General features: G+C 50.7%; 2 protein-coding genes across 6 annotated transcripts in view; one reads left to right on the forward strand and one right to left on the reverse strand.

Moving 5' to 3' along the window:
• The first annotated feature begins 1,099 nt into the window (after positions 1–1,099).
• On the forward strand, positions 1,100–33,910 carry LOC132209558 (mucin-19-like). Its single transcript, XM_059645691.1, is given in 29 exon segments — positions 1,100–1,377; positions 1,534–1,963; positions 2,039–2,625; positions 3,919–4,341; positions 6,964–7,142; positions 8,903–9,395; positions 9,441–9,664; positions 9,739–10,407; positions 10,934–11,238; positions 11,311–11,835; positions 11,908–12,734; positions 12,791–13,978; positions 14,107–14,817; positions 14,900–16,190; positions 16,263–17,099; positions 17,132–17,685; positions 17,814–19,358; positions 19,439–20,242; positions 20,372–20,553; positions 20,735–22,705; positions 22,949–24,698; positions 24,999–25,678; positions 25,970–26,114; positions 26,820–27,166; positions 27,338–27,715; positions 28,607–30,815; positions 31,065–31,631; positions 32,097–33,115; positions 33,597–33,910. Coding segments are annotated over 29 exon segments (21,432 nt in total).
• A 34,164-nt stretch (positions 33,911–68,074) lies between these two features.
• LOC125452223 (protein lin-28 homolog B-like) overlaps positions 68,075–72,089 on the reverse strand; it is a 258,127-nt gene continuing 254,112 nt past the window's right edge. For all 5 annotated transcript variants that reach the window (XM_048530383.2, XM_059645259.1, XM_048530380.2 and 2 more), the window contains one exon: positions 68,075–72,089. This exon is cut by the window's right edge and continues 2,809 nt beyond it. The gene's annotated coding sequence lies outside the window, so the exon portion shown is untranslated.

The following is a 72,089-nucleotide window of genomic DNA, read 5'->3' on the forward strand; positions in this document are numbered from 1 at the left end:
TCTTCGGTCCCCCTCCCCCTCCCGTCCCTATTTATTTCAGAACCCTCTCCCCATCCCCCTCTCTGATGAAGGGTCCAGGCCAGAAACGTCAGCTTTTGTGCTCCTGAGATGCTGCTTGGCCTGCTGTGTTCATCCAGCTCCACACTTTGTTATCTTGGTATGGCAACTGCTCTGCCTAAGACCAGAAGAAATTACAGAGAGTTGTGAACGCAGCCCAGTCCATCATGCAAACCCGCCTTCCACCCAGTGCCTCCATCAATACTTCCTGCTGCCTCGGGAAAGCAGCCAACGTAATCAAAGACCCTTCCCAACCCGGTTATACTTTCTTCCACCCTCTTCCGTTCGGCTGAAGATACAGAAGTTTGAAAACAGATACCAGCAGAATCAAAAACAGCTTCTCCTGAGCTGTTATCAGACCTATGCATGCACCTGTTATGCATTCATAATAGAGTTCAAATTACTCTGAACATGCTCTGTAGTGGTAACACTATATTCTGCACTCTGTCCTATTACCCTCATGTACTTATTTAAGGTATGATTTACCTGGTTAGCACACAAAACAATACCTTTCACTGTATTTCAGTGCATAATAATAATAAATCAAATCAAACTCCATGTTAGATTTGCATGCAGGCAAAGACTGGGTTTTAATATCCAAAATGTCCAAACAAAGAATACGGCTTGATCATCAGAATCACTGTTCTACATAACTTGAGGAGGCAGCAAGGTGATGGGATGGATGATGGAGATCTATGACAGCGACAGCACTGAGACCAGGAGGACTTTCTTCAGAGGGACAATAACTCTAAATTAGCACCCCCAAAATTTTCCAAAACTGCACCCTTGAAACCTTCTAACTGGGCACCTTCACCACCTTCCAACAGAGCACCCTCACTGCCCTTCACAACAGCACCCTTACCACAATCCAACACAGTACGCTCAACACACTCCATCAAGGCACCCTCACCATCCTCCAAAAATGGCACCCACACCGTCCTCCAACACAGCACCCTCACCGTCCTCCAACGCGGCACCCTCACCGTCCGCCAACACGGCACACTCACCGTACTCCAGCACGGCACACTCACCGTCCTCCAGCATGGCACCCTCACCGTCCTCCAGCATTGCACCCTCACTGTCCTACAGCACGGCCACCTCACCGTCCACCTACACGGCACACTCACCATCCTCCAACACAGCACCCTCACTGTCTTCCAGCACGGCACCCTCACCGTCCTCAAACACCGCTCCCTCACCGTCCTACAGCACGGCCCCCTCACCATCCGCCAACACGGCACACTCACTATCCTCTAAAGCGACACCCTCAACGTCCTCCAGCACGGCACCCTCGCCGTCCTCCAACACGGCCCCCTCACCGTCCTCCAACACGGCAACCTCACTGCCCTTCACAAAAGCACCCTTGCCACAATTCAACACAGTACGCTCAGCACACTCCATCAAAGCACTGTCAACATCCTCCAACATGGCACCCACACCGTCCTCAAACATGGCACACTCACCGTCCTCCAGCAGAGGACCATCACCATCCTCCAACACGGCACCCTCACCATCCTCCAACACGGCACGCTCACCGTCCGCCAACACAGCACCTTCACTGTCCTCCAGCACGGCACCCTCACCGTCATCCAGCACGGCACCCTCACCGTCCTCCAGCAGGGTACCTTCACCGTCCTCCAGCATGGCACACTCACCGTCATCCAACACGGCACCCTCACCATCCTCCAACACAGCACACTCACCATCCTCCAGCACGGCACGCTCACCATCCGCCAACACAGCACACTCACTGTCCTCCAGCACGGCACCCTCACCGTCCTCCAGTATGGCACCCTCACCGTCCGCCAACATGGCACACTCACCGTCCTCCAACGCGGCACCCTCACCGTCCTCCAGCACGGCACCCACGCCATCCTCCAACACGGCCCCCTCACCGTCCTCCAACACGGCAACCTCACTGCCCTTCACAAAAGCACCCTTACCACAATTCAACACAGTACACTCAGCACACTCCATCAAAGCACCGTCAACATCCTCCAACACGGCACCCTCACCGTCCTCCAGCATAGGACCATCACCATCCTCCAACACGGCACCCTCACCATCCTCCAACACGGCACGCTCACCGTCCGCCAACACAGCACCCTCACTGTCCTCCAGCACGGCACCCTCACTGTCGTCCAGCACGGCACCCTCACCGTCCTCCAGCATGGCACCCTCACCATCCTCCAACACGGCACCCTCACCATCCTCCAACACAGCACCCTCACTGTCGTCCAGCAGGGTACCCTGACCGTCCTCCAGCACGGCACACTCACCGTCGTCCAACATGGCCCCCTCACCATCCTCCAACACGGCACCCTCACCGTCCTCCAGCATAGGACCATCACCATCCTCCAACACGGCACCCTCACCATCCTCCAACACGGCACGCTCACCGTCCGCCAACACAGCACCCTCACTGTCCTCCAGCACGGCACCCTCACTGTCGTCCAGCACGGCACCCTCACCGTCGTCCAGCATGGCACCCTCACCATCCTCCAACACGGCACCCTCACCATCCTCCAACACAGCACCCTCACTGTCGTCCAGCAAGGTACCCTGACCGTCCTCCAGCACGGCACACTCACCGTCGTCCAACATGGCCCCCTCACCATCCTCCAACACAGCACACTCACTGTCCTCCAACACGGCATGCTCACCGTCCGCCAACACAGCACCCTCACTGTCCTCCAGCATGGCACACTCACTGTCCTCCAGCATGGCACCCTCGCCGTCCGTCAACACGGCACCCTCACCACCCTCCACCATGGCCCCCTCACTGTCCTCCAACACAGCACAGTCACCGTCCTCCAACACAGCAGAGTTCCCGTCTTCCCAGATGGCACTGTCCTCCAACACGGCACACTCACTGTCCTCCAACATGCCACCCGCACCGTCCTCGAACAGGGCCCCTTACCGTTGTCCAAAACGGCACACTCAGTGTCCTCCAACACGGCACCCTCACCGTCCTCCAGCACGGCACCCTCACCGTCCACCAACACAGCACCCTCACTGTCCGCCAATACGGCACACTCACCGTCCTCCAGAATGGCACCCACACTGTCCTCCAACACGCCACCTTCACCGTCCTCCAACACGGCACGCTCACCGTCCTCCAGCACACCACCCACACTGTCCTCAAACACGGCCCCCTCACCGTCGTCCAAAATGGCACACTCACCGTCCTCCAACACGGCACACTCGCCGTCCTCCAGCATGGCCCCCTCACCGTCGTCCAACACGGCACTTTCACCATCCTCCGACACAGCACACTTACCGTCCTCCAGCACGGCACGCTCACCGTCCTACAACACGGCACCCTATTTGTCCTCCAACACGGCACACGCACCATCATCCAACACGGCACCCCCACCGTCCTCCAACAGCACCCTCACCGTCGTCCAGCGTGGTACCCTCACCTTCCTCCAGCCTGGCCCACTCACCGTCCTATAACACGGCACACTCAGCATCATCCAACACGGCACACTCAACCTCCTCCAACACGGCACACTCGCCGTCCTCCAGCACGGCAACCTCACCGTCCTCCAACATGGCCCCCTCACTGTCCTCCAACACGGCAAACTCAGCATTCTCCAACACGGCACACTCAGCATCCTCCAACACGGCACACTCACCGTCCTCCATCACGGCACTCTCGCCATCCTCCAATACAGCACCCTCACCGTCCTACAACACGGCACCCTCACTGTCCAACATGGCCCCCTCACCATCCTCCAACACGGCATCCTCACTTTCTTCCAACACGGCACACTCAGCATCCTCCAACACGGCACACTCACCGTCCTCCTACACGGTAAACTCCCCGTCCACCAACACGGCACTCTCACCGTCCTCCAGCATGGCACCCTCAACGTCCTCCAGCATGGCACCCTCACCATCGTCCAACACGGCACCCTCACCATCCTCCGACACAGCACACTCACCGTCCTCCAGCACGGCACGCTCACCGTCCGCCAACATAGCACCCTCACCGTCCTCCAACACGGCACCCTCACCATCCTCCAACACGGCACCCTCACTTTCTTCCAACACGGCACACTCATCATCCTCCAGCATGGTACCCTCGCCGTCCTCCAACACGGCACACTCGCCGTCCTCCAGCACGGCAACCTCATCGTCCTCCAACACGGTACCCTCACCATCCTCGAACAAGGCACCCTCACCGTCCTCCAACATGGCACCCTCACCCTCCACCAACACGGCACCCTCACTGTCCTCCAACACGGCACACTCACCGTCCTCCAGCATGGCACCCTCACCGTCCTCCAACACGGCCACCTCACCGTCGTCCAACATGGCACACTCACCGTCCGCCAACATGGCACACTCACCATCCTACAAAACGGCACCCTATTTGTCCTCTAACACGGCCCACGCATCATCATCCAACACGGCACCCTCACCGTCCTCCAACACAGCACCCTCACCATCGTCCAGCGTGGTACCCTCACCTTCCTCCAGCCTGGCCCACTCACTGTCCTACAACACGGCACACTCGCCGTCCTCCAGCATGGCAACCTCACCGTCCTCCAACATGGCCCCCCTCACCGTCCTACAACACGGCACACTCAGCATCCTCCAACAGGGCACACTCACCGTCCACCAACATGGCACACTCACCGTCCACCAACATGGCACACTCACCATCCTACAAAACGGCACCCTATTTGCCCTCCAACACGGCACACACACCATCATCCAACACGGCACCCTCACCGTCCTCCAACACAGCACCCTCACCGTCGTCCAGCATGGTACCCTCACCTTCCTCCAGCCTGGCCCACTCACCGTCCTACAACACGGCACACTCAGCATCATCCAACACGGCACACTCACCATCCTACAACATGGCACCCTCATCGTCCGCCAACACGGCACACTCGTCGTCCTCCAGCATGGCACCCTCATCGTCCGCCAACACGGCACACTCGCCATCCTCCAGCACGGCACCCTCACCGTCCTACAACACGGCAACCTCACTGTCCAACATGGCACCGTCCTCCAACGCAGCCCACTCATCATCCTCCAAAAAGGCACACTCGCCGTCTTCCAACACGGTACACTCGCCGTCCTCCAACACGGCACAATCACCATCCTCCAGCACGGCACCCACACCGTCCTCGAACACGGACCCCTCACCGTCCTCCAACACGGCCCCCTCAACGTTGTACAACACGGCACCCTCTCCATCCACCAACACGGCACACCCACCGTCCTCCAACACGGCAACCTCACTGTCCTCCAACACGGCACCCTCGACGTCCTCCAACACGGCACCCTCGACGTCCTCCAATATGGCACCCTCACCGACCTTCAGCACGGCACCCTCACCGTCCTCCAACACGGCACACTCATCATCCTCCAACAAGGCACACTCACCGTCCTCCAACATGGCACCCTCACCGTCCTTCAACACGGCCCCCTCACCGTCCTTCAACATGGCCCCCTCACCGTCCTACAACACGGCACACTCAGCATCCTCCAACAGGGCATACTCACCGTCCTCCAAATGGCACCCTCACCGTCCTTTAGCACGGCACCCTCACCGTCCTCCAACACGGCATCCTCACCGTCCGCCAACACGGCACACTCGCCGTCGTCCAGCATGTCACCCTCACCGTGCTACAACACGGCACACTCACCGTCCTCCAGAACGGCACCCACATTTTCCTCCAACACGCCACCCTTACCGTCATCCAACACGGCACGCTCACCGTCGTCCAACAGGGCACCCTCTCCATCCACCAACATGGCACCCTCACCGTCCTCCAACACGGCACACTCACCGTCCGCCAACACGGCACACTGGCCATCCTCCAGCACGGCACCCTCACCGTCCTACAACACGGCAACCTCACTGTCCAACATGGCACCGTCCTCCAACACAGCCCCCTCACTGTCGTCCAACATGGCACCCTCTCCATCCACCAACACGGCAACCTCACCGTCCTCCAGAACGGCACCCTCACCGTCCGCCAACACGGCACACTGACCATCCTCCAGCACGGCACCCTCACCGTCCTACAACACGGCAACCTCACTGTCCAACATGGCACCGTCCTCCAACACAGCCCCCTCACCGTCGTCCAACACGGCACGCTCTCCATCCACCAACACGGCAACCTCACCGTCCTCCAACACGGCACCCTCGACGTCCTACAACACTGCACCCTCGCCGTCCTCCAATATGGCACCCTCACCATCCTCCAACATGGCACACTCATCATCCTCCAGCACGTCACCCTCACCGTCCTACAACACGGCACACTCACCGTCCTCCAGAACGGCACCCACACTGTCTTCCAACACGTCACCCTCACCGTCGTCCAACAGGGCACCCTCTCCATCCACCAACACGGCACCCTCACCGTCCTCCAATACAGCATCCTCACCGTCCGCCAACACGGCACACTCGTCGTCCTCCAACATGGCACCCTCACCGTGCTCCAACACGGCACACTCGTCATCCTCCAACATGGCACCCTCACCGTCCTCCAACACGGCACACTCACCATCCTCCAACACGGCATCCTCACCGTCTTCCAACACGGCACCCTCACCGTCCTCCAACACGGCCCCCTCACCGTCCTTCAACATGGCCCCCTCACCGTCGTACAACACGGCACACTCAGCATCCTCCAACAGGGCACACTCACCGTCCTCCAATATGGCACCCTCACCGTCCTTTAGCATGGCATCCTCACCGTCCTCCAACACAGCACACTCATCATCCTCCAACACGGTACACTCGCCGTCCTCCAACATGGCACACTCACCGTCCTCCAGCACGGCACCCACACTGTCCTCGAACACGGCACCCTCACCGTCATCCAACACGCCATCCTCACCGTCCGCCAACACGGCACACTCGCCGTCCTACAGCACGTCACCGTCACCGTCCTATAACACGGCGCACTCACCGTCCTCCAATACGGCACCCACACTGTCTTCCAACACGTCACCCTCACCGTCGTCCAACACGGCACCCTCACCGTCGTCCAACAGGGCACCCTCTCCATCCACCAACATGGCACCCTCACCGTCCTCCAACATGGCATCCTCACCATGCTCCAACACGGCACACTCGTCGTCCTCCAACATGGCACACTCACCGTCCTCCAACACGGCAGACTCACCATTCTACAACATGGCACCCTCATCGTCCGCCAACACGGCACACTCGCCATCCTCCAGCACGGCACCCTCACCGTCCTACAACACGGCAACCTCACTGTCCAACATGGCACCGTCCTCCAACACAGCCCCCTCACCGTCCTCCAACAGGGCACACTCAACGTCCTCCAACACGGCACTCTCACCGTCCTCCAAAACGGCACACTCATCATCGTCCAACACGGTACACTCACCGTCCTCCAACACGGCACACTCACTGTCATCCAGCACGGCACCCACACTGTCCTCGAACACGGCACCCTCACCGTCCTCCAACACGGCATCCTCACCGTCCGCCAACACGGCACACTCGCCATCCTCCAGCACGTCACCCTCACCGTGCTACAACATGGCACACTCACCGTCATCCAGAACGGCTCCCACACTTTCCTCCAGCACGCCACCCTTACCGTCGTCCAACATGGCACGCTCACCGTCGTCCAACAGGGCACCCTCTCCATCCACCAACATGGAACCCTCACCGTCCTCCAACACGGCACCCTCACCGTCCGCCAACATGGCACACTCGCCATCCTCCAGCACGGCACCCTCACCGTCCTACAACACGGCACCCTCACCGTCCTCCAATACGGCATCCTCACCGTCCGCCAACACAGCACACTCGTCGTCCTCCAACATGGCACCCTCACCATGCTCCAACACGGCACACTCGTCGTCCTCCAACATGGCACCCTCACCGTCCTCCAACAAAGCACACTCACCATCCTACAACATGGCACCTCATCGTCCGCCAACACGGCACACTCGCCATCCTCCAGCACGGCACCCTCACCGTCCTACAACATGGCAACCTCACTGTCCAACATGGCACTGTCCTCCAACACAGCCCCCTCACCGTCCTCCAACACGGCACCCTCACCATCCTCCAACACGGCCCCCTCACCGTCCTTCAACATGGCCCCCTCACCGTCCTACAACACGGCACACTCAGCATCCTCCAACAGGGCACACTCACCATCCTCCAACACGGCCCCCTCACCGTCCTCCAACAGGGCACACTCCTCATCGTCCAACACGGTACACACGCTGTCCTCCAACAGGGCACACTCACCGTCCTCCAGCACGGCACCCACACTGTCCTCGAACACGGCACCCTCACCGTCCTCCAACACGGCATCCTCACCGTCCGCCAACACGGCACACTCGCCGTCCTCCAGCACGTCACCCTCACCGTGCTACAACACGGCACACTCACCGTCCTCCAGAACGGCACCCACACTTTCCTCCAACACGCCACCCTTACCGTCGTCCAACATGGCACACTCATCGTCCTCCAGCATGGCACCCTCACCGTCCTCCAACACGGCACACTCACCATCCTACAACATGGCGCCCTCATCGTCCGCCAACACGGCACACTCGCCATCCTCCAGCACGGCACCCTCACCGTCCTACAACACGGCAACCTCACTGTCCTCCAACACTGCACCCTCGCCGTCCTCCAATATGGCACCCTCACCATCCTCCAACATGGCACACTCATCATCCTCCAAAAAGGCACACTCGCCGTCTTCCAACACGGTACACTTGCCGTTCTCCAACACGGCACACTCACCATCCTCCAACACGGCCCCCTCACCGTCCTCCAACAGGGCACACTCCTCATCGTCCAACACGGTACACTTGCCGTCCTCCAACACGGCACACTCACCATCCTCCAGCACGGCACCCACACCGCCCTCGAACACGGCCCCCTCACCGTCCTCCAACACGGCCCCCTCAACGTTGTCCAACACGGCACCCTCTCCATCCACCAACACGGCACACCCACCGTCCTCCAACACGGCAACCTCACTGTCCTCCAACACGGCACCCTCGACGTCCTCCAACACGGCACCCTCGATGTCCTCCAATATGGCACCCTCACCGACCTTCAGCACGGCACCCTCACCGTCCTCCAACACGGCACACTCATCATCCTCCTACAAGGCACATTCACCGTCCTCCAGCACGGCACCCACACCGTCCTCGAACACGGCCCCCTCACCGTCGTCCAAAGCGGCACACTCACTGTCCTCTAGCACGGCACCCTCACCGTCCTCCAGCACGGCACCCTCACCATCCCCCAGCACGTCACCCTCACCGTCCGCCAACACGGCACACTCGCCGTCCTCCAGCACGTCACCCTCACCGTGCTACAACACGGCACACTCACCATCCTCTAGAACGGCGCCCTCACCATCCTCCAACACTGCACCCTCTCCGTCCACCAACTCGGCACCCTCACCGTCCTCCCACACGGCATATTCGTCATCCTGCAGCATGGCACATTCGCCATCCTCCAACACGGCACCCTCCCTGTCCTCTAACATGGCACCCTCATCATCCTCCAGCACAGCACCCTCACCGTCCTCCAACAAGGCCGCCTCACCTTCACCCAACACGGCACACTCACCCTCCACCAACATGGCCCCCTCACTGTCGGCCATCATCGCACCCTTCCGTCCACCAACACGGCAACCTCACCGTCCTCCAGCACGGCACCCTCACCGTCCTCCAACACGGCATCCTCACCGTCTGCCAACACAGCACACTCGCCGTCCTCCAGCACGTCACCCTCACCGTCGTCCAACACAGCACCCTCACCGTCGTCCAACACGGCACCCTCTCCATCCACCAACATGGCACCCTCACCGTCCTCCAACACGGCACCCTCTCCATCCACCAACACGGCAACCTCACCGTCGTCCGACACGGCAACCTCACCGTCGTCCAACACGGCACACTCACCGTCGTCCAACACGGCACACTCACTGTCCTCCTACACGGCACACTCGCCGTCCTCCAACACGGCACCCTCACCGTCCTCCAACACGGCACCCTCTCCATCCACCAACACGGCAACCTCACTGTCGTCCAACACGGCACGCTCACCGTCCTCCAACACGGCTTCCTCACCGTCCTCCAACATGGCCCCCTCACCGTCGTCCAACACGGCACCCTCTCGATCCACCAACACAGCACCCTCACCGTCCTCCAACACAGCCCCCTCACCGTTGTCCAACACGGCAGCCTCTCCCTCCACCAACACGGCACCCTCACCGTCCTCCAACATGGCACCCTCAATGTCCTCCAACACGGCACCCTCACCGTCCTCCAGCACAGCACCCTCACCGCCCTCCAACAAGGCACGCTCACCGTCCACCAACACAGCACCCTCACCATCCTCCAACACGGCACCCTCACCGTCCGCCAACACGGCACACTCACCATCCTACAACACGGCACACTCATCGTCCTCCAACATGGCACACTCACCCATCCTCCAGAATGGCACCCACACTGTCTTCCAACACGCCACCCTCACTGTCCTCCAACACGGCACCCTCTCCATCCACCAACACGGCACCCTCACCGTCCTCCAACACGGCACCCTCGCCATCCTCCAACACGGCACACTCACCGTCCACCAACACGACACACTCACCATCCTACAACACGGCACCGTCACTGACCAACATGGCCCCCTCACCGTCTTCCAACACGGCCCACTCACCGTCGTCCAACACGGCACCCTCTCCATCCACCAACATGGCACCCTCGCCATCCTCCCACACGGCATATTCGCCGTCCTCCAACACGGCACCCTCACTGTCCTCCAACATGGCACCCTCACCTTCATCCAACACGGCCCCCTCACCGTCGGCCATCATGGCAGCCTCTCCGTCCACCAACACGGCACCTTCACCATCCTCCAGCACGGCACCCTCACCGTCCTCCAGCACGGCACCCTCACCGTCCACCAACACGGCACACTCGCCGTCCTCCAGAACGGCACCCACACTGTCCTCCAACACGCCACTCTCACCGTCCTCCAGCACGTCACCCTCACCGTCCTCCAGCATGGCACACTCGCCGTCCTCCAGCACGGCACCCTCACCATCCTACAACACGGCACCCTCACTGTCCTCCAACACGGCACCCTCACTGTCCTCCAGCACAGCACCCTCACCGTCCTCCAACATGGCCCTCACACCTTCATCCAACACGGCACACTCACCGTCCACCAACACGACACACTCACCATCCTACAACACGGCACCGTCACTGACCAACATGGCCCCCTCACCGTCTTCCAACACGGCCCCCTCACCGTCGTCCAACACGGCACCCTCTCCATCCACCAACACGGCACCCTCGCCATCCTCCCACATGGCATATTCGCCGTCCTCCAACACGGCACCCTCACTGTCCTCCAACATGGCACCCTCACCTTCATCCAACACGGCCCCCTCACCGTCGGCCATCATGGCAGCCTCTCCGTCCACCAACACGGCACCTTCACCGTCCTCCAACACGGCACCCTCACCGTCCTCCAGCACGGCACCCTCACCGTCCACCAACACGGCACACTCGCCGTCCTCCAGAACGGCACCCACACTGTCCTCCAACACGCCACTCTCACCGTCCTCCAGCACGTCACCCTCACCGTCCTCCAGCATGGCACACTCGCCGTCCTCCAGCACGGCACCCTCACCATCCTACAACACGGCACCCTCACTGTCCTCCAACACGGCACCCTCACTGTCCTCCAGCACAGCACCCTCACCGTCCTCCAACATGGCCCTCACACCTTCATCCAACACGGCACACTCACCGTCCACCAACACGACACACTCACCATCCTACAACACGGCACCGTCACTGACCAACATGGCCCCCTCACCGTCTTCCAACACGGCCCCCTCACCGTCGTCCAACACGGCACCCTCTCCATCCACCAACACGGCACCCTCGCCATCCTCCCACACGGCATATTCGCCGTCCTCCAACACGGCACCCTCACTGTCCTCCAACATGGCACCCTCACCTTCATCCAACACGGCCCCCTCACCGTTGGCCATCATGGCAGCCTCTCCGTCCACCAACACGGCACCTTCACCGTCCTCCAACACGGCACCCTCACCGTCCTCCAGCACGGCACCCTCACCGTCCACCAACACGGCACACTCGCCGTCCTCCAGAACGGCACCCACACTGTCCTCCAACACGCCACTCTCACCGTTCTCCAGCACGTCACCCTCACCGTCCTCCAGCATGGCACACTCGCCGTCCTCCAGCATGGCACACTCGCCGTCCTCCACCACGGCACCCTCACCATCCTACAACACGGCACCCTCACTGTCCTCCAACACGGCACCCTCACTGTCCTCCAGCACAGCACCCTCACCGTCCTCCAACATGGCCCTCACACCTTCATCCAACATGGCACACTCACCGTCCTCCAACACGGCCCCTTCACTGTCGGCCATCATGGCAGCCTCTCCGTCCTCCAACATGGCACCCTCACCGTCCTCCAGCACGCCACCCACACCGTCCTCAAACACGGCCTCCTCACCGTCGTCCAAAACTGCACACTCACCGTCCTCCAACATGGCCCCCTCACCGTCCTCCAACACAGCCCCCTCACTGTCGTCCAACACAGCACCCTCTCCATCCACCAACACGGCACCCTCGACGTCCTCCAACATGGCACCCTTTCGTCCTCCCACACGGCATACTCGCCGTCCTCCAGCACGGCACACTCGCCATCCTACAGCACGGCCCCCTCACCTTCATCTAGCACAGCACCCTCACTATCATCCAACACGGCACCCTCGCCATCCTCCAGCACGGCTCCCTCCCCATCCTACAACATGGCACCGTCACTGACGAACATGGCCCCCTCACCATCCTCCAACACGGCCCCCTCACCGTCGTCCAACACGGCACCCTCTCCATCCACCAACATGGCACCCTCGCCGTCCTCCCACACAGCGTATTCGCCATCCTCCAGCATGGCACACTCGCCGTCCTCCAACACGGCACCCTCACTGTCCGCCAACACGGCACCCTCACCGTCCTACAACATGGCACCCTCACTGTCCTCCAACATGGCACCCTCACCGTCCTCCAGCATGTCACCCTCACCGTCCTACAACACGGCACACTCACCGTACTCCAGAACGGCACCCTCACTGTCCTCCAGCACGTCACCCTCACCGTCCTCCAGCACGTCACCCTCACCGTCCTCCAACCTGGCACCCTCACTGTCCTCCAGCACAACACCCTCACCGTCCTCCAACATGGCCCCCACACCTTCATCCAACACGGCACCCTCTCCATCCACCAACACGGCACACCCACCGTCCTCCAACACGGCAACCTCACTGTCCTCCAACACGGCACCCTCGACGTCCTCCAACACGGCACCCTCGATGTCCTCCAATATGGCACCCTCACCGACCTTCAGCACGGCACCCTCACCGTCCTCCAACACGGCACACTCATCATCCTCCTACAAGGCACATTCACCGTCCTCCAGCACGGCACCCACACCGTCCTCGAACACGGCCCCCTCACCGTCGTCCAAAGCGGCACACTCACTGTCCTCTAGCACGGCACCCTCACCGTCCTCCAGCACGGCACCCTCACCATCCCCCAGCACGTCACCCTCACCGTCCGCCAACACGGCACACTCGCCGTCCTCCAGCACGTCACCCTCACCGTGCTACAACACGGCACACTCACCATCCTCTAGAACGGCGCCCTCACCATCCTCCAACACTGCACCCTCTCCGTCCACCAACTCGGCACCCTCACCGTCCTCCCACACGGCATATTCGTCATCCTGCAGCATGGCACATTCGCCATCCTCCAACACGGCACCCTCCCTGTCCTCTAACATGGCACCCTCATCATCCTCCAGCACAGCACCCTCACCGTCCTCCAACAAGGCCGCCTCACCTTCACCCAACACGGCACACTCACCCTCCACCAACATGGCCCCCTCACTGTCGGCCATCATCGCACCCTTCCGTCCACCAACATGGCAACCTCACCGTCCTCCAGCACGGCACCCTCACCGTCCTCCAACACGGCATCCTCACCGTCTGCCAACACAGCACACTCGCCGTCCTCCAGCACGTCACCCTCACCGTCGTCCAACACAGCACCCTCACCGTCGTCCAACACGGCACCCTCTCCATCCACCAACATGGCACCCTCACCGTCCTCCAACACGGCACCCTCTCCATCCACCAACACGGCAACCTCACCGTCGTCCGACACGGCAACCTCACCGTCGTCCAACACGGCACACTCACCGTCGTCCAACACGGCACACTCACTGTCCTCCTACACGGCACACTCGCCGTCCTCCAACACGGCACCCTCACCGTCCTCCAACACGGCACCCTCTCCATCCACCAACACGGCAACCTCACTGTCGTCCAACACGGCACGCTCACCGTCCTCCAACACGGCTTCCTCACCGTCCTCCAACATGGCCCCCTCACCGTCGTCCAACACGGCACTCTCTCGATCCACCAACACAGCACCCTCACCGTCCTCCAACACAGCCCCCTCACCGTTGTCCAACACGGCAGCCTCTCCCTCCACCAACACGGCACCCTCACCGTCCTCCAACATGGCACCCTCAATGTCCTCCAACACGGCACCCTCACCGTCCTCCAGCACAGCACCCTCACCGCCCTCCAACAAGGCACGCTCACCGTCCACCAACACAGCACCCTCACCATCCTCCAACACGGCACCCTCACCGTCCGCCAACACGGCACACTCACCATCCTACAACACGGCACACTCATCGTCCTCCAACATGGCACACTCACCCATCCTCCAGAATGGCACCCACACTGTCTTCCAACACGCCACCCTCACTGTCCTCCAACACGGCACCCTCTCCATCCACCAACACGGCACCCTCACCGTCCTCCAACACGGCACCCTCGCCATCCTCCAACACGGCACACTCACCGTCCACCAACACGACACACTCACCATCCTACAACACGGCACCGTCACTGACCAACATGGCCCCCTCACCGTCTTCCAACACGGCCCACTCACCGTCGTCCAACACGGCACCCTCTCCATCCACCAACATGGCACCCTCGCCATCCTCCCACACGGCATATTCGCCGTCCTCCAACACGGCACCCTCACTGTCCTCCAACATGGCACCCTCACCTTCATCCAACACGGCCCCCTCACCGTCGGCCATCATGGCAGCCTCTCCGTCCACCAACACGGCACCTTCACCATCCTCCAGCACGGCACCCTCACCGTCCTCCAGCACGGCACCCTCACCGTCCACCAACACGGCACACTCGCCGTCCTCCAGAACGGCACCCACACTGTCCTCCAACACGCCACTCTCACCGTCCTCCAGCACGTCACCCTCACCGTCCTCCAGCATGGCACACTCGCCGTCCTCCAGCACGGCACCCTCACCATCCTACAACACGGCACCCTCACTGTCCTCCAACACGGCACCCTCACTGTCCTCCAGCACAGCACCCTCACCGTCCTCCAACATGGCCCTCACACCTTCATCCAACACGGCACACTCACCGTCCACCAACACGACACACTCACCATCCTACAACACGGCACCGTCACTGACCAACATGGCCCCCTCACCGTCTTCCAACACGGCCCCCTCACCGTCGTCCAACACGGCACCCTCTCCATCCACCAACACGGCACCCTCGCCATCCTCCCACATGGCATATTCGCCGTCCTCCAACACGGCACCCTCACTGTCCTCCAACATGGCACCCTCACCTTCATCCAACACGGCCCCCTCACCGTCGGCCATCATGGCAGCCTCTCCGTCCACCAACACGGCACCTTCACCGTCCTCCAACACGGCACCCTCACCGTCCTCCAGCACGGCACCCTCACCGTCCACCAACACGGCACACTCGCCGTCCTCCAGAACGGCACCCACACTGTCCTCCAACACGCCACTCTCACCGTCCTCCAGCACGTCACCCTCACCGTCCTCCAGCATGGCACACTCGCCGTCCTCCAGCACGGCACCCTCACCATCCTACAACACGGCACCCTCACTGTCCTCCAACACGGCACCCTCACTGTCCTCCAGCACAGCACCCTCACCGTCCTCCAACATGGCCCTCACACCTTCATCCAACACGGCACACTCACCGTCCACCAACACGACACACTCACCATCCTACAACACGGCACCGTCACTGACCAACATGGCCCCCTCACCGTCTTCCAACACGGCCCCCTCACCGTCGTCCAACACGGCACCCTCTCCATCCACCAACACGGCACCCTCGCCATCCTCCCACACGGCATATTCGCCGTCCTCCAACACGGCACCCTCACTGTCCTCCAACATGGCACCCTCACCTTCATCCAACACGGCCCCCTCACCGTTGGCCATCATGGCAGCCTCTCCGTCCACCAACACGGCACCTTCACCGTCCTCCAACACGGCACCCTCACCGTCCTCCAGCACGGCACCCTCACCGTCCACCAACACGGCACACTCGCCGTCCTCCAGAACGGCACCCACACTGTCCTCCAACACGCCACTCTCACCGTTCTCCAGCACGTCACCCTCACCGTCCTCCAGCATGGCACACTCGCCGTCCTCCAGCATGGCACACTCGCCGTCCTCCACCACGGCACCCTCACCATCCTACAACACGGCACCCTCACTGTCCTCCAACACGGCACCCTCACTGTCCTCCAGCACAGCACCCTCACCGTCCTCCAACATGGCCCTCACACCTTCATCCAACATGGCACACTCACCGTCCTCCAACATGGCCCCTTCACTGTCGGCCATCATGGCAGCCTCTCCGTCCTCCAACATGGCACCCTCACCGTCCTCCAGCACGCCACCCACACCGTCCTCAAACACGGCCTCCTCACCGTCGTCCAAAACTGCACACTCACCGTCCTCCAACATGGCCCCCTCACCGTCCTCCAACACAGCCCCCTCACTGTCGTCCAACACAGCACCCTCTCCATCCACCAACACGGCACCCTCGACGTCCTCCAACATGGCACCCTTTCGTCCTCCCACACGGCATACTCGCCGTCCTCCAGCACGGCACACTCGCCATCCTACAGCACGGCCCCCTCACCTTCATCTAGCACAGCACCCTCACTATCATCCAACACGGCACCCTCGCCATCCTCCAGCACGGCTCCCTCCCCATCCTACAACATGGCACCGTCACTGACGAACATGGCCCCCTCACCATCCTCCAACACGGCCCCCTCACCGTCGTCCAACACGGCACCCTCTCCATCCACCAACATGGCACCCTCGCCGTCCTCCCACACAGCGTATTCGCCATCCTCCAGCATGGCACACTCGCCGTCCTCCAACACGGCACCCTCACTGTCCGCCAACACGGCACCCTCACCGTCCTACAACATGGCACCCTCACTGTCCTCCAACATGGCACCCTCACCGTCCTCCAGCATGTCACCCTCACCGTCCTACAACACGGCACACTCACCGTACTCCAGAACGGCACCCTCACTGTCCTCCAGCACGTCACCCTCACCGTCCTCCAGCACGTCACCCTCACCGTCCTCCAACCTGGCACCCTCACTGTCCTCCAGCACAACACCCTCACCGTCCTCCAACATGGCCCCCACACCTTCATCCAACACGGCACACTCACCGTCCACAACACGGCCCCTTCACCGTCGGCCATCATGGCAGCCTCTCCGTCCTCCGACATGGCACCCTCACCGTCCTCCAGAACGCCACCCACACCGTCCTCAAACACGGCCTCCTCACCGTCGTCCAAAACAGCACACTCACCGTCCTCCAACATGGCCCCCTCACCGTCCTCCAACACAGCCCCCTCAGTGTCGTCCAACACAGCACCCTCTTCCTCCACATACACGGCACCCTCACCGTCCTCCAACACGGCACCCTCGACATCCTAGAACACGGCACCCTTATCGTCCTCCAACACGGCACGCTCACCGTCCGCCAACACAGCACCCTCACCATCCTCCAACACGGCACCCTCACCGTCCTCCAACACGGCACACTCACCATCCTACAACACGGCACCCTCACCGTCCTCCAACACGGCACACTCACCATCCTACAACACGGCACCCTCATCGTCCTCCAACATGGCACACTCACCGTCCTCCAGAATGGCACCCACACTGTTTTCCAACACGCCACCCTCACCGTCATGCAACACGGCACCTTCTCCATCCACCAACACGGCACCCTCACCGTCCTCCAACACGGCACCCTCGCCATCCTCCAACACGGCACACTCACCGTCCGCCAACACAGCACACTCACCGTCCGCCAAAACAGCACCCTCACCATCCTCCAACACGGCACCCTCACCATCCTCCAACACGGCACACTCACCATCCGACAACACGGCAACGTCACTGACCAACATGGCCCCCTCACCGTCTTCCAACACGGCCCCCTCACCGTCGTCCAACACGGTACCCACTCCATCCACCAACACGGCACCCTCGCCATCCTCCCACACGGCATATTTGCCATCCTCCAACACGGCACCCTCGCTGTCCTCCAACATGGCACCCTCACCTTCATCCAACACGGCACACTCGAAGTCCTCCAACACGGCTCCCTCACCGTCGGCCATCATGGCAGCCTCACCATCCTCCAACACGGCACAGTCACCGTCCTACAACACGGCACCCTCATCGTCCTCCAACATGGCACACTCACCGTCCTCCAGAATGGCACCCACACTGTCTTCCAACACGCCACCCTCACCGTCATGCAACACGGCACCCTCTCCATCCACCAACACGGCACCCTCACCGTCCTCCAACACGGCACCCTCGCCATCCTCCAACACGGCACACTCACCGTCCGCCAACACAGCACACTCACCGTCCGCCAACACAGCACCCTCACCATCCTCCAACACGGCACCCTCACCATCCTCCAACACGGCACACTCACCATCCGACAACACGGCACCGTCACTGACCAACATGGCCCCCTCACCGTCTTCCAACACGGCCCCCTCACCGTCGTCCAACACGGTACCCACTCCATCCACCAACACGGCACCCTCGCCATCCTCCCACACGGCATATTCGCCATCCTCCAACACTGCACCCTCGCTGTCCTCCAACATGGCACCCTCACCTTCATCCAACACGGCACACTCGAAGTCCTCCAACACGGCCCCCTCACCGTCGGCCATCATGGCAGCCTCTCCGTCCACCAACACGGCACCCTCACGGTCCTCCAACATGGCACCCTCACCGTCCTCCAGCACGGCACCCTTGACGTCCTCCAACACGGCACCCTTTTGTCCTCCCACATGGCATACTCGTCGTGCTCCAGCACGGCACACCCGCCATCCTACAGCACGGCCCCCTCACCTTCATCCAACACAGCACCCTCACCATCCTCCAACATGGCCCCCTCACCTTCATCCAACACGGCACCCTCACCATCCTCCAGCACGGCCCCCTCACCATCCTACAACATGGCACCGTCACTGACCAACATGGCCCCCTCACCATCCTCCAACACGGCCCCCTCACCGTCGTCCAACACGGCACCCTCTCCATCCACCAACATGGCACCCTCGCCGTCCTCACACACGGCATATTCGCCGTCCTCCAGCATGGCACACTCGCCATCCTCCAACACGGCACCCTCACCGTCCTACAACATGGCACCCTCACTGTCCTCCAACATGGCACCCTCACCGTCCTCCAGCACAGCACCCTCACTGTCCTCCAACACGGCCCCCTCACCTTCATCCAACACGGCACATTCACCGTCCTCCAGCACAGCACCCTCACCGTCCTCCAACACGGCACACTCACCGTCCTCAAACACGGCACACTCACCGTCCTCCAACACGGCACACTCGTCGGCCTCCAAGATGGCACACTCACCATCCTCCACCACGGCACCCTCACCGTCCGCCAACACGGCACACTCACCGTCCTCCAGAACGGCACCCACACTGTCCTCCAACACGCCACCCTCACCATCCTCCAGCATGTCACCCTCACCGTCCTCCAGCATGGCACACTCGCCGTCCTCCAGCACGGCACCTTCACCATCCTACAACCTGGCACCCTCACTGTCCTCCAGCACGGCACCTTCACCATCCTACAACCTGGCACCCTCACTCTCCTCCAGCACAGCACCCTCACCGTCCTCCAACATGGCCCCCACACCTCCATCCAACACGGCACACTCACCGTCCTTCAACATGGCCCCTTCACCGTCGGCCATCATGGCAGCCTCTCCGTCCTCCAACATGGCACCCTCACCGTCCTCCAGAACGCCACCCACACCGTCCTCAAACACGGCCTCCTCACCGTCGTCCAAAACAGCACACTCACTGTCCTCCAACATGGCCCCCTCACCGTCCTCTAACACAGCCCCCTCACTGTCGTCCAACACAGCGCCCTCTCCATCCACCAACACGGCACCCTCGACGTCCTCCAACACGGCACCCTTTCGTCCTCCCACACGGCATATTCGCCATCCTCCAGCACGGCACACTTGCCATCCTACAGCACGGCCCTCTCACCTTGATCTAACACAGCACCCTCACAATCCTCCAACATGGCCCCTCACCTTCATCCAACACGGCACCCTCGCCATCCTCCAGCACGGCCCTCTCACCTTGATCTAACACAGCACCCTCACCATCCTCCAACATGGCCCCCACACCTTCATCCAACACGGCACCCTCGCCATCCTCCAGCACGGCCCCCCCACCATCCTACAACATGGCACCGTCACTGACCAACGGGACCCCCTCACCATCCTCCAACACGGCCCCCTCACCGTCGTCCAACACGGCACCCTCTCCATCCACCAACATGGCACCCTCGCCGTCCTCCCACACGGCATATTCGCCATCCTCCAGCATGGCACACTCGCCGTCCTCCAACATGGCACCCTCACCGTCCTACAACACGGCACCCTCACTGTCCTCCAACACGGCACCCTCACCGTCCTCCAGCACAGCACCCTCACTGTCCTCCAACACGGCCCCCTCACCTTCATCAAACACGGCACACTCACCGTCCTCCAACACGGCACACTCACCGTCCTCCAACACGGCACACTCGTCGTCCTCCAAGATGGCACACTTGTCGGCCTCCAAGATGGCACACTCATCATCCTCCAGCACGGCACCCTCACCATCCGCCAACACGCCACCCTCACCGTCCTCCAGCACGTCACCCTCACCGTCCTCCAGCATGGCACACTCGCCGTCCTCCAGCACGGCACCCTCACCATCCTACAACCTGGCACCCTCACTGTCCTCCAGCACAGCACCCTCACTGTCCTCCAACACGGCACTCTCACCATCCTCCAGCACGGCACTCTCACCGTCCACCAACACGGCACCCTCACCGTCCTCCAACCTGGCCACCTCACCGTCGTCCAACACGGCACCCACTCCATCCACCAACACGGCACCCTCACCGTCCTCCAACACAGCACCCTCACTGTCCTCCAACACGGCACTCTCACCATCCTCCAGCACGGCACCCTCACCTTCTTCCAGCCCGGCACTCGCACCATCCTCGAGCACAGCACTCTCGCAGTCCTCCCATAAGGCATATTGGCCATACTCCAGCATGGCACACTCGCCGTCCTCCAACACGGCCCCCTCACCGTCCTCCAACACGGCCCCCTCACCGTCCTCCAACACGGCACACTCACCGTCCGCCAACACGGCACACTCACCGTCCTCCAACACGGCACCCTCACCGTCCTCCAACACGGCACACTCACCGTCCGCCAACACGGCACACTCACCATCCTCCAACACGGCACCCTCACCGTCCTCCAACACGGCACACTCACCGTCCTCCAACATGGCCCCCTCACCGTCCTCCAACACGGCACCCTCACCGTCCTCCAACACGGCACACTCACCGTCCGCCAACACGGCACACTCACCGTCCTCCAACACGGCACCCTCACCGTCCTCCAACACGGCACACTCACCGTCCGCCAACACGGCACCCTCACCGTCCTCCAACACGGCACACTCACCATCCTCCAACACGGCACCCTCACCGTCCTACAGCACAGTACCCTCACCGTCCGCCAACACGGCACACTCACCGTCTTCCAACAAGGCACCCTCACCGTCCTCCAGCACGGACCACTCACCGTCCTCCAACACGGCACACTCACCGTCCTCCAGCACGGCACCCTCACCGTCCTCCAACACGGCACCCTCACCGTCCTCCACCACGGCACACTCACCGTCCGCCAACACGGCACACTCACCGTCCTCCAACACAGCACCCTCACCGTCCTCCAACACGGCACACTCACCGTCCGCCAACACGGCACACTCACCGTCCTCCAACACGGCACACTCACCATCCTCCAACACGGCACCCTCACCGTCCTACAGCACAGTACCCTCACCGTCCGCCAACACGGCACACTCACCGTCTTCCAACAAGGCACCCTCACCGTCCTCCAGCACGGACCACTCACCGTCCTCCAACAAGGCACGCTCACCGTCCGCCAGCACAGCATGCTCACCGGCCTCCAACACAGCACCCTCACCGTCCTCCAGCATGGCACCCTCAGTGTCCTCCAACATGGCCCCCTCAACGTCCTTCAGCACGGCACCCTCACCGTCCTCCAACACGGCACACTCACCGTCCTCCAACATGGCCCCCTCACCGTCCTACAACACAGCACACTCACTGTCCTCCAACATGGCACACTCACCGTCCTTCAGCACGGCACCCTCACCGTCCTCCAACACGGCACACTCACCGTCCTGCAACATGGCCGCCTCACCATCCTACAACACAGCACACTCACCGTCCTCCAACATAGCACACTCAGCGTCCTCCAACATGGCCCACTCACCATCCTCCAGCACGGCACCCTCACAGTCCTCCAGCACGGCACCCTCACTGTCCTCCAACAGGGCACCCTCACCATCCTCCAACACAGCACCCTCACCGTCCTCCAGCACGGCACCCTCACCGTCCTCCAACACAGCACACTCGTCGTCCTCCAACATGACACACTCACCTTCATCCAACACGGCACCCTCGCCATCCTCCAGCACGGCCCCCCCACCATCCTACAACATGGCACCGTCACTGACCAACGGGGCCCCCTCACCATCCTCCAACACGGCCCCCTCACCGTCGTCCAACACGGCACCCTCTCCATCCACCAACATGGCACCCTCGCCGTCCTCCCACACGGCATATTCGCCATCCTCCAGCATGGCACACTCGCCGTCCTCCAACATGGCACCCTCACCGTCCTACAACACGGCACCCTCACTGTCCTCCAACACGGCACCCTCACCGTCCTCCAGCACAGCACCCTCACTGTCCTCCAACACGGCCCCCTCACCTTCATCAAACACGGCACACTCACCGTCCTCCAACACGGCACACTCACCGTCCTCCAACACGGCACACTCGTCGTCCTCCAAGATGGCACACTTGTCGGCCTCCAAGATGGCACACTCATCATCCTCCAGCACGGCACCCTCACCATCCGCCAACACGCCACCCTCACCGTCCTCCAGCACGTCACCCTCACCGTCCTCCAGCATGGCACACTCGCCGTCCTCCAGCACGGCACTCTCACCATCCTACAACCTGGCACCCTCACTGTCCTCCAGCACAGCACCCTCACTGTCCTCCAACACGGCACTCTCACCATCCTCCAGCACGGCACTCTCACCGTCCACCAACACGGCACCCTCACCGTCCTCCAACCTGGCCACCTCACCGTCGTCCAACACGGCACCCACTCCATCCACCAACACGGCACCCTCACCGTCCTCCAACACAGCACCCTCACTGTCCTCCAACACGGCACTCTCACCATCCTCCAGCACGGCACCCTCACCTTCTTCCAGCCCGGCACTCGCACCATCCTCGAGCACAGCACTCTCGCAGTCCTCCCACAAGGCATATTGGCCATACTCCAGCATGGCACACTCGCCGTCCTCCAGCACGGCACCCTCACTGTCCGCCAACATGGCACACTCACTGTCTTGCAACACGGCACCCTCACCCTCCACCAACACGGCACCCTCTCTGTCCTCCAACACGGCACACTCACCGTCTTCCAGCACGGCCCCCTCACTGTCCTCCAGCACGGCCCCCTCACCGTCCTCCAGCACGGCCTCCTCACCGTCCTCCAACGCGGCACCCTCACCCTCCACCAACACGGCACCCTCACTGTCCTCCAACACAGCACACTCACCGTCTTCCAGCACGGCACCCTCATCGTCCTCCAACACGGCCCCCTCACCGTCGTCCAACACAGCACCCTCACCGTCCTCCATCACGGCACACTCACCGTCCTCCAGCACGGCCCCCTCACCGTCCTCCAGCACGGCCCTGTCACCGTCCTCCAGCACGGCCCCCTCACCGTCCTCCAGCATGGCACCCTCACCCTCCACCAACACAGCGCCCTCATTGTCCGCCAACACAGCACACTCACCATCATCCAGCATGGCACCCTCACTGTCCTCCAACACGGCCCCCTCACCGTCCTCCAATGCAGCACCCTCACACTCCACCAACACGGCACCCTCACTGTCCTCCAACACGGCACACTCACCGTCTTCCAGCACGGCACCCTCACCGTCCTTCAACACGGCACACTCACCGTCCTCCCACACGGCACTCTCACCATCCTCCAACACGCCACCCACACCGTCCTCAAACATGGCCTCCTCACCGTTGTCCAAAACAGCACACTCACCGTCCTCCAACATGGCACCCTCACCGTCCTCCAACACGGCCCCCTCAACGTCCTCCAACATGGCACCCTCTGAATCCACCAACATGGCACCCTTGCCGTCCTCCAACACAGCACCCTCGACGTCCTCCAACACGGCACCCTTGCCGTCCTCCCACACGGCATACTCGCCATTCTCCAGCAGGGCACACTCGCCGTCCTCCAGCACGGCACCCTCATTGTCCTCCAACACGACCCGCTCCCTTTCCTCCAACATGGCACCCTCAGCATCCTCCAACACGGCACCCTCTCCGTCCGCCAACAAGGCACACTCGCGGTGCTCCCGCATGGCACCCTCACCATCCTCCAGCACGGCACCCTCACCGTCCTCCCACAAGGCATATTTGCCGTCCTCCAGCATGGCACACTCGCCGTCCTCCAACACGTTACCCTCACCGTCCTCCAACACGGCACCCTCACCGTCCTCCAGCATGGCACCCTCAGTGTCCTCCAACATGGCCCCCTCACCGTCCTTCAGCACGGCCCCCTCACCATCCTACAACACCGCACCCTCACCGTCCTCCAACATGGCACACTCACCGTCCTTCAGCACGGCCGCCTCACCGTCCTACAACACAGCACACTCACTGTCCTCCAACATAGCACACTCAGCGTCCTCCAACATGGCCCACTCACCATGCTCCAGCACGGCACCCTCACCGTCCTCCAGCACGGCACCCTCACCGTCCTCCAGCACGGCCCCCTCACCGTCCTCCAACACGGCACACTCACCGTCCGCCAACACGGCACACTCACCGTCCTCCAACACGGCACCCTCACCGTCCTCCAACACGGCACACTCACCGTCCTCCAACACGGCACCCTCACCGTCCTCCAACACGGCACACTCACCGTCCGCCAACACGGCACACTCACCGTCCGCCAACACGGCACACTCACCATCCTCCAACACGGCACACTCACCATCCTCCAACACGGCACCCACACCGTCCTACAGCACAGTACCCTCACCGTCCGCCAACAGGGCACACTCACCGTCCTCCAACACGGCACACTCGTCGTCCTCCAACATGACACACTCACCATCCTCCAGCACGGCACCCTCACCGTCCTACAGCACAGTACCCTCACCGTCCGCCAACACGGCACACTCACCGTCTTCCAACACGGCACCCTCACCGTCCTCCAACACGGCACACTTGTCGTCCTCCAACACGTTACCCTCACCGTCCTCCAACACGGCACCCTCACCGTCCTCCAGCATGGCACCCTCAGTGTCCTCCAACATGGCCCCCTCACCGTCCTTCAGCACGGCACACTCACCATCCTCCAACACGGCACACTCACCATCCTCCAACACGGCCCCCTCACCATCCTACAACACCGCACCCTCACCGTCCTCCAACATGGCACACTCACCGTCCTTCAGCACGGCCGCCTCACCGTCCTACAACACAGCACACTCACTGTCCTCCAACATAGCACACTCAGCGTCCTCCAACATGGCCCACTCACCATGCTCCAGCACGGCACCCTCACCGTCCTCCAGCACGGCACCCTCACCGTCCTCCAACACGGCACCCTCACCGTCCTCCAACACGGCACACTCACCGTCCGCCAACACGGCACACTCACCGTCCTCCAACACGGCACCCTCACCGTCCTCCAACACGGCACACTCACCGTCCGTCAACACGGCACACTCACCGTCCGCCAACACGGCACACTCACCATCCTCCAACACGGCACACTCACCATCCTCCAACACGGCACCCACACCGTCCTACAGCACAGTACCCTCACCGTCCGCCAACAGGGCACACTCACCGTCCTCCAACACGGCACACTCGTCGTCCTCCAACATGACACACTCACCATCCTCCAGCACGGCACCCTCACCGTCCTCCAGCACGGCACCCTCACCGTCCTCCAACACAGCACACTCGACGTCCTCTAACATGACACACTCACCATCCACAAACACGGCACCCTCACCGTCCTACAGCACAGTACCCTCACCGTCCGCCAACACGGCACACTCACCGTCTTCCAATATGGCACCCTCACCGTCCTCCAACACGGTACACTCGTCGTCCTCCAACATGGCACACTCACCATCCTCCAGCACGGCACCCTCACAGTCCTCCAACATGGCATACTCACTGTCCTCCAACACGGCACCCTCACCGTCCTCCAACACAGCACCGTCACCGTCCTCCAGCATGGCACCCTCAGTGTCCTCCAACATAGCCCCCTCAACGTCCTTCAGCACAGCACCCTCACTGTCCTCCAACACGGCACACTCACCGTCCTCCAACACGGCCCCCTCACCATCCTACAACACAGCACCCTCACCGTCCTCCAACATGGCACACTCACCGTCCTTCAGCACGGCACCCTCACTGTCCTCCAACACGGCACACTCACCGTCCTGCAACACGGCCGCCTCACTGTCCTACAACACAGCACACTCACCGTCCTCCAACATAGCACACTCAGCGTCCTCCAACATGGCCCACTCACCATCCTCCAGCACGGCACCCTCACCGTCCTCCAGCACGGCACCCTCACCGTCCTCCAGCACGGCCCCCTCACCGTCCTCCAACACGGCACACTCGTCGTCCGCCAACACGGCACACTCACCGTCCTCCAACACGGCCCCCTCACCGTCCTCCAACACGGCACACTCACCGTCCGCCAACACGGCACACTCACCATCCTCCAACACGGCACCCTCACCGTCCTCCAACACGGCACACTCACCGTCCTCCAACATGGCCCCCTCACCGTCCTCCAACACGGCACCCTCACCGTCCTCCAACACGGCACACTCACCGTCCGCCAACACGGCACACTCACCGTCCTCCAACACGGCACCCTCACCGTCCTCCAACACGGCACACTCACCGTCCGCCAACACGGCACACTCACCGTCCTCCAACACGGCACACTCACCATCCTCCAACACGGCACCCTCACCGTCCTACAGCACAGTACCCTCACCGTCCGCCAACACGGCACACTCACCGTCTTCCAACAAGGCACCCTCACCGTCCTCCAGCACGGACCACTCACCGTCCTCCAACACGGCACACTCACCGTCCTCCAGCACGGCACCCTCACCGTCCTCCAACACGGCACCCTCACCGTCCTCCACCACGGCACACTCACCGTCCGCCAACACGGCACACTCACCGTCCTCCAACACAGCACCCTCACCGTTCTCCAACACGGCACACTCACCGTCCGCCAACACGGCACACTCACCGTCCTCCAACACGGCACACTCACCATCCTCCAACACGGCACCCTCACCGTCCTACAGCACAGTACCCTCACCGTCCGCCAACACGGCACACTCACCGTCTTCCAACAAGGCACCCTCACCGTCCTCCAGCACGGACCACTCACCGTCCTCCAACAAGGCACGCTCACCGTCCGCCAGCACAGCATGCTCACCGGCCTCCAACACAGCACCCTCACCGTCCTCCAGCATGGCACCCTCAGTGTCCTCCAACATGGCCCCCTCAACGTCCTTCAGCACGGCACCCTCACCGTCCTCCAACACGGCACACTCACCGTCCTCCAACATGGCCCCCTCACCGTCCTACAATACAGCACACTCACTGTCCTCCAACATGGCACACTCACCGTCCTTCAGCACGGCACCCTCACCGTCCTCCAACACGGCACACTCACCGTCCTGCAACATGGCCGCCTCACCATCCTACAACACAGCACACTCACCGTCCTCCAACATAGCACACTCAGCGTCCTCCAACATGGCCCACTCACCATCCTCCAGCACGGCACCCTCACAGTCCTCCAGCACGGCACCCTCACTGTCCTCCAACAGGGCACCCTCACCATCCTCCAACACAGCACCCTCACCGTCCTCCAGCACGGCACCCTCACCGTCCTCCAACACAGCACACTCGTCGTCCTCCAACATGACACACTCACCTTCATCCAACACGGCACCCTCGCCATCCTCCAGCACGGCCCCCCCACCATCCTACAACATGGCACCGTCACTGACCAACGGGGCCCCCTCACCATCCTCCAACACGGCCCCCTCACCGTCGTCCAACACGGCACCCTCTCCATCCACCAACATGGCACCCTCGCCGTCCTCCCACACGGCATATTCGCCATCCTCCAGCATGGCACACTCGCCGTCCTCCAACATGGCACCCTCACCGTCCTACAACACGGCACCCTCACTGTCCTCCAACACGGCACCCTCACCGTCCTCCAGCACAGCACCCTCACTGTCCTCCAACACGGCCCCCTCACCTTCATCAAACACGGCACACTCACCGTCCTCCAACACGGCACACTCACCGTCCTCCAACACGGCACACTCGTCGTCCTCCAAGATGGCACACTTGTCGGCCTCCAAGATGGCACACTCATCATCCTCCAGCACGGCACCCTCACCATCCGCCAACACGCCACCCTCACCGTCCTCCAGCACGTCACCCTCACCGTCCTCCAACACGGCACACTCACCGTCCGCCAACACGGCACACTCACCGTCCTCCAACACGGCACCCTCACCGTCCTCCAACACGGCACACTCACCGTCCGCCAACACGGCACACTCACCGTCCTCCAACACGGCACACTCACCATCCTCCAGCACGGCCCCCTCACCGTCCTCCAGCATGGCACCCTCACCCTCCACCAACACAGCGCCCTCACTGTCCGCCAACACAGCACACTCACCATCATCCAGCATGGCACCCTCACTGTCCTCCAACACGGCCCCCTCACCGTCCTCCAATGCAGCACCCTCACACTCCACCAACACGGCACCCTCACTGTCCTCCAACACGGCACACTCACCGTCTTCCAGCACGGCACCCTCACCGTCCTTCAACACGGCACACTCACCGTCCTCCCACACGGCACTCTCACCATCCTCCAACACGCCACCCACACCGTCCTCAAACATGGCCTCCTCACCGTTGTCCAAAACAGCACACTCACCGTCCTCCAACATGGCACCCTCACCGTCCTCCAACACGGCCCCCTCAACGTCCTCCAACATGGCACCCTCTGAATCCACCAACATGGCACCCTTGCCGTCCTCCAACACAGCACCCTCGACGTCCTCCAACACGGCACCCTTGCCGTCCTCCCACACGGCATACTCGCCATTCTCCAGCAGGGCACACTCGCCGTCCTCCAGCACGGCACCCTCATTGTCCTCCAACACGACCCGCTCCCTTTCCTCCAACATGGCACCCTCAGCATCCTCCAACACGGCACCCTCTCCGTCCGCCAACAAGGCACACTCGCGGTCCTCCCGCATGGCACACTCACCATCCTCCAGCACGGCACCCTCACCGTCCTCCCACAAGGCATATTTGCCGTCCTCCAGCATGGCACACTCGCCGTCCTCCAACACGTTACCCTCACCGTCCTCCAACACGGCACCCTCACCGTCCTCCAGCATGGCACCCTCAGTGTCCTCCAACATGGCCCCCTCACCGTCCTTCAGCACGGCACCCTCACCGTCCTCCAACACAGCACCCTCACCGTCCTCCAGCATGGCACCCTCAGTGTCCTCCAACATGGCCCCCTCACCGTCCTTCAGCACGGCACACTCACCATCCTCCAACACGGCACACTCACCATCCTCCAACACGGCGCCCTCACCATCCTACAACACCGCACCCTCACCGTCCTCCAACATGGCACACTCACCGTCCTTCAGCACGGCCGCCTCACCGTCCTACAACACAGCACACTCACTGTCCTCCAACATAGCACACTCAGCGTCCTCCAACATGGCCCACTCACCATGCTCCAGCACGGCACCCTCACCGTCCTCCAGCACGGCACCCTCACCGTCCTCCAACACGGCACCCTCACCGTCCTCCAACACGGCACACTCACCGTCCGCCAACACGGCACACTCACCGTCCTCCAACACGGCACCCTCACCGTCCTCCAACACGGCACACTCACCGTCCTCCAACACGGCACCCTCACCGTCCTCCAACACGGCACACTCACCGTCCGCCAACACGGCACACTCACCGTCCGCCAACACGGCACACTCACCATCCTCCAACACGGCACACTCACCATCCTCTAACACGGCACCCACACCGTCCTACAGCACAGTACCCTCACCGTCCGCCAACAGGGCACACTCACCGTCCTCCAACACGGCACACTCGTCGTCCTCCAACATGACACACTCACCATCCTCCAGCACGGCACCCTCACCGTCCTACAGCACAGTACCCTCACCGTCCGCCAACACGGCACACTCACCGTCTTCCAACACGGCACCCTCACCGTCCTCCAACACGGCACACTTGTCGTCCTCCAACACGTTACCCTCACCGTCCTCCAACACGGCACCCTCACCGTCCTCCAGCATGGCACCCTCAGTGTCCTCCAACATGGCCCCCTCACCGTCCTTCAGCACGGCACCCTCACTGTCCTCCAACACAGCACCCTCACCGTCCTCCAGCATGGCACCCTCAGGGTCCTCCAACATGGCCCCCTCACCGTCCTTCAGCACGGCACACTCACCATCCTCCAACACGGCACACTCACCATCCTCCAACACGGCCCCCTCACCATCCTACAACACCGCACCCTCACCGTCCTCCAACATGGCACACTCACCGTCCTTCAGCACGGCCGCCTCACCGTCCTACAACACAGCACACTCACTGTCCTCCAACATAGCACACTCAGCGTCCTCCAACATGGCCCACTCACCATGCTCCAGCACGGCACCCTCACCGTCCTCCAGCACGGCACCCTCACCGTCCTCCAACACGGCACCCTCACCGTCCTCCAACACGGCACACTCACCGTCCGCCAACACGGCACACTCACCGTCCTCCAACACGGCACCCTCACCGTCCTCCAACACGGCACACTCACCGTCCGTCAACACGGCACACTCACCGTCCGCCAACACGGCACACTCACCATCCTCCAACACGGCACACTCACCATCCTCCAACACGGCACCCACACCGTCCTACAGCACAGTACCCTCACCGTCCGCCAACAGGGCACACTCACCGTCCTCCAACACGGCACACTCGTCGTCCTCCAACATGACACACTCACCATCCTCCAGCACGGCACCCTCACCGTCCTCCAACACAGCACACTCGACGTCCTCTAACATGACACACTCACCATCCACAAACACGGCACCCTCACCGTCCTACAGCACAGTACCCTCACCGTCCTCCAACACGGTACACTCGTCGTCCTCCAACATGGCACACTCACCATCCTCCAGATCGGCACCCTCACAGTCCTCCAACATGGCATACTCACTGTCCTCCAACACGGCACCCTCACCGTCCTCCAACACAGCACCGTCACCGTCCTCCAGCATGGCACCCTCAGTGTCCTCCAACATAGCCCCCTCAACGTCCTTCAGCACAGCACCCTCACTGTCCTCCAACACGGCACACTCACCGTCCTCCAACACGGCCCCCTCACCATCCTACAACACAGCACCCTCACCGTCCTCCAACATGGCACACTCACCGTCCTTCAGCACGGCACCCTCACTGTCCTCCAACACGGCACACTCACCGTCCTGCAACACGGCCGCCTCACTGTCCTACAACACAGCACACTCACCGTCCTCCAACATAGCACACTCAGCGTCCTCCAACATGGCCCACTCACCATCCTCCAGCACGGCACCCTCACCGTCCTCCAGCACGGCACCCTCACCGTCCTCCAGCACGGCACCCTCACCGTCCTCCAACACGGCACACTCGTCGTCCTCCAACATGACACACTCACCGTCGTCCAACACGGCACCCTCACCGTCCTCCAGCACAGCACCCAGACCGTCCTCCAGCACGGCACACTCACCGTCCTCCAGCACGGCACACTCACCGTCCTCCAACACAGCACCCTCACCATCCTCCAACACGACACACTCACCGTCCTCCAACACGGCACCCTCACCATCCTCCAATATGGCACCCTCACTGTCCTTCAGCACGGCACACTCACCATCCTCCAACTCGACACCCTCACTGCCCACCAACACAGCACACTCACCGTCCTCCAACACAGCCCCCTCACTGTCCTACAACACAGCACACTCAGCGCCCTCCAACATAGCACCCTCAGCATCCTCCAACATGGCCCACTCACCATCCTCCAGCACGGCACCCTCACCGTCCTACAGCACGGCACCCTCACCGTCCTACAGCACGGCACACTCACCGTCCTCCAACACAGCACCCTCACCATCCTCCAACACGGCACACTCACCGTCCTCCAACACGGCACCCTCACCATCCTCCAATATGGCACCCACACTGTCCTTCAGCACGGCACACTCACCATCCTCCAACTCGACACCCTCACTGCTCACCAACACGGCACACTCACCGTCCTCCAACACAGCCCCCTCACTGTCCTACAACACAGCACACTCAGCGCCCTCCAACATAGCACCCTCAGCATCCTCCAACATGGCCCACTCACCATCCTCCAGCACGGCACCCTCACCGTCCTACAGCACGGCACCCTCACCGTCCTACAGCACGGCACTCACCGTCTTCCAACACGGCACCCTCACCGTCCTCCAACACGGCACACTCACCGTCCTCCAGCACAGCATGCTCACCGTCCTCCAGCATGGCACCCTCACCGTCCTACAGCATGGCACCCTCACCGTCCGCCAACACAGCACACTCACCGTCTTCCAACCCGGCACCCTCACCGTCCTCCAACACGGTACACTCGTCGTCCTCCAACATGGCACACTCACCATCCTCCAGCACGGCACCGTCACAGTCCTCCAACACGGCATACTCACTGTCCTCCAACACAGCACCCTCACCGTCCTCCAACACAGCACCCTCACCGTCCTCCAGCACGGCACCCTCACCGTCCTCCAACACGGCACCCTCACCGTCCTCCAACACACCGTCCTCAAACACGGCACCCTCAACATCCTACAACAAAGCACCCTCATCGTCGTCCAACACGGGACCCTCACCATCGTCCAACACAGCACCCTCAGCATCCTCCAACACTTCACCCTCACCCACCCAGCGACATGGCACCTTGACCGTCCTATAATGCAGAAGTGTATGCCAAGGGAAAGCAGGCAGGAATTCTCACTGGAACTTGGTTGCCTGCAGTAATTTCTTGCAGCGTTGCTACTGGTGATGAACTGCAATGGCTAGTGTAATGGAGTGGTGATGGATTAGAATGCCTACAATGTTAAAGTTGGCCATTTGGCCCATCAAGTTCACGTGACCTTCCGAAGAGCATTCCCACACCCCACTGCCACAAGACCAACCCTCTCCCCTATCCCTGCATTTCCCACCCTAGACACTGAGCGCAATTTAGCATAGCCAAAACACCTAACCTGCACGTCTTTGGGCTGTGGGAGGAAACCGGAGCACCAGGAGGAGATTAATGCAGACGCAGGGAGAATGTGCAAACTGCACACAGTCGCCTGCAGCTGGAATCAATCCCGGGTCCTTGGTACCATGAGGCAACAGTGCTAACCACTGTGCTACCATGCACCGAATCTGTGTTCGTAACTTGCAGACAGTAAGGATATTGCATCTAGCCCTCTATGTAGGCTGCAAAATGTCCCTGGAGACAGCTGAAAGCAGCAGGCTGCTAACATTAGTGGTCTGTCTGAATGTTTGAATGAATTTGTCCAGTGTGTCCAACAAAGTTGCCCGCTCCCCTGTGTCTGCCTGTGTTTTGGATGAAGTTATTAATGGCTGACACCAGAGTCCTCTCCATTCTGGGTTGGGGAGATCCCTTGTCTCTTCCAGTCCTCTGGGTCCTAGTGCCCTGGAGCATTTCTTTCTCCACCAGCTTCAGAGATATGACAGTGATGCACTCAGCAATAAGTGTTCCTGACTGGCATCTGGTGGATGTACTCACTGAGCTATCAGAATGTGAGCTGCTAGAGGTAGGAGGAGACAGTCTTACAGTGCATTGTCCAAGGGATCTGTGGCATCTTTCTGCAAGGTGGAGGAAGTGCTGATGTCCTGAGGGTCTTGTCTCTTTACAGTGGAGATCATGTGGATGTTGCATGTACCTGCAGGAGACGAGAGAGAGGTCACGAATTGTGAAAAAGTGGTTAGAAATTTGGGCATGTTAAGAATACAATTACAATGCTGCTATAAGAGTGGTGAAGCATCTTGTTTGTAGCTGGGATATGGAGGCCTCGACAACACCACATAGTCCTGGCCCTCTCCCACGAGCACAGGGAATCTCTCCCAGAAAGAGCGAAGAGAGAGATCTCAGGTGCCCCACCTTGGCTGTCCCTCCACCTTATTGTAGGTTGCTTTCTCCTAGAATGAGGCAAGCAGAAGGACTGAGTGAGCTGAAAGTGGTTGACACAGCTGTTAAGGTGTGCAGGTGGGTCAAAGCTGGTGAAGTGCCCTGAGTGAGTGCATAGGCTTCACAAAGGGCAGGAAGGGGTAATTAGGTGGCCGTGAGCTGATGGAAATGAGTGAGGGACGATGGTGCGTGCAATGAGACTGGCAAAGCATGAGCATTGGTGAGAGGCGGGTGCAAGAGCAGAGACAGAGTGAGCATGATGTAGTAACAAGAAAGCATTGAAACAGAGTAAATAGCAGATAGAATAGAAGCATGAGTAGGCGTTTGATTATCTGACTCAATAGCATGTTCCTGCTTTTCCTCCATATCCTTTGATCCCTTTAGCCCCAAGTGCAATATCCAACTCCTTCTTAAAATCGTATAATGTTTTGACTTGAATTGTGTCCCACAGTGGAAAATTCCATGAGCTTACAACTCTCCAGACAACATGAAGGCACTTGACCTCATTGAAGTGCAACATGTCATTAACCATTTTCCAACATTGCTGGTTGTTCTTCTGGACTGACCTGGATGGCAATTTTAGAGCAGGCTGGCATGTCCCAAGGAAAGAAAACTGCTTTCCTCTCTACCATACAGTCTACCAGCATCTCCAGGGCCCCGTCAGCAAGCTGAGGAACAAATTTGCCTCTATCAGCCACTCCAGGGAAACCCTCTGACTTTGCAACTGTGAGCGAACAGTTCTTGCTACTTGATCTGGTGCACAACTAGTGTTTAGATATGGCAGCGATGACAGGGATTCTGGAAGGTTCCTGCAGTGTCGAGCAGTTCCAAACAATACTCCCCGAAATTGACACTTGGCCAATTTGTAAGAAAAATTCAGCCCATAGATTCGGACCAAAATATTGTCATTCAGAGAGTTCAGCGAGCTAGGAAAAGGTGGAGAGGTGATATTATTAATTGCTGATGGTATTCGAACAACATGGAGAGAGAACTTAAGTTTGGGAAACTGGGAAGTAGAAACAATTTGGGTCAAGATGAGAAATGATAAAGGTAAGAAGTCACGCATATTAATGGGTGTGTAGACCCTGAATTGTAAGTGCACAGTAGGGTTGGGAATTAGTAAAGGACCACTAGTAGGAACTTTTCAGAAACATACAGTGATAATTGGGGGGATTTTTAACTACAAATAGTTTGTAAAAATAAGATGGGCAAAATTAGCTTGGAAGAGGTATGTTTCCAGGGTAGCATCTCAGAATAGCATGTTCTGGAGCCACCCAGAGACTAGGACACACTGGACATTGTACTGTGAAATGAGATGGGATTTACTAAAACTGCATTGGCTCCCCTAAGGTGCGGTGATCAATGTATGATTGAATTTTAAATTTGGTTTTAGAGAATGATGCATGGGTACAAGTCATGTATTGTTTGGGCATGTACGAGGACATGTAAACAGAATGAGCTGAAGTGAACTGGTAAATTAGGCTGAGTGATAGGCTAATTGAGATATAATGGCAGACCTTCAAGGAGATATTCTAGAATACACAAAAAATGTATAATTGCACAAAGATGAGTGGCAGGTCAGTTGATTGGTTAAAATATCAAAATCAAAAATCGATTAAAATATTGTTAAATAGGGAACAATTAAAGTGAGAGAAAAAGATAACTAGAAATACAAAAACAGATTATAGGAATCTCTATAGATATTTAAACTGAAAAAAAATACAAAGTAAGCATTAGTCCTATAGAAATCAAGTCTGGTGAATTAACAATGAAAAAAAAATGGCACATGAATTGAACAAGTATTTACATCAGTTTACACTGTTGAGGATTAAAGTTACTTCATAGAAATAGCTGAAAATCAGGAAGCAGAAGGAAGGGTGGAACTCAGAAAAATTACAATCGCCAAGAAAGTGGTACTGAGTAAATTGTTGGAGTTGTGGGCTGACAAGCTCCTGGGTCCTGGTGGTCTTCAGCATTTGGTTTTGGAAGAAGTGAATAGTGAAATAGTTGATGTGCGGTTCTAATTTGCCAACATTGCATTGATTCTGGGAAGGTTCCATTCGATTGGAAGATAGCGAATGTAGCTTCATTATTTAAAAAGGAGTTGGTTGGGGGAGATAGAAAGCAGGAACGTACAGGCCGTTTAGCTTCATATTAGCATTTTCCCTATGACAAGAAACTATCTGTAAAGACAATATAGCAGGACACACAAAAAAAACATGATAATCAGGTAGTGTGCATTACTTTGTGGAAGGGAAATCACATCTAATCAATTCAATACTTTGAAGAACTCCGATAAAGGGGAACTCTTGGGTGCATTCTGCTTAGATTTCCAGAAGGCATTTGATAAAGTGTCACATCAAAGTGTACTGTGAAAAATAAAGACAGAGTAGAGGGTAACATTAGAATGGATAGAAGAAAGGCTAGCTAACAGGAAAAAGAAAGTTTACTTAAAAGAGTCTGTTTGTGGCTGTCAAGATGCAATGAACGGTGTGCACAGGGATCAGTGCGAGGGCCTCAACTTTGTAAAATTTAAATAAATCATTTGAATGAGGTACCATTGCTAAATTTGTGGAAGAAGGCATCAGGAAGCTACAAAGGGATATCCATAGATTGAGAGTGAACTCTTTACCTTTTTTACACCTCTTCCGCATCTTGAGCCCTTCCTTATCCTATTAATACTGTGTGTCATCTGATCTCTCTCTCTCTCCGTCAACGGCATAAAAGCACCACTCTTTTAGTTTGTAAGAAACTTATCGGACTCGAAATGTTAACTGTATTTCTCTCTCCATAGATGCTGCCAGATCGGCTGAGTTTCTCCAGCAATTTTTGTTATTTATTTCCGAATGGCAACATCCACAGTACTTCGCTTGTCCTGGGACTTAGCCAGCTGTTACCTGCACCAGTTAACTTCTGCCACTAGATGGAACCAGGTCCATCACAAATCAGGCTGCTGACTACATTATTTTTCGTTCATTTATATCAACTGTATATTGTATTTCTTTTATAACTTAAATATATTTATTTGAAACTATATTTCATTTATGGTATGGGCATTTAGGTATGTACATTTCAATTTATAATGTTTTATTTTTGCTGAGAAAGTTCCTGAAGTACTATCCCTATAGTATCCTTTTATAAACATAAGAACTAGGAGCAGGAGTAGGTAATTCAGTCCCTCAAACCTATTCAGACATTAGATAAGATTATGGCTGATCTCATCTCAGCCTTAGCTCCACCTTCCCGCCCAATCCCCAGAAGGCTAAGTACATTCTAGCCTGCATCCTCATCATTTATGTAGATTGTCGTAGATGGCGCCAGAGGGCCAAACCCTGTGACTCACGTTTAGTCACAACTTGCCACCCAAAAAATGACCCATTTATTGTATTGCTTTGCTTTCTGTTGGTTGGCCTTGTAATATGATAGACTTTAGAACTTTAATAACTGTTTATAGATTGAATGAATCGACAAAGATAAACTGTTAAACACAGAAACAATCAGTAATAACTGTCTGGAATAAAGCATTAAAGGATAGTTCAGAGGGAAATAAGGACGGCAAAAAAGGGACATGAGATAGCTTTGGCAAATAGGGTTAAGGAGAATCCAAAGGGATTCTACAAATACATTAAGGACAAAAGGGTAACCAGGGAGATACTAGGGCCCCTTAATGATCAGCAAGGCCACCTATGTGTGGAACAGCAGGAGATTGGGGGGAGGGATACTAAACAAGTATTTTGCATCAGTGTTTCCTGTGGAGAAGGATATGGAAGATAGTGAACTTGGGAAAATAAATAGCGACATCTTGAAAAATGTTCATATTACTGAGGAGGTGGTGCTGGGTACCTTAAAATGCATAAAGGTGGATAAATCCCCAGGACCTGATCAGGTATATCCAAGAACTCTGTGGGGAGCTAGGGAAGTGATTGCTGAGCCCCTTGCTGAGATATTTGTATCATCTATAGCCACAGGTGGGGTGCCAGAAGACTGGAGGTTGGCTAACTATTTAAGAAAGGTGGTAAGGAAAAGCCAGGGAACTATAGTCCAGTGAGCCTGACTTAGGTGATGGGCAAGTTGTTGGAGGGAATCCTGAGGGATAGGATTTACATGCATTTGGAAAGGCAAGGACACTTTATGGGTAGTCAGCATTGCTTTGTGCATGGGAAATCATGTCACTAACTTGATTGAGTTTTTAAAAGAAGCAACAAAGAGGATTGATGAGGTCAGAGCAGTAGGAGATAATGGGAACTGCAGATACTGCTTTGCCCTCGATAACAAAGTGTGGAGCTGGATGAACACAGCAGGCCAAGCAGCATCTCAGGAGCACAAAAGCTGACGTTTCGGGCCTAGACCCTTCATCAGAGAGGGGGATGGGGAGAGGATTCTGAAATAAATAGGGAAAGAGGGGGAAGTGGACCGAAGATGGTTAAAGGAGAAGATTGGTGGAGAGGAGAGTATAGATGGGGAGGTAGGGAGGGGATAGGTCAGTACGGGGATGAGGTTAGTAGGTAGGAAATGGAGGTGTGGCTTGGGGTGGGAGGAAGGGACAGGTGAGAGGAAGAACAGGTTAGGCAGGCAGGGACGAGCTGGGCTAGTTTTGGGATGCAGTGGAGGGAGGGGAGATTTTGAAGCTGGTGAAATCCACATTGATGCCATTGGGCTGCAGGGTTCCCAAGCGGAATATGAGTTGCTGTTCCTGCAACCTATGGGTGGCATCATTATGGCACTGCAGGAGGCCCAGGATGGACATGTCATCTAAGGAATGGGAGGGTGAGTTAAAATGGTTCGCGACTGGGAGGCGCAGTTGTTTATTGCGAACTGAGCATAGGTGTTCCGCAAAGTGGTCCCTAAGCCTCCGCTTGGTTTCCCCAATGTAGAATAGCCACAATAGTTATCGAGGGCAGAGCGGTAGATGTGATCTATATGGACTTCAGTAAGATGTTCAAAAATTTTCCTCATGATAGACTGGTTAGTAAGATTAGATCACATGGAATACATAGAGGACTAGCCATTTTGATACAGAACTGGCTGGTAGGTAGAAAACAGAGGGTGAGGGTGGAGTGTTGCTTTTCAGACTGGAGGCCTGTGAACAGCAGTGTGCCACAAGGATTGGTGCTGGGTCCACTTTTTTTTATAATTTATATAAATGATTTATGCCTGAACATAGGATGAATGGTTAGTAAGTTTGCAAATGACAGTAAAATTGGAGGTGTAGTGGACAGCGAAGAAGGTTACTGCAGAGTACAATGGGATCTTGATCAGATGGGTCAATGGGCCAACGTGTGGCAGATGGAGTTTAATTTAGATAAATGTGAGATACTGAATTTCGGAACAGCAAATCAGGGAAGGACATTGACACTTAATGGGAAGGTCCTGGGGAGTGTTGCTGAACAAAGAGACCTTGAAGCACAGGTCCATAGTAGTTTGACAGGATAGTGAAGAAGGTCTTTGGTATGCTTGCCTCTATTGGTCAGTGCACTGAGTATAGGAGTTGGGAGGTCATGTTGTGGCTGTACAGGACACTGATTCAGCCACTTTTGGAATACTTCATGTAATTCTGCTCTCCCTGCTATAAGAAGGATGTTGTGAAACGAGAAAGGGTTCAGAAAAGATTTACAAGGATGTTGCCAGGGTTGAGGGTTTGAGCTGTAGGGAGAGGCTGAGTAGACTGGAGCTATTTTTCCTGGAGCGTCGGAGGGTGAGGGTTGACCTTGTAGAGGTTTATAAAATTGTGAAGGTCATGGATGGGGTGAATAGACAAAGGTCTTTTCCCCAGAATAGGGAAGTCCAAAACTAGAGGGCATAGGTTTAAGATGAGAGGGGAAAGATTTAGAAGGGACCTAAAGAGCAACTTTTTCACGCAGAGGATGGTGCGTGCATGGAATGAGCTACCAATGAAATGGTGGAGGCTGGTACAATTACTGCATTTAAAAGGCATCTGAATCGGTATATGAATAGGAAGGGATTAGAGGGATATGGACCAAATGCTTGCAAATGGGACTAGGTTTATTTAGGATATTTGGTTGACATGGACGAGTTGGACCAAAGGGTCTGTTTCCATGCTGTACAACTCTATGACTCTATGACAAGGGCAGACCTAAACAGGAGTTGAAAGCAATTTGAACAGACACTTAAGGCCAAACATAACAAGAAATAAAGAAGTTACTTTTGATAAGGAAGCCAGCTGCAGCCCTGCAGTAATTTGGATTAAAGGACTTTTAAAGAAATCAAGAATATATTGTGATGATGCTGTCACGTCAAAAAGGCTTTTCTTTTGGGGAGAGGTTGTAAAGGCAGAGATACTAAATGGGCTGCTGGAGATGGCCTAAGGAAAGAACTTAGGTGGCCTTGAGGGTTTTTTTAAAATGTTGGAACATTGGAAGTAGCTTGAATAGGAGTTGCCAGTTCTCACAAACCAGGCTTCCTAGTTTTTTTTAGATTTAGCAGGCAGAAGCCGTTTGGGGTTTCAAAAGAGTTGGAAACTTCAGGGAGTGATTCCTAGCTGGTACTTTCTCTGAAATCTTTCTTGATGCTGTTTCCTCCTAGATTAGAGAACTACATCCAAGAACCCGTGTCTGAATTTACCATTTTTTGCCAAGGGGTGTGTTAATGGGATGTTACTATATTGGATCAGTTAATTAGTGACAGGCATTGTATCCATTACTTGGTTAAGTTTTTCAGAAGTTACATTATTCTAAATTCCTCTTTCTTTTGTTTGTTTCTAACTATAGTGTTTAAATAAATTGTGTTTTGCTTAACATTGAATAGTTTGACCAGTTGTATCACGTCTGGAACGTGCACTTCACATCTACCTTTAAATTTAGAAGAGTTACGGTCTCAGCTGCCTTCTTAAAATATTTGAGGAGGTCTGGTCCAGTCCACAACATTATAACCACGAGACTGAAGGATGAAAATCTGTTTAAGAATCAAACACCAAAACTCCACCTTAGTAGAGCTTCAAAGAACAACACTGCAGAAGAACCAAATCCTGGAAACTTCCAGAGAAAGACCACTGTTGGTTGCGGTCCTTGTCTGATCTTGCCATTAATCAAGTAATAGCTAAATTGGACCACAGGCTTATCCTTTTTTACTTGAGGGGTGTAATATTTAGTTGTTATATGCAATAAGGTTTTAATTATTGTTTCAGAACTTAATTGCCAGTGAGATTTTTTTTAATAATTAGCCAAAGTAAAGGTAACTTGTGGTGATTTACCCACAACAGAACATAGAACATAGGACATTACAGCACAGTACAGGCCCTTCGGCCCTCGATGTTGTGCTGACCTGTCACACCGATCTGAAGCCCATCTAACCTACACTATTCCATGTACGTCCATATGACAACTTAAATGTACCTAAAGTTGGCGAATCTACTACCGTTGCAGGCTAAGCGTTCCATTCCCTTACTACTCTCTGAGTAAAGAAACCACCTCTGACATCTGTCCTATATCTTTCACCCCTCATTTTAAAGCTATGCCCCCTCTTGCTCACCGTCACCATCCTAGGAAAAAGGCTCTCCCTATCCACCCTATCTAACCCTCTGATTATTTTATATGTTTCAATTAAGTCACCTCTCAACCTTCTTTACTCTAATAAAAACAGCGTCAAGTCCCTCAGTCTTTCCTCGTAAGACCTTCCCTCCATACCAGGCAACATCCTAGTAAATCCCCTCTGCACCCTTTCCAAAGCTTCCACATCCTTCTTATAATGCGGTGACCAGAACTGTACGCAATACTCCAAGTGTGGCCGCACCAGAGTTTTGTACAGCTTCACCATAACCTCTTGGTTCCGGAACTCGATCCCTCTATTAATAAAAGCTAAAACACTGTATGCCTTCTCAACAGTCCTGTCAACCTGGGAGGCAACTTTCAAGGATCTGTGTACATGGACACCGAGATCTCTCTGCTCATCTAAACTACCAAGAATCTTACCATTAGCCCAGTACTTTGCCTTCTGGTTACTCCAACCAAAGTGCATCACCTCACACTTGTCCGCATTAAACTCCATTTGCCACCTCTCAGCCCAGCTCTGCAGCTTATCTAGTCTCTCTGCAACCTACAGCATCCTTCGCCACTATCCACAACTCCACCGACCTTAGTGTCGTCTGCAAATTTACTAACCGATCCTTCTACACCCTCATCCAGGTCATTTATAAAAATGACAAACAGCAGTGGACCCAACACCGACCCTTGCGGTACACCACTAGTAACTGGCCCAACGCTGACCCTTGCGGTACACCACTAGTAACTGGCCCAACACCGACCCTTGCTGTACAGCCTGTATTTTAATTTGCAAGTTATACCAGCTTGGAAAACACAGTATTATGTAAATATGGTGCAGTTATTTAAGATTTACATTTTTTCTGGCTCAGCAATGTCTGAAGTACAGCTTGTCTAGTTTTAATATTGATTTCAATGCAAACACATAGTTCACTTTAAGCTGTTTCACTTAAAGTCATGATTTTCAGGAATGCTACTGCAACTTTTAGTGAGGAATCACTGCTGTTTAGGATTGAGACAGACAGATTTGCTGTTCTCTGAGGAAATCAAGGCATATGTGGAGTAGGTGGGAAAGTGAAGCTGAAGCCCAATATCTGTCACAATTATTCTGAATGTTGGAACAGTTTCAGTGGAATGTCTGGTCTGCTCCTGCTCCTATCACTTATGTTCTACAATGACTGCATTTCTACTCTTTGCTGTTCCAACCTGCACAGTCCGTTGCCCATTGGTAACATGGTGAGTACTGCATTCCTTTAAGGCATTGTTATTCCCAGCAATCTGCAATGCTGAATATTGGTCTGAAACACACTCCTGGAGGACTCTACAATTTCTTGCCTCTTCCTCTGCTCCTGAATCACTGTCTCTTCAGCCTCTTCCAGGCAGTCCCCTATGCAGAAATTGTACTAGCTGTGGACTGACCACTGGGGAACACACAATCAGGAAACCTTCCCTGAGCTCTGCAATGATTTCAGTGGCCCTCGAATATGGAAATTTGGAACTCAAGTTCAAATAATGGGTGACACTTCCTAAATATGTGGCTTCTGAAGGCATATGAAGGACCCTGAAGACACCCCACCCACCTCCCCTCCCCCACTCCATTTCTACAGGATTTGCAAAGAACAGTGGTTACAAGAACAGATCAGAGGCTAGGAATCCTATTGCATGTTCTTAGCACCTGATTCCCCAAAGCCCCTCTGTGTCTGTAAGGCACAAGTCAGGAGTATGATGGAATACTCCCCACTTATCTGGATGGGTGCAGCTACAACACTCAAGAAGCTTGGCACCCTCCAGGTCAAAGCTGCCCGCTTGCTTGGCACCACATTCACAAGCAACATTCCCTCCACTACCGATGTTCAGTTGCAGCAGTACTATCTAAAAGATGCACTGCAGAAATTCACCAAATATCATTAGACAGCACCTTTCAACCCCATGACCACTTCTAGCTCAATAAACAGGGGCAACAGATACATGGAACATCACCAACTGCGAGTTCTCCTCCAATCCACTCACCATCCTGGCTTGAAGTATATTGCTGTTTCTTCACTGTTGCTGGGCCAAAATCCTAGAACTCCTCCTCTAAGAGCATTGTGGATCAAACCACAGCACATAGACTATAGTGGTGTCCACATCCCATCAGAGAATGAAAAAAAGAGGGTCTGAGCTGCTCATCCATGACCTGACTAATCTCAATTCCCACTTTTCCATATGAGTACATGTATGATTGTATAAGTTAGGATTAGCAATAGGCCATTCAGCCCCTCTAGTCTGATGCACTTTTCAATAAGATCATGACAGATCTGATTGTGGCCTCAGCTCCACATTCTGACCCATCCCAGTACCTTTTATTTTAGTTGTTCATTAAGAATCCAGCTCCCACTATCTGTAAAGTATTTGATGATCCTTCCTTTGCCTGTTCATAAAGAAGCAAATGCCAGAGACATGACTCTCCGTGTGAAAAAAATCCTGATCACCAACTTCAATGGGACATTCCTTGTTTTTAAAACTTGTACCCCAGATTTCATATTTTCAAATCTATGTACCACCTTGTTTAAACTATTCTTGATCTATTGTGTGCTAACTGTCTTACTATTAATTTATTTTCTCTTATACTTAGCCCCCATACACCACATTTTCCTTTTGTTTAAACATTGCTCCCAACACTCATGCTCATTCACTTGTGTTTGAGTCACTTTTATCATGATATTTGTGTTTCTTTCAGCATTACTTTATGCCTAGTCCACCCGATGAGACAATTTCCGTGGAGCTGCAGTAATTAAGGAATAATTTACACTACATCGTCATTTGTTCAGACAAAGGTTAACATATCATAACAGGGAACAATGAAATTTATAGCTCGTAAGTACAAAAACTAATTAAATGTTTTCACAATTGAAATGATAGCAAAAAAAAATCACTTGATCCTCAAGTCATTTCTATTAGTCCTTCATGAAGGTGTATTTGCTGGCAATCAATCACAAAGGAAAATATCACATGCAATGATAACACAGTGTGGAGCTGGATGAACACAGCAGGCCAAGCACCAGCAGAGGAGCTGGAAAGTTAACATTTCCGGTCAGGGCCCTTCTTCAGAAATGAGGGAGGGGAAGGGGGCTCTGAAATAAATAAAGAGAGGTGTACACAGTGATAGTAGGTGGATAGGTGGGAGAAAAGACAGACATTTAAAGAAGACGGGGATGAAGCCAGTAAAGGTGAATGTAGGTAGTGAGTGGGGGTGGGGTTGGTTAGTGAGGTGGGAGCAGTGGATAGGTGGGAGAGAAGACAGACAGGTTAAGGAGGCGGGGATGGGGGTGCTCTGGTCTTGGGATGAGGTCTGGGATGGGGAGATTTTGAAGCTAGCAAAGTCCACATTGAGACCATTAGGCTGTAGGCTTCCAAGGCAGAATGTGAGGTGTTGTTCCTCCAGTTTCTGGGTGGCATCGTTGTGACACTGCAGGAGGCTCAGTATGGGCATGTCGCCCGGGGCGTGGAAGGAGGAATTGAGGTGGTTTGCAATTGGGAGATGTTGCTGTTTGTCACAAACCGAGCATAGGTGCTCCACAAAGCGATCTCTGAGCCTCCACTTGGTCTCCCTGGTATAGAGATGGCCACATCGGGTACAATAGACCACATTAGCGGATGTGCAGGTGAACATCTGTTTGATGTGTAAGGTTTTCTTAGGGCCTGGGATGGGGGTGAGGGGGAAGGCATAGAGGCAGGTGTAGCTCTTCCTGCGGTTGCAGAGAAAGGTGCCGGGGGTGGTGGGGCTAGTGGGGAGTGTGGAGTGTATGAGGAAGTCACTGAGAGAGTGGACCCTCTATTCATTCTTCCTCCTCTTTACCCTCTTGACTTGCCCCTCTTATTCCTTTCACCCTCACCCCTAATATCTACCAGGAGGCTTTCATTACTTTGACCAGCTCTCACACCTCCTTCATCTTTATGCCTCTTCCATCCCCAGTCCTCTGCTTTGCCCTCACAATCTTGTTCACTCTTTATTCTTTCTCTCTATCTCCCAATGTCAATCTTCTCTGACACATAATTGTAGTTTTTTTTAACCCTCAGATAAACTTGCAATCCATACTAAATATCAGAGCTTTGATATTTGTCAAATGCCTACTGGAATTTCAGATTCATTCCGTTCATCCAGCATGTTACTTTATCAAAGAGATTAAGGATTTTAGGTGGGCAGGAATGGGCTTGAAGGGCTGAATGGCTTTGTTCAACCTGTTCCTATATCCCCCACCTGAATGTTCACTTCTGTCGATGGTTAATCCAACTACTCGTACAGGATAACCTAGATGTTTCCCTGATGCTTAATTCTGTTATTTTGTGCAGAATGGCTGTAAAACTCATAGATAGTTTGTTTGTTCCATGTGTCTGCTTTGTCATCCTTTTTAAAAGTAGAGACCACATTGACCTGTAACTCATCAGTGTCCAGTGATTTCATTTACTAATCTGAAATAAATAACATCTATTCATTGGAGACATACCGTTATTCTCTAGCATTTTTACCAAAATCATTAATTTTGTCTCAAATAACTTCATTTGGTAAAGGGACATAGCCCATGTTTTCCCTTGTAATAACTTGAAAGAGATACTCAATTAGAACTATTTCAATTCTCCCTCCCATTCCTCAGACGACATGTCCATCCTGGGCCTCCTCCAGTGACACAACGATGCCACCCGAAGGTTGCAGGAACAGCACCTCATATTCTGCTTGGGAACCCTGCAGCCCAATGGTATCAATGAGGACATCACAAGCTTAAAAATCTCCCCTTCCCCCACTGCATCCCAAAACCAACCCAGTTCGTCCCCTACCCCCACTGCATCCCAAAACCAACCCAGCTCATCCCTGCCTCCCTAACCTGTTCTTCCTCTCACTTATCCACTCCTCCCACCTCAAGCCCCACCCCCACCTCCTACCTACCAGCCTCATCCCATCTCCTTGACTTGTCCGTCCTCCCTGGACTGACCTATTCTCTCTCTAACTCCGCACCTACACTCACTTTTACTGAATCCATCCCTGCCTCTTTGACCTGTCTGTCTCCTCTCCACCTATCTTCTCCTTTATCCATCTTCCATCTGTCTCCCCCTCTCTCCCTATTTATTTCAGAATCCCCTTCCCCCCCTCCATTTCTGAAGAAGGGTCCAGACCCAAAATGTCAGCTTTCCTGCTCCTCTGATGCTGTTTGGCCTGCTGTGTTCATCCAGCTCGACACCTTGTTATCTCAGATTCTCCAGCATCGGCAGTTCCCACTATCTCTAAGTTCCTGGAATATCTCTTGAATATCAATACAATCTTTAATACATTTTTTAACATCTATTAAAACTAGGTACACCAACCTCTCATGATATTTTCTATTTTGCATTAGACTGAATGGTCCTTTCAACTCTGCAGCTGGCTTCACCCTTCATTTCGATCAGCATCACATGGCTTGCACAGATAGTAAAGTGTGAAGCTGGATGAACACAGCAGGCCAACCAGCATCTCAGGAGCACAAAAGCTGATGTTTCAGGCCTAGACCCTTCATCAGAGAGGGGGATGGACCCAAGAGGATCCCCCCTCGTTCTCACACACCACCCCACCAACCTCCGGATACAACGCATCATCCTCCGACACTTCCGCCGTCTACAATCCGACCCCACCACCCAAGACATTTTTCCATCCCCACCCTTGTCTGCCTTCCGGAGAGACCACTCTCTCCATGACTCCCTTGTTCACTCCACACTCCCCTCCAACCCCACCACACCCGGCACCTTCCCCTGCAACCGCAGGAAGTCTACACTTGCCCCCACACCTCCTCCCTCACCCCCATTCCAGGCCCAAAGATGACTTTCCATATTAAGCAGATGTTCACCTGCACATCTGCCAATGTGGTATACTGCATCCACTGTACCTGGTGTGGCTTCATCTACATTGAGGAAACCAAGTGGAGGCTTGTGGACCGCTTTGCAGAGCACCTCCGCTCGGTTCGCAATAAACAACTGCACCTCTCAGTCGCGAACCATTTCAACTCCCCCTCCCATTCTTTAGATGGCATGTCCATCATGAGCCTCCTGCAGTGCCACAATGATACCACCCGAAGGTTGCAGGAACAGCAACTCATATTCCGCTTGGGAACTCTGCAGCCCAATGGTATCAATGTGGACTTCACAAGCTTCAAAATCTCCCCTACCCCCACCGCATCCCAAAACCAGCCCAATTTGTCCCCTCCCCCCACTGCATCACAAAACCAGCCCAGCTCACCCCCGCCTCCCTAACCTGTTCTTCCTCTCACCTATCCCCTCCTCCCACCTCAAGGCGCACCTCCATCTCCTACCTACTAACCTCATCCCACCTCCTTGACCTGTCCGTCTTCCCTGGACTGACCTATCCCCTCCCTACCTCCCCACCCATACTCTCCTCTCCACCTATCTTCTTTTCTCTCCATCTTCGGTCCGCCTCCCCCTCTCTCTCTATTTATACCAGAACCATCTCCCCATCCCCCTCTCTGACGAAGGGTCTAGGCCCGAAACGTCAGCTTTTGTGCTCCTGAGATGCTGCTTGGCCTGCTGTGTTCATCCAGCTTCACACTTTATTATCTTGGTTTCTCCAGCATCTGCAGTTCCCATTATCTCTGATACATCGCTTGCTCAGCTTTGTCTGATCTGTGAGAGCCAATACAGTCAGATCCTGTCATTCATGATCATTCAAAGGTCAATACAGGCCAACTGTTGTTTTCTGTTGTTATATTCAGAGATGTTACTTTCATCATCTTTGGAGAGAGAGAGTTCCAAAGACTCTCAACCCTCTGAGAGAAGACATTTCTCCTCATCTCTTGCTTAAATGGGTGACCCTTATTTTTAAACAGTGACCCCTTGTTTTTCAATCCTCCCACCTGGGGAAGCATCTTTTTCCCATCTTCCTAGTCAAGACCCAGTCAGGACCTTAAACAAAAACAAATTGCTGGAGAAACTCAGCAGATCTGGCAGCATCTGCTGGGAGAAAGCAGAGTCAACAATTCAAGTCCAGAGAGCCTTCTTTCAAACATAATATGTTTCAGTTAAGTTGTCTCTTATTCTTTTACACTCTGGTTGAAAAATTCTAGTCTGTCCAACATTTCCTTGTGAGAAAACCCACCAATTCCAGGTATAAAGCCGTTAAGCTGCCTTTTAAATGTTTCCAAAATAATCTAAATCCTTCTTTAAATATGGAGACAAATACTCTACACAGTACTCTAGATGTGGTCATACCAATGCCCTGATAAACGAAGCATAACCTCCCTACTTTTGAATTCATTTCTCCTAACAATAAACAACAGCATTCTACTAGTTTTTTCTGAATATTTGCTGTACCTGAATCCTAACAGGTTGTGATTCATGTACTAGATCTCTTTGCAACTCAGAGCTCTGCAATCTCTTGCCTTTCAGATAATATCCTTTTTTTATCACTGTTCCTGCCAAAATGGACAATTTTCCATTTTCCCATATTTTCCAGGACTTTGCTGACTCGCTTGACTTATCTACATCCCTCTGTAGCTTCCATATTTCTTGTTCATCACTTTTTTCCCAGCTATCTTTGAGTTATCAGCAATGTTAGCAAGTGTCCATGTCTTGCAGTGTTTGAAGGGGCAAACAGCTTGTGGTTTAAAATGTTGCATGTCATGTAAGTGGCATAAAGCCCAGGCAGGAACAAGCACTTCTACCACTGCAGCCAGATCATTGAACAAGAAGGACACTGTGGAGCCCGCATGCATATACAATGAGGTGAGCAGTGGATAATTATATGAGAAAAGTCACCATAGTCCACAGCGGGAAACCACCCTCTATGCAACTTCCAGAGATAACATTTATCCAAACAACGGGAACATTCAGCCTGTGATAATGGGAACTGCAGATGCTGGACAATCCAAGATAATGAAATTTGAGGCTGGATGAACACAGCAGACCCAGCAGCATCTCAGGAGCACAAAAGCTGATGTTTCGGGCCTAGACCCTTCATCAGAGAGGGGGATGGGGTGAGGGTTCTGGAATAAATAGGGAGAGAGGGGGAGGCGGACCGAAGATGGAGAGAAAAGAAGATAGGTGGAGAGGAGAGTATAGGTGGAGAGGTAGAGAGGGGATAGGTCAGTCCAGGGAAGACGGACAGGTCAAGGAGGTGGGATGAGGTTGGTTCTCCCTCATGTCTTTTCTCTTCTTCCTTTGTTTAGGAAAGATCAAGTTTTCAGAGCATCACAAATGTAAAAGGTGCAAGGATTATGGTCAGGGCACAGACAAGAAGTGTATGCTTCCACTATCTGTGGCTTGTGACTCAAAACATTGTAGGTTGAGGGAGACACAAGAAGATTGGGACTGCAGTGAGTTTCATTATTTATCTCTGCATTGTTTCTCCAGTCAGTGACTCAGTATTATTCTTTGCCATCATGGTCAACACTGCCTCCTCCAAAGGAGTTCAAACACCCTTCATTTGTTTTCTACTACCTTCCAATACATACCTCTTCTGCAAGAAAGACGGATGTTTTCAGTGATTATCATTTGATATGTTTGAATGATATGTTTGTAGTGGCTGAACAGTGACTATATGAGCTAACAGTGTGGAGCTTGCAACAGAACTACATGTGTGAAGATGATAAACTGTAAAAATTGAAGGCTTAAGTTCTGATTGAAAGAGAACACTAGTACAGGCGCATGTGTTTATCAGACTGATGACCATGTGTAGAATTGGGTTGCAAAACATGCTATTAGATTTACAAGGGCTTTATTGCCAATCTGTAGTTTAGAACAAACACCAGCATCCACCTTACCCTTCTGGAGCCTTTCCCTGTCCAGAACATTTGGGCCAAATGCTGGCAAACGGGACTACATTAACATAGAATATCTGGTTGTCATGGACGAGTTGGACTGAAGGGTTTGTTTCCATGCTGTACATCTCTATGATTTTACGACAGTAAACCAATCCTCCCCCAGGCAAGAACCTAGCCTCTTTTTACATATAAAATATCCAGCTTCTTTTATTCTGAAAGCCTAATGTCAAACCACTCAATTAACTAATTATTCAGCAAACAAGTTGCAGGTGCTCTCTACCAGAGGCAGGACAAGAATAACAAGAAACAAAATGGTAGGGAAAACGGGGAAGGAGCTAAATCAAAATAGTACTTGGGAGGGAGAGATAATGTACCCCAGCCCCTGCAGAATTACTCAGCCCTTTTGTTCACGCCCAATTAACTAATTAAACATATAACACATGACAAGCACGGTCCTTCGGGATCAATGGAACAATAACAAAAGTCAAGAAAGGGTCAGGAAAATGGAAGGGGAAATTAGGTCTTTTATTCATTTTGAAAAACCAACTACCAAAATCACCCAATTAATAGATGATTCAAATGGCAAAGTTATGAGCACTGCCCTCCAAGAGCACCACACCATTAATGGAATAAAAACAAAATAATGGGAGAAAAATGGTGTACAGTTTTGGTCTCCTGACTTGAGAAAGGATGTACTGGCACTGGAGGGGTGCAGAGGAGGTCACTAGGTTGGTTCTGGAGTTGAGCGGGTTGGCTTCTGAGGAGAGATTGAGTGGACTGGGACTATGAATTGCATTAGAAGAATGAAAGGGAACCTTATGGAAACATATAAAATTAGGAAGGGCGTAGAAAAGGAATAAGCAGGGAGGCTGTTTCCACTGGCTTGTGAAACTAGAATTAGTGGGCATAACCTCAGAATAAAGGGGAACAACATTTGAGGGAGAACTTCTTCACACAAAGGGTTGTGAATCTGTGATGCAGTTGAGGCTATCTTGTTGAATGTTTTTTAAGGCAAAGATAGATTTTTGAAAGAATTAATGGTTATGTTGACCAGGCAGGAAGTGGAGCTGAGTCCACAAAGAGATCAGCCATGATTGATGATTTCAGGATGAAAACCTGTCATTTTTTACTAAAGTTTAAGTTCTGCCTAATCAAGCAATTATTTGTATTTCCGTGTGTGATCTGTTGATGAAGTCATAAAGACTGGCAATCTGCATTTGCTCCAGATGCTACAAGCTATGCTGGCCTGGTTAGCATGTTACAAACACGACTACATTTCATTTGGTTCATAAATAATTGTTGAGCTGACCTGTTAGGATCAGCATCTGTACTTATTAGAATATAAATTGTCGTTGAAATATAACTTACCTTTCCACATCAGTGTTCAGCAAACAATTCGTTTTCAGATTAAAAACTCCTTTGTCAGTTTGGGTCAACTTATCAATCAGTGGGCAGTCAGAAAAATATATATCAATGCTAAAAAGTAGATTTCAGAGCAAGTCTTAGCAAATTGGACAACCTGACGATGAACAGCACTCTGCTCCAACAATGTCTCTCAGGCCTAAATACGGAAAAGCAGCTTTACAACTACAACTGGGTTTTCAGTTGCTCACTCTAAATATCTTTGCAGCATCTCTGGAAAAAGTGCTTAACTAAGAACTTCTAATACGATTCTGTCCCGCGCAGAAGTAACTTGGCAGAAACCAGCTCTTACATGTGGCGCAAAGTTTTTTCTTGTAAATAAGTCTTTGAAATTACAGTATTTCCTTACATGCCTACAAGTACCTTTCAAAAGTCCTGTATATAGGGTCATAGAGTCATACAGCATGGAAACAGGGTCTTCAGCTCAACTTGTCCGTGCTGACCAGGTTTCCCAAACTGAACTGGTCACCTTTGCTTGTGGTTGGCCCATATTGCTCCAAACCTTTCCTATCATTCAAATGTCTTTTAAATGTTGCAATTGTAGTCTCTGCCTCGGCCACTCATTCCATTTGGTCAGAAGTCACACGACACCAGATTTATTTGAAATCACAAGCATAACCTATGCCCTACTCTGGGAAGAAAAAACCTTGAATATTCACCCTATCCATGCCCCTCATGAACTTATAAACCTGTATAAGATTTATGACCTTATAACCTCTGACGGTCCAAGGTAAAAAGTCCCAGGCTATCCAGCCCCTCCTTGTAATTCAAACCTTCCAGTCTCGGTAACATCTTTGTAAAAGTTTTCTGCATCCTTCCCGGTTAAATAACACCTTCCCCATGGCAGGCGACCAGAATTACATGTGGCACTCCAAATGCGGCCTTATGAATGCCTTGTGCAGTTGTAACATGACATCCAAACTCCTGTACTTAATGCTCAGACCGATGAAGGAAGCGTGCCAAACATTTTGTTCACCATCCTGTCTACTGGTGACAACACTTTCAAGGAACTATGCACCTGAACCCCTAGGTCTCTCTGTTTGACATCACTTCCCAGGCCCGACCATTAACTCTGTAAGTCTTTGATGCAGTACATTTCCCCAGCATATTTTTGTTGATAGTGCACTTACATTACATTACATTACAAATCTGTTTTAATGAGTGATAATACAGCAGATACATACTTGATGCTTGTAGAAGTAGCCATAATCCTAATGGACCAGAGGGCTGCTGTCTCATCAGAGACAGTTGACTGGTAGTGGTCTAACCTGAGTGTTACCACCCCTCAGGCAGGGGGAGGGATTGAGAAGGAAAATCCTTCTTAATAACTTAGTCCTTCATTATGGCTAGTGTGGGAATTGAACTCTGACATCTCCCTGCAATGCAAAGCAAAGTGACAATGCTGTCACTTTAAAAAGATTATTTTGTATTTTAGAAGAGAGATTGTAAAGGCAGAGATACTGAGGTGTTTTGGGAGATGGCCCAAATCAACAAAGGAACCTTTGGGTTTCTTTTAAAAACAGTTGTAACAATGGAAGGAGAGTGGCCAGTTCTGTTAGATCAAGCTTTCTGGTTTTTTAAGCTGTAGCAGTCAGAAGCTGTTTGGGTCCCAGAAGAGATGGAACTTCAGAAAAACGATTCCCAACTGCTACATTCTCCAAAATCTTTTTTGATGTCGTTTCCTCCTGGACTGGAGAACTGCGTGTAAGAATCTGTGTCTGAATTTACCTTTTTGCCAAGAGGTGTTGCTATCATTGAAACACTTAATTAGTAATAGGTACTGTATCTATTATTCAGTTAAGTTCTACAACAATTAAGTTAGCTAAAATTCCTGGCTTTGCTTTGTACTTGACTATAGGGTCTAAGTAAATCGTGTTTTCCTTAACGTTGAGTGATTTGACCAGTTGTATTACATCTGCAACAAGCACTTCACATCTACCTTTAAAATAAGAAAAAGTTAGGATCTAGGTGACCTCCTTTAAATACGTTGAGGGTTTCTGGTCTGTTCATAAAAAATTGTGGGCTTTTGTTGGGATTGGGTTAATTTGGGTTTAGAGTCATTGGACTCGAAAGCAGCAAATGGTGGCGTTGGTGTCTTTTGTTTTGGGAGTTGAATTTGGTTGGTTTAAACAGGGCATACTTTATATAGTAATGGTTCTTTCAGTCACTAACAGTTTTCTGGCGTGAAAGAAGTGACCTCATCGTTTTATGGAAGGTGAGCAAGGCAAAACTGTTGGAATTGGCAAACAGGCTGGAGTTGGGAATGGCCTTTGTCTGAGAGAAAAAGGGAGGTAATTACAGCGAGAGCACAGCATTTAAACTTGCTGGAAATGCCATTGGAATCTCTGGAAATGGTTAGAATTGAATTACAGATGAAGCAGCTTGAGCACAAAAAGGAAACTGAAACAGTTTGATAACAAAGTGTGTGGCTGGATGAACACAGCAGGCCAAGCAGCATCTCAGGAGCACAAAAGCTGACGTTTCGGGCCTAGACCCTTTCATCAGAGAGGGGGATGGGGAGAGGGTTCTGAAATAAATAGGGTGAGAGGGGGAGGCGGACCGAAGATGGATAGAGGAGAAGATAGGTGGAGAGGAGCCTCTCCCCATTCTCCCTCTCTGATGAAGGGTCTAGGCCCGAAACGTCAGCCTTTGTGCTTCTGAGATGCTGCTTGGCCTGCTGTGTTCATCCAGCTTCACACTTTGTTATCTTGGATTCTCCAGCATCTGCAGTTTCCATTATCTCTGAAACAGTTTGAATTACAATTAAAAGCAGAGGAAAGAGAAAAGGCAGGAATAGCCCTGGAAGAACAAAAACAAAGGGAAAGGATGGCCCTTGCAAAAGTAAGGGAGAAACAGAGAGAAGAAAAGCAGAAAAAGAGATAATTTGAACTTCAGAATGTCAGAATTAGACAGAAAAATCAACTTAAAAGGGAGGAGGTGAAGGTAGGCTTAGTGAGGAGGACAGTGATAATCAGCAAACCCATCATAGCCAAAGGGCTAGTAGGGATCCATTTAAATATATCCCAGAATTGCCTAAATTTGATGAGAAGAATGCTGAGATCTTTCTCATTTCATTTGAGAAAGTGGATAAACAAATGAAGTGGCTGGTAATCATGTGGGTTTTTTTCATCCAAACAAAGTTGGTAGGTAGAGCGAGTGAGTTATTTACATCACTATCAGAAGAGGTATCTGGGGAGTATGAGGAGGTGAAGAAAGGCATCTTAAGTGCATATGAGTTTGTGCCAGAAGATTAGAGACAATATTTAAGAAATCTAGGGGGGGACCCCGGTCAAACATATATTGAATTTGAAAGGATCAAACAAAGTAAATTTGACAGATTATAAAGGCATTAAAAATAGGTCAAACATATGACGCTCTTAGGGAGATGATTAATTTGGAGGAGTTCAAAAATTCACTTTGTGAAGGAATGTGAACTCATGTGGAAGAGCAAAGAGTTAAAACGGCAAGATCAGCAGATGAAATGGCTAATGGTTATGAGTTGGTTCATGAATCAAAGTTTGACTTCTGATATTAATTTCGAACTGTGAGGGATAGAAATTGGTGAAAAGAGAAATCTCCAGGTGGTAAGGGAAAGGGAGGTCTCATTGACGATAATAAAAATAGATTACAACAGGGTGAAAAGGAAACCCATGGTTTTATTGCAATAAAGTAGGCCACATGAAGTCACAGTGTTGGTGGTTTAGAAAAAGCATTGGGAAGACAGATGTAGGAAAACAGTATGAGACAATGAATTTTGTTTAAGTGGTAAAGGAAAGTACGGTGGGGGCTATAAAGCTACGGCATTATGTACAACCTGGTTGAGATTAGTTGAGAAGGAAATGCCAGACTGAATTATTTGTGAGGGTAAGGTATACTTACATAAGCAAGGAGGAGCAGGTAAAGAAATTACAGTTTTAAGAGATACAGGAGCATGTCAATCTTTGATGTTCAGAGATAAGGAGACGTGTAGTTCAAAAGGTCTATTGCCAGAAAAAGTGCTAGTATTAGAATTCATGGAGAGATGAGTTGACCTATTATGTAAATAAGGTTGGAGAGCCCAGTGAAAAGTGGAGAAGTGGTGGTCAGAGTACTGAAGGAACTCTCAGCTCCAGGAAAACAATTTGTCCTTGGTAATGATATAGCTGGATCATAGGTAGGAGTGCTACCTACTGCAGATGAAAAGCCAGTGGCAAATCAAGCAACTGAGGTATTACAGGAAGTATATCCTGGGATTTTTGCTGTGTAGTAACAAGGTCACTTCGCCAAAAGTTGAAACAGGTGGAGAAATCAAACAGCAAAGATAAGGAAGTTGAAGCAGAATTATCAGAGATCATATCTGATCAAATAGTTGAGACAAAACAAGACTAAGTGGAGGACAAAGTGGATATTTTAAATTCAGAGAAATTAACTGACTTGCAACAGAAAGATGAAAAACTGAAGCAATTGTTTCAAAAAAGCATACACAGCAGAAGAATCTGAGCGTATTCCAGGATGTTAGTATCTTAAAAATCATGTCTTGATGAGGAAATGGAGACCATCACATATTCAGGCGGATGAGAAATGGACAGAAGTTCATCGAGTTGTATTACCAATGGGTTATAGAAAGGAGGTATTGCGGTGAGGACATGAATTACCAGCAGGTGGTCATTTAGGGCTAAGAGAAATTCAAGCCAAGATACAAAAACATTTTTACTGGCCTGGACTGCATAAGGATGTAGTTGGATTTTGCCAGACATGTCATATATGTCAGGTAATGGGGGATAAAACCAGCCGCTTTAGTACCCAGTCCTACTTTTGAGGAACCTTTTACAAGGTTTCTCATTGATTGCACAGAAACCCTACATTAAAAAAATGGGAATTGGTACTTGCTGACCATGATGGATGTGTCCACTAGGTATCCAGGGACCATTCCAATATGCAATATCGTAGGTAAAAAGCTTATAGAAGAGTAAGTCACATTTTTCACCAGATACAATCAGATCCCGAGGGTCAAATTTCACGTCAAAATTATTCAAGGAAGTTAAGGAATACTCAGGAATAAAACAATTTAAATCCACTGCATATCATCCAGAATCACAGGGAATACTAGAACAGTGGCATCAAACTTTAAAGATCATGTTGAGGACTTATAATCAAAACTATCCAGATGATTGGATAAAGGAATTCCATTTATACCTTTTGCAATTAGGGAGGCACCAAATGAATCTACCAAATTCAATCCATTTGAGTTAATTTTTGGGCATGAGATGAGAGGACTGTTGAAATTAATTAAGGAGAAATTGGCGACTCAGAGCTCAAAGACCACACGTGGAATATTTGTCAAATTTTAGGGAATAACTAAACAGAGTAGGTGAGTTGGCTAGACAGCATTTAAAAATATCACAGCATCAGATGAAACAGGAAGCAGACAAGAAATCAAAAATTCACAATTTTAGATAAAGTGCTAATGTTACTTCCAGTCATAGATGAACCTTTAGAGTCAAGCTTTACTGGACCTTACGAAATTGAAAGGAGATTGAGTGAGGTAAATTATTTGTTAAGGACTCCAGATAGAAAGAAATCTTACAGAGAGTGTCAAGTGAATTTGCTCAGAAGGTATTTTGATAGGGAAGGAAAGCAAAAGGAGAATATGTTAGTAGCTACAACACAGAGTGAAGAACCACGTTCAGAAAATTCTGAAATGGACATTCCTCAAATCAAATTGAACAATGAGAAAGTTCTCAAAAACTAGGATAAATTTTCGATTTATCTTCCAGAGGAAAATTGAAATGACCTGTAAGAGTTATTACTATTTGATGTGGAGCTGTGGGAATGAGCTGGACAGTACTAATTTAATTATGTATGATGTAGATATAGGAAATGCTATTCCCATTAAGCAATACCCTTATAGACATAGCCCTCTAAAGTTGGCACAGGTTCAGAAAGAGATTGAACACTTCCTCAAAGACAACATAATCAAAGTGAGTTGCACCACAGTAACAGTGCCAAAACCAGTTGGTACCCAATAATTATGTGTGGACAACCGCAAAATCAGTGCAGTTACAAATCTAATTCATACCCTATTCCTCGTTTGGAATAGTGTATTGAGAAGGTGGGACAAGCAACTTATATTTCGAACTTGGACTGACTCAGGAGACACTGGCAGGTACCTTTATCTGAAAGAAAAAAAGACAATTTTGGCTTTTGTGACACCTAATGAGCAGTATTACGATTCCTGGGATTGAGTGGGTTTTATTGGAAATTTGTATCAAATTTTAGCAGCATGGTTGCTCCATTGACAGACTTATTGAAGAAGTTCAAAAAATTTCAGTGGATGGCAGACAATCAGAAGGCATTTGACAGCCTGAAATCTGTGTTAACCACTGCCCCAGTGTTCGCCACACCTAATCACGCAAAAGCATTCAAAGTGGCTGTTGATGCGAGTGATGTGGATGTCAGTGCTATTCTGTTACAAGAAGAAAATGAAAAGATAGAAAAGACCTATCAGATATTTTTCCCAGAAAGTTGAACATACATCAGAAATATTCCACGATTGAGAAGGAGACATTGAGCTTGGTGTTGGTGTTACTACATTTCAACATTTATATTGCTAGTAATGTGCCTGAAACAATTGTACATACCGATGACAACCTACTGAAGTTTTTGGAGAAATTTCGGGACAAAAATTCCAGAGTGTTTAGATGGAGCCTAGTGTTGTAGCCATTCAATTTGAAAATTATACATGCAGCAGGACAAGAAAATGTAATTGCTGATGCGTTGTCATGACTTTGATGAAGAAAGACTGAAGTGTTCAGTAGCAAGAGTGAACAGACTGAAATAGAATGTGGTAATGAATGTTTGCACGTTTGGTGTCAATCTAATGCATGTATTGTAGTGTACGAATAGAGTAAGACTGCAGGTTTTAAAATGAAGCCATCTTTGTATATTGATTTTTTTTGAAAAGGGGTTAGGTGTGACAATGCTGTCACTTTAAAAAGGTTATTGTCTCCTGGGTTTTTTTTTGAGGAGTGGTTTTACAGGTAGAGGTACTGAATTGGCTGTGGGAGATGATTCATAACAATCAGAGGTGGACTCTAGGCTTTTCTTGGAACAGTTGTAACAATGGAAGGGAGCGGCCGGTTCTCACAAATCAAGCTTTCAAGTCTTTTTTTCAGCTGTAGCAGTCAGAAGCTGTTTGGGTCCCAGAAAGGTTGGCTCTTCAGAAAAATGATTCCTAGCTGCTACATTCCCCAAAATCTCTCTTGATGTTGTTTGCTCGTGGATTGGAGAATTGCCTGTAAGAATATGTATCTGAATTTACCGTTTTGCCAAAGTGGGTGTTTAAGGCATGTTATGGTATTGGAACAGTTAATTAGTAATAGATACTGTATTCTTCTTTGGTTAAGTTTTCCAGTAGTTAAGTTACTCTAAACTCCTCTTGCTCTTGTTTTTATTTTAGGTATAGTGTTTAAAATTGCATTCGACTTAACATTGAGTGCTTTGACTCGTCACATCACATCTGGAACACACACTTCACATCTGCCCTTAAAATAAGAAAATGTTAGGGTCAAGGCTACCTTCTTAAAATATTTTGAGAGAGTCTGGTCTGGTCCAAAACAGCAGTCAATGGACTTAACTGACCCCCTCATGTAGAAGTTATAATCGATGTTCATAAAAAAATGGAACGTACCTTCTAAATAAAACCAATCCAAAGCTGCCAGTTAAAATAAAAATGTGGATGCAGGAAATCAGAAACAAAAAAAACCTATTCTGAAGAAGACTCACTGGACCTGAAATGTTAACTTTGTTTTCTCTCTACAGATGCTGCCAGATCTGCAGAGATTTTTTTAGCAATTTCTGTTTTTGCCTCTGCTAGTTGAAACCTTTGTCACAGGGTACAGAACAAGAACGTGAAATGAATAGATTAATGAGCATACTTAAATTGAATCTATAGGTAATGGCTGGCAGTGTCTGGTTTTGTCACCCACTAATGCCAAGAGATTCTGTTGTTTGGCTGGATAACATTGAAATGATCTAGCAAACTTTTAACCAAGTTCACATTTGCAAAGTCATGGCAAGTAAACGAAATTGTTTAAAATGAATTGTTAGAGAAAAATGTGGTGCATGTTCACCTCTGATGCCACTAGTAAGATACGTGACTCCTTACAGTTGATGGGAGCCAGTTACAGGAGCTCTGTGGCACTGAATAGATGAAAAAAAGAAAAAAGAACTGCAAATATTAAAACGTTGGCATGAAACCAATGATGCTAGAAACACGCAGCAGGCCTGTCAGCATCTGAAAAGAGACAGATTAACACTTCAGGCAGTTCTGACAAAGCGTCTCCACCCAATACATTGAACTATCCTTTCTCTATTCAGATGCTTGCAGACCTGCTGTGTACTTCCAACTGTTTCTGTGTTTGTGGTACTGAAGCTAGTTGTAGGATGTGCTTGTGTTTGACTATCTAGCATCTGATGCTTCCAAATGTGTTTCAATTTGCAAGGTATGAAATGAAGTGCCTATAAAAACCAACGTACTATATATTTTCACTCTTACCAACTCTTACCTTCACTCAACAAAATTGCAAATGTTGTTTTTAATCTATTGACTTTTGTTAATACATCACTGCCTTTGCCAATAGCTTCTCACTAACTGTGGGAAAGTTCTTTAGCCTAGTTGTTTTAGTTAAAAATAATTGTAGACATAGCTGCATTCATTGCCGTTTGATATGACGTGGAGCTTGTTAGGTCACCTTAGAGTTAATAACATTGGAGTACAACTAGAGTCAGTTAAATGAAGAAAGTTTCTTTTGTGAAGAAAACGAATGAACCAGTGTCAATGATAATTATGACAATCCCACACATTCAGTCATTTTTATTGAAACATATAAAATAGGTGGAGTAGATCATTCAGCATTGTGGAGACTTACTGAATATTGGACTTCTTTGTTACTTCAGTCGTTTAACTTGTTCCAATTTTTTTTATCATGTGGTTTTCAATTGCTGAAATGAGCTGGAGTGAATTGTAGAAAGATTTCATTTTTATTCCTAACAAAAGGCTAGAAGAGAGCAATCTTTACTGTTCATCAACCTGTGATATATGCATTGTGGCATATGCAATGGCATTGAGAGTCAATCCACAGCACATGGACTGCAGTGGTTCATAAAGGCAGCTCATTGCCACCTTCTCAAGGGCAACTGGGGATGGGCCATAAATGCTGGCCAACTAGTGACACTCACATCACAGAAATTAATGAAAAATATTGGCTTTAGGCCGCACAGATATACACAACGTATGTGAGGAATCATTCCAAATGGCTAAAGAACATTGGAGACAGAAGTTACCTATGGTTCATGTTTCACCAGAGGAACTGGCCGCCTGTGTATCACTTATTTTCTTTCAATGGTTGTGCTTTTATTTTGCCAGGCCTCAAACTCTGGTGGTCTCCCCATTCCTCACAAACCTTTCCACCTCTGCCTCCTCCACGTTGCTCCCCAAAACTTCACTCTCTGAGCAAGCTTATGTTTACTGATCTAATGTTTCCTTTCAATCCAATTCCTCAGCTAAAGTTCTGCTGAAGTCTACATCTATCTCCTCACTGTGCATTAATTCACCTAAGTTCATGTTATGTGGAAATGCAAAATGTATGCTCTGTACACCCAGCGCAGGTCACAAATTTGGGTTCAAAAGAGACATGGATCCCAACTGCAGTCCTTGATGGGTACCATTGTATAATTCCCAGCCGTCTGACAAACAAATCCTCACCATAACTCTCTACTTTCTGACAAAAAGAACTGTAGACCTTGGAAATCAGGATCAAAAACACAAATTGTTGGGAAAACTCAGTAGGTCTGGCAACATCTGTGGAGGGAAAGCAGCGTTAATGTTTCAGAGTCTGAAGAGGGATCACTGGACCTGAAACATTAACTCTCCCTCTTCTCCACAAGTCCTGCCAGGCTTACTGGGTTTCCTCAGCAATTTCTGTTTTTGTCTCTGCTTCGTGACACTTGGTCAATTTTATTCCTATGTGGCCAATGTTCATTTGCTAACATGAGGTATTTTATCAAAGGAGTTCTGTTAGCTCAGTTGGCTGGATGTTGGTTTGTGAGGCAGCGTGGGCTCAATTTCCACACTAACTGAAGTTACCATGAAGGTCTCCCCCTTCTCAACTGCTCCCCTCGCCTGAGGTGTAGTGACTGTCAGGTTTAAACCACCAATGGACGTCTCTCTCTAATGAGACAGCACCCCTTGAAACAGATAGGATTCTCAGAGCTTGACAGGGCAGATGCTGAGATGATGTTCCTGTCATGGGAAAATTTAAAACATGAGAGCATGGTCTCAGAATAAAGGGGTGGCAATTTAAGATCAAGATGAGGAGGAATTTCTTCTTTCAAACGTTTGAGTGCTTTTGGAACTCCTTGCCACAGAGAGCAGCCCATAAATATATTTAAGGCTGAGATTGATAGATCATTAAGTGGCACCAAAGGTTAAGGGCAAAGGGTGGGAAAGTGGACACCAGGAATGTCAGATCAGATATGAGTAGGCTCGAGGGACCAAATGGCCTACTCCTGGTATTAATTCTTATGGTCTTATGGTTATGGCAACTTCACCTTCATCAAATGCCTTTTGACATCAACCTCACAGCATTCAACAACCCTCTTCAAAGAACAAATTAGTCAAATGTGATTTGTCTTTAATACATCCACGCTGGTTTTAATTTACTCACATGTATTTACCTGCTGGTTTAAACTAATTAAACTGAAAAGTTAGCAAAATCAAACATGTCTCATGATATGCTTCAAATGCCAATTTGTTTTGTTCTGGATTAATGTCTCTAAAGGTTTAGATCAAGTTCAGACCGACTGGCTCAAAGTTGCTTACCCCAGTCCCATTTTTTGAACAAAAGTGCAACATTGGCAATCTGATATCTAAGGAAGAATGGAAGATTGCGAGCAGAACCTTTGCAACTGCACCTTTACTCCCCCTCAGCAGGCTGGTATGCACCCCTTCAGGCAGGTGATCTTTCCATTCTGAAGGCTGCAATTTTTCACCTCCTTTCTCTGTTGCTATCCATCCAATTTTCTACCATCTTCTCCTTTACAGTGACATTGGCAATACCGTCTTCTTCGGTAATAACAGATGCGAAGTCCTCACTAGTACCTCAGCTCTGTCCTCTGCCTCTGCAGGAACAACTTGTTTTTGGTTCTTAATTGATCCCATCCTTCCACTGGCTACCCCAAACATGTTTATATTAGATGTTAATCTGTTCTTGTAAACTCCCCTTTCCTTCAACAGCTCTCTTGGGTACGTTTTGTATTCCAAAAACCAAAAGAACTGCAGATGGTGGGAATCAGAAACCAAAACAGAAATTGCTGGAAAAACTCAGCAGGTTTTGCATCAGCTGTGGAGAGAAATCAGAGTTTATGTTTTGGGTCCAGTGAACTGTTTTGTATTCAGTTTGGTTCTTTGCAGTACTGGGAATCTAATACTTACCACAAGCCTCTTTTTCCTATTTCGGTTTAATCTTGATATCTTCTGCCATTGCTCCAGCAATAGATTGCCTTTCTCATTGTATCATGGAAATGCTTTGTCAGCACATGGACTCTCTCTTCTCCGAAAGCCTCCCATTGCTCATTTCACTGCTTTACCTTTGAGCCCAAGCCACCTTTCAACTCACTTTAATTAGGTTCTGTCCAGTTTTGTTTTCATGTTTGATATTTACTCGGCTGCTTCCATAGATAATGATATTGAGAGGTTAAAAAAACTACAGATTAAACTTAAGCCTATTTGGAGCAAATGAGCTGTGTCTGCTATTCTACACTATGATTACTTCACAATTACGATCTGCTCCCCCCAGGGAGTAGTTGCACAGCACTGAGGGGAGAAACTTGCAGTGAAGCTTCCAATTCAGACCTGGCCGAGGGCAGTGTATGAACAGTAAAAAATTGTACATTAGAACAACATTAAAATTCCAAACCATTTTGTATTAGGCAATTTAAAATGTTACAACATATAGAAAACTGTCACAAAATAAAAATTACAGAAATGATTCCAAAGACATACAGTGAGATATATTTAGAAATGCAAATTGAATTATCACATAAATTGTGAAAATAGAGTGGAAATGGCCCACAAGATTATATTTTAATTTAAATTTAGTAAATTTCCTTTGGAATTTTGATTTTCACTTCAGAACTCCTTGAGGATTGTCAAAACTGTTTTTAAAAATTCAATTACTTTAAAATAGTAGTTTGGGGGTGCTAGATTTGACAACCAGAAGAATATAAGTATTGTGACTTTAGGAAAACTTTGCTTTCTGTAGTTTACGCAGTTTGGGCAAATAACAAGGATGTTTTTTTAAACAAAATGTGGTGGGAAATTGCAATGAATAATATTTCGTATTGACTGTTATCAGTATCAGTATTTTTATTTTGCAAAAATTTATTTGAATGCTCTGTTATCTCTTGAGAACCCCTGTACAGTGAGCTCCCCGGTCATTTTGGGACTATTGATAAGACAACTGAGAAGTCGCAGTAGTGGTTAGCCTACAAGCTCCTTATGTGAATGATCAGGTTGGAAAATGAAAAATGTATGACCGGGGTAACAGGTGTTCTTTTTGATAAAAGGTGCCAGAAAATTTGTCTCAGGGCACAGATATCTATTAGATATCATCAGATTTCTTGCCTCACCTCCTGGAATCACAAATACGAAGCCCGCTTTTTCATCCGTTTAATTATATGGCCAGATAGGTGCATCCAATTGCCTGTACCAATTACTTAACATGTTAAGTAAGAATGGTATGTGCTGGATTCTGGCACCTGCCAAGGCCAGGAATGGAGGTGGGTGGATGCTCAAGGTTGCACAATGCATTGAGTATTTCCCCATGTGGCAGCCTGGGTTTCACAGTTGCAAATCAAGTAGATCGCACCCTCTCTGCCCAACCCGACACCGCACTGAGCACCAGCCTCACCTTTCATTGCTGAACCATATCCTGCAACACCTACCCTCACTTACCTGTTGTCTGAGTCCCTTGCTATTATATACAAATTGTGGAGTATTATGCTTCAAGTGATCCAAAGCAAGATGATGTATGAGATCTTTATTCACTTGGGTCACATGCTGTAATGCTGTGATGGTATCAGGAGCATGTATCTTAAAATATTGATATACTGACTGCGAGATATAACACATTTACATATATGCATATATAATGAGAGCAAGGATGGATAAATGAGACTGGTGGACATAGCAATTTACATATTGGCTTGGGACCTTGCAGCCTGTGGGAAATGAGCGGAATGCATTTAAATTTGTCCACAGACTCTCTATCAACTGACCTACTAGAACTTGAGGTGATTAGACATCTGTTTCCCTTATTCAAGGAAATAAAAAGGACTGAAGTCAGATCAAAATGGCATCTGACACACTGGTGGAGAAGTGATGTGGGGTTCCCGCCAGTTCTTTCAGAAGCAGGCTGAACTCACATCAGCCACACCCAATTACATCCAAGCAGTATGTCAAAGTTAGTTCATGCTACAATATTTGAGAAAAAAAATTCTGTAATTAAAGTAATATAGGTCACAGTCAATGTGATTTTTTAAAATACATTATAGCAAAATTCTCAAAACACGAACTACAAGTGAAATTATTGGTGTAAGATGTGATTAAGCTGCTTCAAAAAACATCACTGCAAGGAAGAATGAATAAAAAATGTAGAGTACTGGTTTATCCATATTTTAACAATCCTGTTTCCTACTGTCACCAATGTAATCTTTCTGTAGTTTCAAAGCCTGAAATCAAATAAGCTGACAGCATATCTGCTGCAAATCTTAGTATGATCTTTGTACCTTTGCCTTTGGCATAAATTCAGGCTGTCTAACCAGATTCCTCAAAGTAAGCAATTGCAAGGAGGCTTGCCTCTTAAGTTAAAAGTTAAAGGTTAAAGGAATTAACATGAGTGTGTTGTAGTTGATTACGTGAAATGCTAAGGTAGAGAAGATGCATATGAGCTTTGTGCAGTTTTGAAGTTGAGACTGACTTCTTAACTATGAAATCCACAAACCTTTCAAAGGATGTTAGGACTTCCTGCACTGACAACTTTCTAATTTATTTAGCATGAGGAAATTGATCTCACTGTTCCATTGGATCCAATTACAAAATAGCTAGCCATCCAATTTTACATTCATAATGAAGTGATAATTAGTAGCTATTCTGAGACTAACAGGAAGTGTTCAGGTTTCCATGATTGTAAAAATTGTCAATATGAAATAATATGGTTAGGTGTTTGACATATTTCAATTTCAATAGGTTGGTTGAATAGGATTCTGGAGAATGGAAAACATCAAGCAAAAAGGAGCGGGGAGACAGGAAAGCTGTTCATTGCTCAATATGACAGGAATTGTGTTGTCAGTGATATGACCCAGCATGTCACTGAACATTTTTCCCTTCACACCTCATTCCAATGAATGTTAAAGTGATAATAGTCAACAGAGTTGCCATGTACTTACTTGCATTGTAAAGAGAAGGACTGAGACTGGCCATGGGAAACAGTAATAGAATAAATGTATGCATAAGGCTGAAGTAAGTAAACATTTAAACTGCGCAACAATCATACAAGTACATGACACAAAAATAAGATCAAAGCAATACTAAAAAGTTAGGGGAAGAACACACTCACCATTTTTCTCCTAATTGAGCTTCTTAGTAGCTGATTCAGGACCAAATTGAAAAGAGTGGAATCAACATCTTTTGAGATAGGAGATTGAGGCTATTGTGATATTGATTGCCAGGGGCTGAGGAATGATTGTTTACCAGATGCACGAGAAAGAAACTGGGAGCGGTAGGGTTCGGAAAACAAGGGACGACTTTGAGTGGAACTTTAATTTGTCTTTTCTTGTTACAGATGCTGACCAACCTATTGTGCACGGTTATTTCTTTGCTTGTTTGTTTCAGATTTCCAGCTTTTGAATTTCACTGCAACCAACTTTTCAGAAGACTATGAGAGTCTATTAACACAAATTCATGTGTGCATACTGTATATGCATCTTAGTTCTGCCACTTAGTTTATTTGTAGATTATTAAATGGAACTGAAATTATGAACTTCTCTCAGTGCAGTGGCTTGAAGATTGAAATATATATTGATTTAAAGTGAACAACATTTCCAAAGCTAATTTAAAACAGCAAATCTAACATTCATTTAATAACTTTTAATTATAAAAGAGAACAACACTTCAGAAGTAAAGAGATGGAATCAGATAATAAATGCCACTTATACACTTTATTTTTTTAAGTCAAGTAAAATAATTTTCAGGCAGCATAACACCTGTGTTTCACAGAACTAAATAAAAATCAGGTATGAATTAAGTATTGAAAAAGAACTAGGTTAGGCAAAACAAGGCAATTGGTGCTATCATCCAATATTCAGACAGTGAGAGTTGACCTCAAAAACGTATGAGCCACAGAAATAGTAGTTAAATACCCAAATCTCTTAAACACCAACAATCAAATAACACATTGGAATATTGTAAACAATGCATAATGTGAATCAAAAATGGTAGCTAAGGTATTTTAAAAGTATGAAAAGATAATTTAAAGATATTATATAAAGTCAAGATTTAAAAAGTACAAAAAATGTAACAGTGTTTACTTTGGTCTTCAGTACACAGAAAAAAACAACGATATAATAATACACGAACAGCCACAATTAGAAATGCGGACTAGTTTAGCAGCTGTGCAGTTCACCATAACATTGGCAAATTAACACTGCTTGATGAAAACAATGTGATAAGAGGTAGACCTAGTTTAGTACACAACTGGTAGCTTCAAATTTTCGACTGCCCTTAGAGGCAACATACATTTTAAAGAACCACAGGCTGTCATAACTCAAGGAACATGAGGAGGAATCAGTAGTTTTTTTTTGCTTTCTGGACTAGCAAAGAGACACGCATATACATTCAATTCATATTTTATATTCGATGACAGGTTTACTTGAGAGAATTTTTTTCATCTTTCAAGTGCCCAAGACATATTTTCATAACAGACGGTACAGGGTGTGCAGTCCCACTAAGAACAGTTTGACAGTGTTGTTAAGTGAAAAGGAACCAATGTCTGCACCACAAGAACCAATATTCAAGAAGCACAAAATAAAATGCCCTTACTGCGAGAAGTTCTGAAACATCTTGAATGAGGAACATCTTTAGTGACCTGTCTGGTTATAAAAAACACTGCATCTTCTTTTAGTTAGTTTGTATTGAAATTAAAAACAAAACAAGTATGAACTTTAAATGTGGTCTGATCCTTTCACAGCAGCATGTTTGAGTCACTCCATTTTTAACAGAATACCTGCACACCCTTAAAAATCATACTATCAACCATTACCAAAGCATATGACACATACAACTAGAAAGAAAGCTCCAATTCCAAGGAAGAACATCTGTGATATTCATGATTAACTACGCATAAATAAATATGGACTTTAGATGATTAAGCCAATCTTGTTGCAGTCTTAAAAGGGCTGTCAAATAAATATGTATGCAAAGTTGTTGATGTCATCATTTGTAATTTACGCTAATCGACAGAATTTTTTGTTGGCGTCATATTAGTCGTAAGACATTGGATTAAAAATTGCATACACTTTTAAGTTATTCACTGGATCAATACTGGCCATTCAACCTTCTGAATGAATACACCATCATACAGAGGTGAATAAAGTTAAGACATCCCAGTCACAGTATTTTCTTTTGCTTGAAAACATGACTGATAGGGTTTATGTAACTATAACTGAAAAATTCTCTCAGTCTTTAAAAGACATTCTACCTTTTCTGAAGAAAAAGTAAATTAATAACCCATAAATTAATATATGCTGCAACTGGAATTCACTAGTACCTTCATGCCTGTTACTCAGTGACAGAAACATTATTCTACTTTATGAATACAAAAATATTATTGACAGCTGATTTCAAGACTAAAGCAACAAAAAGGTAGAAATATACAGAAAAGGGATGAGGTAGCCTTTTGCTGTAAACAGAAAAACAAAATCTGGTCTGTTTTACGATATCAAACATACCATACATCATTGCATGTGCCAACTTCATAACCAAAAAAAAATGGATTATCATGGGTATATAAGCCGTGGGTACAATAAAACAACTCTACCATTATTATTTTTATACAAAAATAACAAAATACGAAAAAGACATCATAAATCTGATTATCAGAAATGTAGGACTATGTAAAGCTCAGAGGTAGTTACTAATAATAGCAGTATGTAAATATAGATGTAGATACCAAGCTCTAAAACTATTTGGTTTGTTCAGAGTACTTTCTAGAATGTCTTCAGTACTTAATCTGCAAATAAAAATAAACCTACTTGGTATATTCCCTGAGTAAAGTTCTTTGTCCTGAGATACACTTTGGAGTAATAATGATCATAACATCACAATATACAAAAATACAAAACCAATCTTTTGTCTCTCTGATATGTTTGGTCTGTGCTCTTAGAAGTTCACTGTGGTGCACTAACAGAATTCTGCACTGGAAAGCTTCACAATCTTGCCAATGCTTTTCAAAATGCACCTGCAAAACTTTTGGGTTTCAGAATTGGGTTATTGAAAGTCTGATCTCAGCTCTGAACTTTTCCATTGTAAACAGGGAATGTCCAACTAAGGAAATATTCATGTTTTCTTCATTCAATAAGGTCAAGAAACTTTGGTTTAGCATGTCAAAGTGACTTGCAGCTTGCATTTTCTTCGTTGTTTCTTGCCTAATCTTTTTTTATATAAAAAGACATATATATTGTAGATTAAGCAATGCCACTCTGATTTGTCTATACACTTTTAAATAAAGAAACAATCCTTACATTATGTAAGCATACATTTCTCGATAGGTACAACACATTCAATATCGTCACGTTTCAGATTATGGGAAGGTTTGCTGTATTCTGACATCAAAACAGCAATGGTACAACCTGCATCTCTTCAATTATAAACACTTTTCTTTGTGGGATTCAAGTGTTTAAAATAAACTCTCTCATCACATTTAGGCAGTTTATACTTGTCTGTAATATACACACTGAGCAGCAGTATCATTCCTCACACTCAGGATATGGAAACCAACAATCCCTTCACCATGATAAAGAGCTAAAATGTTAACCACACCTAATTTATCACACTTGTATTGTCCAGTTAATGCCTACCAGATTCCAATCTGACCAACATTGTACACTTTGAAGTTTCGTTCAGGATCAGCTTTCACATGAACTGATGCCTCCAGGGTTATTTTTGAAGGGTTAAGCTAAATGGTCTCTGTTCCCCCGGAACTTGAACAAACAATCCGCCTATGGGAAATATATGGTCACATAATGGCACATGACCTGACTGCTGTGAAGGTGCCATTTTGTGTTAAAAGACTTGTTATGGATCATCTTTCTCCCTCTCCCCCTCTCACTAATCTAATTTCAATCGCAAGCTCAGCATGGTAAAGTTATCCTCCCAGTTTAATATTTAGAACAGAGATAGTGATTCGAGCCTTCTTTTAAGTGATACAGCCTTGCACTGAGACATATTTATCGCTGTGCAATTTGCAAAGACATTTGAGTGTTCTCAGTAACATTACTATGAATACATGGAAATGTCATCTAAACAGCAGTTCAAAGGAGCAACAGGCATCCCATTCCCATTAACTATAACAAGATGCCAAGGGCATGTTAGTTCATGACCTCAGGTTGTTGCACATTCTTCCCCTTTTTCCAAAGAATTTCTAGTGAAATTAGTAGCATGATTAATAGTGGGAAGTAAAACATGCCTTTTTAAATAAACCCTCAGAACATTCAGGATCAATAAGTAAAGATTGTTAAGGACTACGCATACCCACTTGCATTTAAGTAAATGCCTAAACCTTCCAAGAATTGTGCAGTCAATGCATCAGATGATATGTTAGCCTCTGAATTTCTATCATCTTCAGCCACCATGAATTGAGATCAGTGATTCAGAATGAGCTTTCCCACTTTATTTCACAAATTGTGCCAGAAAGTGATGTATTTGTATTTATATAATATTGTCAATATGCAAAAAAGCCAACAAAACAGCTGGTTTGAAATTTGCCTTTAGCTGAAAAATCTTGGTCAGCAAGTGCCTGCTGGAGGGCATCATTTCAAGGTGTTGGCACAAGGCAACTCATGCAGTTTTATAAAGCAGAAGTGTAGGAAATACATTAAAATGTCTGTTAGTTAGTAGCTCAGGTACACAAAAAATTAATGACTGGATCAAATGAACTG

Source organism: Stegostoma tigrinum, chromosome 4 (genome assembly GCF_030684315.1).
Source record: "Stegostoma tigrinum isolate sSteTig4 chromosome 4, sSteTig4.hap1, whole genome shotgun sequence".
NCBI classification, from domain to species: Eukaryota; Metazoa; Chordata; class Chondrichthyes; order Orectolobiformes; family Stegostomatidae; genus Stegostoma; species Stegostoma tigrinum.